Source organism: Chelonia mydas, chromosome 24 (assembly GCF_015237465.2).
Source record: "Chelonia mydas isolate rCheMyd1 chromosome 24, rCheMyd1.pri.v2, whole genome shotgun sequence".
Classification (NCBI taxonomy): domain Eukaryota; kingdom Metazoa; phylum Chordata; order Testudines; family Cheloniidae; genus Chelonia; species Chelonia mydas.
In genome coordinates, this window is record NC_051264.2 from 10,532,109 (window position 1) to 10,601,398 (window position 69,290).

Sequence of the window (69,290 nt, forward strand, 5' to 3'; positions counted from 1 at the left end):
TAGTAGAGCAGGGGCGGGCAAACTTTTTGGCCTGAGGGCCACATCGGGTTTCCAAAACTATATGGAGGGCCAGTTAGGGGAGGCTGTGCCTCCCCAAACAGCCAGGCGTGGCCTGGCCCCTGCCTCCTATCCGACCCCCCCACTTCTCGCCCCCTGACGGCTCCCCCGGGACTCCTGCCCCATCCACCACGCCCTGCTCCCTGTCCCCTGACCACCCCTGGAATCCCCACCCCTGACTGCCCCCTGCTGCCCCATCCAACCCCCACTCTTATTCCTGACTGCCCCGACCCCTATCCACACCCCTGACCACACCCCCAAACTCCCCTGCCCTCTATTCAATTTCCCCTGCCCCCTTACCGTGCTGCCCAGAGCACCAGGTCAGGCCATGGCTCTGCAACTGCGCTGCCCAGCCACCCAGAGTGTTGTGCCGGTGGCATGACGCCCTGAGGCTGCGGGGAAGGGGGAAAGTGGGAGAGGGGCCGGGGGTAGCCTCCCAGACCAGGAGCTCAGGGGCCGGGCAGGAGGCTCCTGCGGGCCGGATGTGACCCGCAGGCCATAGTTTGCCCACCTCTGTAGTAGAATGTGATTCAGATACTGCTTGGAAGCTGAGGCATTAAATTATGGGGAGACCCACAGATTTTGCAGACCCCAAATGCTGCCCTTAATCTGACTGTAGCTGAGACCATGCATAACTCATGATCTGCAAAAAATTTTCCCCCATAATCAGCTTCAGGAAAGTTTTCTTCCCACTGAGAAGGGCTGGAAATGGACTCTTTCTTGAAATATTATAGCTGATGTGGGCCTTGACACTGAAAGGGCACCAAAAAGTGAAGGTTTGCTGAATGCCAGCACTGGGCACCAGTGTTAACAGTTTCAGAGTGGTAGCCATGTTAGTCTGTATCAGCAAAAACAACGAGGAGTCCTTGTGGCACCTTAGAGACGAACAAATTTATTTGGGCATAAGCTTTTGTGGGCTAAAACCCACTTCATCAGATGCATGGAGTGGAAAATACACCGGCAGGTATAAGTATACAGAACATGAAAAGATGGGAGTTGCCTTACCGAGTGGGGGGTCAGTGCTAATGAGCCAATTAAATTAAGGTGGAAGTGGGCTATTCTCAACAGTTGACAAGAAGGGGTGAACACTAAGGAAGGAAAAATCACTTTTGTAGTGGTAATGAGGCCAATGTAATCAAGGTGGCCCATTTCAAACAGTTGCAAGAAGGTGTGAGTATCAGTAGGGGGAACACTGCCAACCACATCTGGCCAGGACACTTGCTGTATGTCTCAGCTAAAAGTCTGCACCTTACCCTTACCCACCTTAACATGCTGGGATATTGACGCAGAGATGAGATGGCTACCTCAAATCAACACACACACCCCCGCAACAGCACAGTTCTACACAACAGCATGCTGAACTGTGCCCCCTCAATCCCTATCACTCACATACAAACCCACCCAAAGCCTAGCAGGATGTCAGCACAAGGTCAGCTGGCTACTGAGACAGACAGACGGCAGAGAGCACAAGAAATTCATAGCAAGTAGGTTAAATAATGATGGGCATACTCCCCGTATCCTGTATACACATTTTAATGAGCGAAAAAATACATGAGCCAGTATAGTACAATACATTCAAGACATTAAGGAAAAAATCTTAATTTCTGTAGCACTATGTATATTCAGACATGCCTAGAGCTGGCTGGAACATTTTAAAATAAACTTTTTTTCATCCAAATATGCTGTTTAGTCAAAGCTGAAACATTTCACATGGTTGTACTGATTCTGAAGAAATCAGTTTGAGTGGAAGGTTTCTGAGGTCCAGGGTGGACTATCCAGTCAGAGAGCAAGACAGCAGAATTGAAAAGCTGACCTTTCCGAGCAGAAGAAAGACATTTGGACACAATTCTGTTGGAAAGGTTTTGTTTTCATTCCAACGCGGAACAAAACCAAGTTTCAAACCCTCAAAAGTTGTCTTGAGAGGGAATTGCCTTTCTCCAGCCAGCTCTGGCAATGACCTATTCTGCTTTATTAATTCCTATAGACGTGGCACTTTGTCCCCAGTGCATGGCGGTATTTGCCATAAACATTCCAAGGATGGCTTCTATCCCACCTTCTCCAAGTGCAAGTACCCGATTGGCTTTGCAATGTCATGGGGTATAATACTGCTGCTTAAAGCTTTATTTAAAAATAAAATTTTTAAGCATTCAGCTCAATAAAAAAAAAGGGGGTGTCTATTCTTCAAGGGTTACGTTGGCAGAAAGAGATCCAGGTGCTCCTAGAAGGATAAACAGTTCTGCACACTTTAACATTTTGTCCTAGCATTGGTAGAAACTGATGTACACCTTCTCCTGGTGTTTCTGGAGCCTGTTGCTGGACCAGCGGAGAAAGGTGCTCCAGAGGCAATACCCAAAACAAGCCATGTACGATAAGAAGCAATGGGAAGGGAGCAGCATTCAACTATAAACACGAAAGCCTTGATCTGATGGCTCAGGAACGCAGAGGGATGATTTGCTCCTGCCATCATGTGCTCTGATAAGCCCTAACAGCATAGTCAAAAATTCCCTGCGCTTACCCTAGTTGCGATACCCAGGTATGTTGCTCTTATGAAAAGATTCCAACTGATGCCCAGCTGCAATTGCACCTTTTGGCAGGATTGCTGTGTGCCCGTCTGCCAGGGCTAGGCAGATCCCAAAATGAGATTGCACTTGAAAACCTAATATTTGAAAAGGGGTCCTCTTCAACTTACCTGCGAAGCTCTGAGGTCAGGGGCCTGTCTTTCTTTTGCAGGAGTTTATGGGATGACTTATATCTAACACAGAGCTTTCCTGTGCCTACCACCAGCCCTATCCATCAGCGATGGCACCAGTTCTTTCAGGGAAAATACCAGGCCTTGAACTTGGGACTCAGCAGGGGAAGGTGAAGTTTTAAAATGTAAAGCCCTGAGGTTCAGAATTCCACGGACACAAATGGCCCATCACACAGGGAGCAGGGAATGGGTGTGTGGGCGCCGACAGGGACTGCAGGCACAGCTACGGTAAATGCAGGTGCAAATCAGGCACCCGAATATGCACAGGCAGTTCTGAAAATCTGGGCCTGTCAATAATTTATAAAAATTGTGCTGTAAATTCACTGCTGTGGGTTGCTGAAGGACCACCCTAGAGGTGGGGGCCCTCTGTCTAGTGATGGGCCAGAGGCAGCGCGGGTACCAGCAGGAGAAGTACATTACCTCCTGCTCCACTGGGACCTGGACGGAAACCTACCAACCCTTTTCCCAGGGTGTATTTATTCACCGTCAGAGGGCAATGATCTGTGCACCTCCAGCCTGGATGGGATTTGAACTGGGAACCTAGAGGGGAAAGCTAATCGTAGCATCTCAGCCTGGCCCAGTTCTATTTCTGATCTCAAACACTTGGCTTCAAGAGCTCCTCAGCTCTTTACATCTCCAGTGAAAGAGGGAGGTGCTATCCTCAGCCTCATCACTCCCTTTATCAACCTGTGTTACTACGCCTACCCATGTGCAAAGGAAGACCAGCCAAAGGGTGACAGCAGAACCTAGCAAATGCCTTTCCTCTGAGTCTGAACTGAGCCGCCCTTTAGCCCCATGCCATCAGGCCATCTAAGGGAAATGTTATACCCACATCTCCATCACTGGTAAACCAGCAGCCACCACTGAGGTCAGGCCAGGGAAATAGCGGCCATGTGGCAGACATGGAGCAGGGAGCCAGCATAGTATTAAGTCTCTGTCTGTGGAAGCACAGACGCTGTGGTGTGGGCCGCCTCTGTGCACCAAGGCAAAGCCATCAAGGCAGCCAAAACACATGACCAAAGCCAGTGACTTACAAGCACAGAGAAGGGAATATTCCCTGCTCCCCAGGACAGACACTATCATTACCAGGGAGCAAGCGAGAAGTAATTCTTCCACTCTACTCCGCACTGATTAGGCCTCGGCTGGAGTATTGTGTTCAGTTCTGGGCGCCATATTTCAGGAAGGATGTGGACAAATTGGAGAAAGTCCAGAGAAGAGTGACAAAGATGAAAACATGAGCTATGAGGGAAGATTGAAAAAACTGGGTTTGTTTAGTCTGGAGAAGAGAAGACTGAGGGGGGACGTAACAGTTTTCAAGCACAGAAAAGGTTGTTACAAGGAGGAGGGAGGTTAAATTGTTCTCCTTTAACCTTTGAGGAGAGGACAAGAAGCAATGGGCTTAAATTGCAGCAAGGGCGGTTTAGGTTGGACATTAGGAAAAATTTCCTGTCAAAGTAGTTAAATACTGGAATAAATTGCCTAGGGAGGTTGTGGAATCTCCATCATTGGAGATTTTTAAGAGCTGGTTAGACAAACACCTGTCAAGGGTGGTCTAGATAATACTTAGTCCTGCCATAAGTGCAGCGGACTGGACTAGATGACCTCTCAAGGTCACCTTCCAGTCCTACGATTCTATGATTCTCCATTGGTCCAGAGGTTTCCAAGAGATGCTCAGGAGGGTTTAGGTGTTTGCATTATAGTTCTTGACTGTACAGGGTAGACAAGGTGCTTTGCTGCTGAAGGGAACCATGCATGGAACCCCACCTTCGTCTCACTGGAGACTCGCTGTGTGGCATTGGTGACAGGCACAAGGGAAAGAACATCTACAGGTCTTCAGCACCGGAAACACAAGAGAGGTGGGGTAGGAAAGGCTGATCCTGCAGAGTCTCGGAGCAATGTACAGCTAGGGGAAGGATGTCTTACATGTAAACGAGCAGGGGCGCAACACCCCCACCCCCAGCTTTTCAGCATGTGGGGGCAACTGGGAACCACTGGTTTCAACAAAGTTGTTTCTTTGCTGAGACTGGGGAGGAACTCATATAAATCACTCTTGGGACACCTGCTCCCCCTTCAACCTCCTTCTGCAGAGGCTGCACCTGGGGCTACAGCTGGGCTCCTAATTGGGCTTGGTCTGGAGGGTTTCATAGGTCTCCTGGTTCTGAGTGCTGAGCCCCTGTAAGGAAGAAGAGGAGACAGAAGTGATGGTGGGGATTAGGATTTTGTTTCCAAATGGGACTCATGAAATAATTCAAATTAACTAAGCCTGGGGCTAGGGGAGTGAAATCTTTGGGAGAGATGGAGCCGGTGGCTGAGCTCCAAATCCGACTCCAGAAGCAGGGTGGGTTTTCTCTCCAGGTCAGACTAGAGCTGGAAAAGCCTGTCCAGGCCCCATGCTGTCCATCCCCCCCGCCCACCGCAGTGCAGGAGTGTTCCCTGCTTTATGTGCCCAGGGCTCAGCCTCCTCTGACAGCCCTTCACTCTAGGTAGAACATCAGCAGCTGTCTCGGCCATTCCCTGCAGGTCTCACGAGATGTTAATACACGTCTGAACCAGGTGCACAGAGCAGGGGCCGGTTTGTGACTCTGTCCAGAAAAACCTCCTGCTCCTTACTCAATACCCTAGAAGAACCTAGAAAAGGGCTCCCGGATATAAGCAAAGCAGCAGAGTCTGAGCAGCACAGCCGATGTTTGCATTGCGGGACCCGTCCAAAAATACCCAAAACACAGTGTTTTCATGCTGGTGAGAGGGACCAAATTGGCAACCCCGAGACTCGTGCCCTCTGGTCACCCACAAGGCAGCAGCAGCATCTCCCTCTGGCAATGGCCCTGCCCTACAGGGGCACTATCAGGAAGCTCAGCCTTTGTGCTGACTACCAGTGAGGGGTCCAATCAGTGCCGACGGTGGTTTGGTGATGTGGATACCTGCCTAATAGGCAATGGACTGAAAACAGCCCTTGCAGTGGCTGTTACCACAGTCATCAGATGGAGATGACTTTCAGGCAGACACCAGCATTATTATGGAATAACATCGATTAATTAATTCAAAATACAGCTGTGCCATATCACTTGCATCCTCTTGGCACCTTGGGGGCTGGTGAAAGGGACCAAGTCCTATGCAAGTGATTGCATGTGGCAGCAAACAGGGTGGGGAAGTTTGGGTACTTACAGTATAGATCCCTTCTTCTTTCTGCTGCACAAAGAGAAAGAGAAAGAGAAAGAGAGATAAGTCAGAAGGAACAAGAAGCAAAATAACAGAAACAGCCGCTTCCTCCCTCACACTGTGTTATGACACAGACTGGGGGGGAGACGGGGCCTGTCCGCACCAACCAACCCCCAGCTTTCACCCAGCTCCGACACTCAGCCCAAAGCTGGAACTCTTGGAAGCTTGAAAAATAAGTTAACTTTCTTTCTTTTTCTTTCTTTCTATGCAGCTGCCTCTGCACGTGTGGTTTTGGCTGGATGCAGAAGTGGATATTCTGAACTATCCTGGGCCTACAGTTTTTTTATTTCATCCCATTCGTCCCCCTTTCCACCCCCACCCCCCACAGAATTCCCCTCCTGTCTTGTGTTTTTCACCTGTTGTTTGTTCCCCTGCCCCCCACTAGCCACACCGGACAGAGGGAGCTCCGTCAGCCTTACTCAGCCATTAATGCTTTCAGGCCCCACTCCTCTTTGAATTAGCCGTCTGCCAGTATCTCCACGATACCGAGGTGCTTACAATGCTGCCATGTCGTATATTGTGGGGTTGGTCTCGCCACTGGCCGTAAAAGAGTGTAAAGGACCCCCAAGATACGATGTGTCTATGCACACAGCTCAAAATCACACCAGTGTCCCTACGGCACTGCACTCCTCTGGCTGGCGCCCCACAGCAGGGCAGCTCTCCTGCGTTCTCTCACTCACTCTATCTGAGCGTTGGGTGATTTTCCTCTGTCCTCCCATGGCCGCACAGCTGCTCCCCACTTAGTATCAATATGCATTAGGACTGGGCCCTATGCTGTCTTCCTCTGGACCATTAAGGAACGTATGAAATGAGGCAATGCCCAGCGCTGATCCCTGCCACCTCCCCCAGCCCATTGCTTTAATCATGTGCCTTTTTTAACCCCTTTAGCCAGTTTTCAGTCCATGTGACAGTGCCACCTCCATGCCAATTTACCTGGCCTTTTCAAGGAAGATTTTGACAGAGGATGTGTCAAACACTGCACTGAAATCCAGCCTCTGCTGCATTCTCTTGACCCAGGAAATTCATAACTGCATGCAAAAGGCAATCAGCTTTGTCTGGCATGAAGTGTTTTCTATAAACCCTCTGCGCTGCCCATTCCTGGAGGCCTCTCCATTTCCTTTGGTATGGGGTGCTCATGGTACTCAGTGGTTTATTCTCACATAGCTAACAGGGTGGCTACTGCTGTGCGTGCTCTGTACCAGAGCTGCCTGGCAGTGGCCTGTGCTGTCTTCCTAGCTCAAACAGCCAGCGCCAGCAGCTGAGTTCTTCTCAGCCAGTCCCTCTGGCTTCCCCAGTCAGGCTGGGGCTCATTTTGCAGCCAGGGGCACACAAGCCTCAGGATGTTTGGAATCACTTGGTGGATTCTCCAAAAGCTTAGATTCTTCTCCGGGGGGATCAGAGTCCCAAATCTCCGGCCGGATTTCTCAGGAAACTTCCCATGTTCCAAAGAGAGGGAGACACCCTGAGCACAACCTGCCTCCAGACACATCGGGGCGGCTGGTTCAAACCAGGGGCACGACCAAGTTAACTGAACATTTACAAACCACTTCCAGCCTGAGAATGGGGAATGCCTAGGCAGACGGGCACCAGACACCGTGAGCCTTGTTCTCCAGCCCAAGGGGATAAAAATGAGGGTTTGCAGGCTCTATTTCAACTTGCTCAGGTGAGAGGAGGAGGAGAGGCATATCCCACCTAGCCCATGCACCCAGGCATCACGGGACACACTACAGCAACTCCTCCAGGGCTTTGCCCGCTCCAGCTTTGCTCCTGTCTTTTTATATGTGTGTGCGTTTAACGCTGATGAAAGGTGCCACGGGGCAGGAGGGGCATAAGCCTGTCACAGAGTCCCTGGGCGATGCTCTGGAACTGATCCCTACGAAGCCAGGCAGGACTCTGGGGAAGTGTCCTTTCTGTGAGCAGACTGTCTCCAGGACACAAAGCTCACCCGGCTTCCACCTTCCTGGGTCTGATCTCGGAGCATTCAGCATCCTCTGCCCCTCCCTGCGCTTCCCCCAGCGAGTCCACCCAGGCAGGCTCCTGGGGAAGCCAGAGGGTCCTGCACCCCAACTCTGCAGTCAGACGTGACTCTCAGCCAGCCAGTAAAACAGAGGTTTATTAGACGACAGGAACATGGTCTAACACAGAGCTTGTAGGTGCAGAGAACAGGACCCCTCAGCCGGGTCCATTTTGGGGGGCAGTGAGCCAGACAACCACGTCTGTACTTCACTCCATGTCCCCAGCCAGCCTCAAACTGAAACTCCCTCCAGCCCCTCCTCCTCTGGGCTTTGTCCCTTTCCCGGGCCAGGAGGTCACCTGATTCCTTTGTTCTCCAACCCTTTAGATCTCACCTCGCAGGGGGGAAGGGCCAGGCCATCAGTTGCCAGGAAACAGGGTGTCGGCCATTGTCTGTGTCCAGACCCCTGCACACACCTGCCTTCTAGGGCTCTGCAATGATCATACACCCTTATCCCACCACCTAGATATTTAAGAACTGCCTAGGAGAAACTGAGGCACCCCCACACTATTCAGAGGAAACATTAAGAACAGTCCCACTTTGTCACAAAGCCCACTGAGGACAAATAGCCCCATCCCTTCAAATGAGAGAGTGGCTACAAAGTGCAGAAGCCAAGTGGAACAACAAATGAAAAAAAACAAGAATGGACGTGAAGGGCAAAGGTGAAAAAGAAGGGAACAGGCTAAACCTCAGCAGGACTAGAACAGAGCCGGGACTCTCCCCCGGGACACATTGTGACACAGCACCGGTACGTCAGGCACAGATCTCAGAGGACTTTGCAAAGGTGGGTCAGCGCCATCATTCACATTCAGAGACAGGGAAACTGACCTGCCTGCAGTCAAACTGCAAATTAGTGGCAGAGGTGGGATTAGGCTCAGGGTCCCTTGAGTGTTTCCCACTGCTCCACATGGCCTCCCTGCTCTGCAGTGTAAGGCCCCAAACATCAGCACAGAACAAACTCATCCTCAATGTACCCATGCAAAATTACCCCCCACCCCAGCAAAGCCCTTAGCCCCACTGCTCCCAGTGGACCCCAAGAGGAGAGCTGTGCTGTGCAGCGCAAGGAAAGGGGCCCCGCAGATCTGGGCTCTGTTGGACCAAGGGTCGGTGAGACACCGATGAAAGCAAGAGATGCAGTGGATGATTTGAACTGTCTACTACGCCCACAAGGCCCTGGCAAAGGAGTGACCGACAGGAAGCAGAGAGGACTTACACTATAGGCTGTGCTGGGGACGGCTTTTGAGGCATTTCGAATCTGGAGCTGAAAAAGGAAACGAAAAGCATGAATTAAAGAACAAATAGCCCCTGAAACAGTTTGGGGGCAGATTCTCAGCTGAAGGGAGGGATGCGGGGACTTCCAATATCCAGCATTATAGAGCAGCCCTGGGGCTGCACTAAACTGCACCAGCTAAGTCTGGACCACATGCTATTATATCCCTCAGCACTGGGACTGGTACGGTCCCCATCACTGCCATAGCTAAGCACCTCCCACGCCTGGCGGTGTTTCCCTCACACAGCCCTGGGAGGCAATTCAGCGTACAGATGGGGAGATGAGGCACAGGGGCTCTGGGGCTTGCCTCAGGGCACACTGGGTATGTCCACACTGCAGCAGGGAGCGTGCTTCCCAGCTCAGGCCACCAGACATGCACTAGCTCCACCCCAGCTAGTGCAGCCCCAGCAGCTGGGCCTCGCCACCCAAGGACGAACCCAGAGGCTCCGGGTGGGTTTGTACTCAGGCAGGCACAGGCCTGAGCTGCTGCTGTGGTCCCCCTGGCTACACGGCCTTTTCCACGCCTGTCGACCCTATCGGTGTAGATGCACCTATGGCAGAGCCTGGAATTGGCTCCAGGTCTCCCCCCGAGAGCCTGAACAATTGGGCCACCCTTCTTTCTGAAAGGGAGGGGTGATGCTCCCCTGTGCCAGCTGGGTATTGCTGGAGTGTCTCATACGCCACTCACCCCTCATGTCTGCCCCTCCCATCTCTTCTCCACCCCCTGTGCTGGTAGCTGACAAAAGGGAGGCGTAGGAGTCAGCTGTGCCAGCTGGGAGCTCCTCTAGAATAACCCCAGCAGAGAAGCCAAGGGCCAGCTCGTTGCAAGGGGAGCAGAGCAGTGCTGAGAACTGGCCTTTCTCATCTCTTTTTACTACCATTTCATTTTTTCCAAAAGGTAAATTTGCTGCTCCTAAACACGAGAGCCAGCAGCGCTGGCTGGTGTGAGACAGACTGGGCCAGCTTCCCCCACGGCTCTGCCAGTGCACCTCGGACTGGAGCTGCCGCTCCCCCTGCAGCACTGCTCTGCTGAGGCTCCCCAAGCTTTGCCTGGCAGAGTCCCTTGTCCCCTGAGCAACCACGAGCCACTGAGGAGATGGAGCCTCCCAACCCCATGGTGTTTCTGGAGCAGAAGGGCTGGCCCAGTAACCCTCCGCCCCCCGAGCAGCAGGCCCGTCGGGCGTCACCTAAAGAGAGGCGAGAATGGCCAGGCCCCGGGACTCACCTTCAGGCGGCAGTAGAGCACTGTGAGGATGATGCCATAGATGAACAGGATGGCGTCCAGGACGTAACACAGCCCGGGTTCGGCCAGCGCCTCTGCGGGGAGGAGAGGTGTCGTTAGCTTTCTGGTGAGGGGGAGAGGGAATGCTGCACGGGGGGCTGCACCGCCATCGTCCCGCCAAGCCCAGCAGGAACGGGCATTCCAGGGCACAGAACGAGTCACCGCAATCCTGGCATTTGCTGGAGAGTGCAGCAGCTGCCCAATGCCAGGATTTGCAGGCTGGAGCATCGGTGCAGGACCAGGCTCTCGCGCCGCCGACGTCAGAGTGAGCGGGCAGCTTGCCTTCAAGGCAGGAAACATGGGACCTCTGCTGAGGTTTCCTGCTGGGTCAGGGACTGAGCCGTCGCATCCAAGCCGGATTTTGGTGTATCCCAGCCCCACCAGAAATGCAGACCCTCGAGGTGGGAAAGGCCTCTCCCAGCAGCTAGCCGCTTCTGCCACCCACCCAGCCACTGGAGCCCGCTCCTCATTTGGCCAGCCCAGTTTTGAATGTCCCAAGTGATGGGGCTTCCACCGCTTCCCTGGGGAGGCTCCTCTCCCCTGGCTGATACACCCTTCGCTCAGGGCTGAATTTCCTCATGCTTCCCCCTCAGTCACCCTTCGGAGCTCCTCCCCTCTTCAAACACCTGCAGACGAGTATCCATCCCAGCCACCCAGCCCCACCCCGGGGCACCCCTGAGCAAAGCTAGACAGTGTCAGCTCCTTCACTCTCCCCCCAGCCCCTGAATAACTCACTTTTCTCTGAATTCCCTCCAGTTTGGCTGCATCTTCCTGGCCCTGAGGTGCCCACACCACACTTTACATGTGATCACACTGGAACTGGATAGATAGATAGATAGATAGATAGATAGATAGATAGATAGATAGATAGATAGATAGATAGATAGATATCGAGGGGGTGTATAGGGAGAGAGAAAGAGAGAGAGAGAGGTGGGGTATATGGGGATAGATAGACAGATAGAGGGGGTATATGGGGATAGATAGATAGATAGATTAGATGGGGGTGTATGGGGAGAGATTGATAGACAGACACAGTCAGACAGATAGCCCTGCTTTGTGATGCAGTGCCTTTGCTGATGCAGTTCAGTATACCCTTGTGCGCATCCTTGCAACCCCACACCCATCACTGCTGGTTCTCGTTACCAGGCTGCCCTGAGCCCCTCACTTAAACCAGGCTGGACAAAGTGGCCCATGGGGAACCATTCCACACTGGCCCCTTGGGGAAGGACTAGACAATCTAATGGGCCTCTGTGGACTTACAGCCATTAGACCAAACAGCTGGCGCAGACAAAACCATATCCCTGCATTAGTTTGGTGCTAACTAATGAAATTCCCCATTGGCCAGTGACAGACCTGGCACCCCGTCCGGACCACGTTAGGCCCTACCAATACCAGGACTGAAGTCCTGGCCCCATTGAAGTCAGTGAGAGTTTGGCCATTAACTTCAGCGGAGCCAGGATTACACCTCAGATGTTCATGGCTCAACCAACCAGAGAGTGACTCAAAGCTCTTTGTGGGTCTATCATGTTGCTGGGAGGAACCTGGCGCTCTGGCTTTGTTACTAGAAATGGCTAAAGAGCTTGGCTCCAGACTAACAAGTTTGGAGTTATTTTAAAGTGACACTGTGAAGGGAACAGTCTCCAAATCTGGCCCTCCATGTCCTCTAAAAATACATGTTTACTTGCACAGTATCCTCCTAGCAGAGTCAAAGAGTATCACTGGGTTTGAATAGAGATGGGATGATGTTTTAGCCAGCAGGGACATTCTAGTTATACTAGCTAAAATAAGGACAATCAGATCTCATGCTTCAGGGCATTGTGCCTCAGGGGTCAGGAAGGAAGTGGCCTTTCTCCTTCCTCAGAAAGATCAGGTTCTGTCCTCTGCTGGAGGCAGGATCATGGGTTGGATGGACAGGTGCTTGATGCACTGTTTCCAGCCCTCTGTTCCTAACTGCAATGATATTATTACCCTCTGCCTGCCTAGCGACAAACCCTCTAGTGCTGTGAGATCTCCAGTTGTCTCACCCTCTGCCCAGGATGCTGGATCTCCTGTGCTCTGGATGTGAAGTGCACCTGACACAAGGAGCTGGGAGATGTGGGAACCTCAAACCTTCCCATTAACAACACAAGGAGCTTGGAATTTTGTCCTGTTTCCTTTCATAGAACAGACATGAGTCCAGGGCACAGTGGGGAACACAGCATGCTGGAAGCTGGCAGAGCTCAGGGCAATAACAACCAATTTGAATGCATTGGTCCCTCAGGCCTTAAGGCATCTGGGAACCTTCAGAGAAGTTACTCTACAAATAAACCACAGAGGAAGGGCCCATGAGACCTAGTTAGGGCCCTCTGTTTTCGGTTTTTATTTTATTTAATTTTTCCCAGGAATTTATCAGTGTTTATTACTACAACAACAAAAACAGCTGAAAATGGGTGAAAAAAGCTATTAATAATATTTCTGGGTAAATATCAGGGTTTATTTTGGTGGACAGAAGGGCAGGGGGGAAAAGCATTCTGTAGATTAACTCTTTGATTAATAAAAAGAAAAGGAGGACTTGTGGCACCTTAGAGACTAACCAATTTATTTGAGCATACGCTTTCATGAGCTACAGCTCACTTCATCGGATGCATCACGAAAGCGTATGCTCAAATAAATTTGTTAAGTCTCTAAGGTGCCACAAGTCCTCCTTTTCTTTTTTTCTTTTTTCAAATACAGACTAACGCAGCTGCTACTCTGAAACTCTTTGATTAATGGAACTCAGTGTGGTTTGCTGCAGAATTAAAATGCTGACAGCTTGAAATGTGTCCGGGGGGGGGTGAGGTTCATCAGCATGTTCAGGTGCACATGCACTTCAGAGCACTACTTCATACGCTACAGGACGCAGCACAGCCTAGTGGTTAGAGAGTGACTGGGAATCAGGAAACTGAGTCACCCACCTATAGCAGTTGCTCAGAGATTTATGAGCTGAATGCACTATCAGCCTTTTGCATGTGCCTAGCAAACATATCCGCGAAACCTGCCGGCACCCACTAGGCAAGTCAGAATCATTATCCTTGTGCTGACGCTCAGAGGGGGAAGTGACGTCCCCAAGGTCCTTAGCCAGCCAGCTGAGAGCAGACCAGAACCCAGGCGTCCTGATTCCCAGTGCACTGATGTATAGTCCACAGAGAGATCCTGGGGGCAGTTGGCTGCTATTTTTCCATGTTGGGGTGGGCAGGGACTCAGGGCACAATGCTGGTCATGCAGGGCTCCTTGGTGAAATCAGCCTGGCCTTCCCGGAGAACAGACAGTCGGAGAAGAGAGGGAGTGGGGGAGGTCAGAGCTTACTGGGGTACGGCAGGCACCGTACGGCCAGGGCAGAGAGACTCCCTAGCCTCCATCACTGCATGCTGGGAGATGGGGGCTCCAGGAACACCTCGTATCTGGACACAACACCCCGAATCCCAATGGCTCTGGCTGCAGTGGTGGAGGAGGGCCACGCTGTACCAGCACTTAGCTCCCTGCGCTGCCTGCCACTCGGATCACAGGCTCGTTTCAAGTCTTGGAATGGGGCTGGAGCCTGGTCACTCCGGGCCCATGCACTCCCCAGCACGCTCGTCCTTCCAGCAGGGGCATTCAGGCTCATGGAGCCGGGACCCAGCTTTGGGGAGGGGGCGTTGTGGGGTAGGACCTAATATGGCTGCAGCGTAGCCCAACCCTCACCCCCTCCCCAGGACACAGCAGCACCTGGGGGTTCAGACAAGTGTTATGTGAGGTGCCCGACAGACACAGGCCCCCCGGCCCCGCCACTGTGAAACCAGCTGCACAGAAAGGAAGGGTCCTGCCGCCTTGGTCTCACGAGAGGCTCCGATACTGAGATGAGAAGCCCCTCCCCCGTGGGCCCCCTACTCCCCTCCAGCCCCCCCGAAGCCACCCAGGAGAGTCCTCTCGCAGCTCAAAGCCAGAAATGGAAACCACGTCCGTGGCAGAAACTTGTTTCGAGCGCTTTAGCCAACCGCTAGAGCGTCATGAAACCACAAGCAGCTGCGGCGGCCGGGGTGTTGTCTCTGCAGCCGGGGTGTTGTCTCTGTGATCGCACCTGAGGCACTGAGCGGTAACAGGCCTCGCTGACAAACAAGGTCTGAATCCTCTGCCCTTCCCCGGAGAGGCGAGCACGCAGTGCCACTGCCAGGGCTGTGCATCCCAGGGGCTGGTACGGGACTGCAGTGGCTTTCCCCAGCACTGGCCTCTGCTCACTCCCATCACCCGCCCGGCACTCACACCGCTCAGGTTTGGCCCGGCTGCCCCTCTGCCAGGACAAGGGGTGGCCGGGCCACATTTGAGCGAGTGGCATTGCAACCTGGCGCACGAGGTCACAGTACCGTTCAGTTGGTTTGGGGAGTTTTTTCGGTGGTTGCAGGCCCTGAGCTGGGGCCTTGCTCATGACAGCTCTGTTCACTAGACACATCTGGAGGGGTTTCTCTGCCTACCCCACGAGGAGAGCGCTGCATCCCCAGCAGCCCCAGGTCATCCCTTGACACGCCGGCAGAGGAGATGCTTGTTTTCAATGCATCAGATGGCATGGCTGTGCCCTGCACCCCCACCGGCTCATGGCCTCTATGCACCACAACTTTCCCCGGGATGAGTCTGGGGCCTGGAAGCACAGTTGCGCCTTATGACAGTCTGTAGTCTTGTGTTCGTCCTTGTCAAGGTTCCTTCCCCACTCTGAACACTAGGGTACAGATGTGGGGACCTGCATGAAAGACACCCTAAGCTTATTCTTACCAGCTTAGGTTAAAAACTTCCCCAAGGTACAAACTTTGCCTTGTCCTTGAACCGTATGCTGCCACCACCAAGCGTCTTACACAAAGACCAGGGGAAGAGCCCACTTGGAGACGTCTTCCCCCAAAATATCCCCCTTTCCTGGGGAAGGCTTGATAAGAATCCTCACCAATTTGTACAGGTGAACACAGACCCAAACCCTTGGATCTTAAGAACAATGAAAAAGCAATCAGGTTCTTAAAAGAAGAATTTTAATTAAAGAAAAGGTAAAAGAATCACCTCTGTAAAATCAGGAGGGTAAATACCTTACAGGGTAATCAGATTCAAAACATAGAGAATCCCTCTAGGCAAAACCTTAAGTTACAAAAAGACACAAAAGCAGGAATCTACATTCCATTTAGCACAGCTTATTTTACCAGCCATTAAACAAAAGGAAATCTAACGCATTTCTAGCTAGATTACTTACTAACTAACAGAGGTTGTGAGGCTGCATTCCTGATCTGTTCCCGGCAAAAGCATCACCCAGAAAGACAGACCCTTTGTTCCCCCCACTCCAGATTTAAAAGTATCTTGTCCTCTCATTGGCCATTTTGGGTCAGGTGCCAGCTAGGTTACCTCAGCTTCTTAACCCTTTACAGGTGAAAGGGTTTTGCATCTGGCCAGGAGGGATTTTATAACACTGTATACAGAAAGGTGGTTACCCTTCCCTTTATATTTATGACAATCCTTTTTACAAAACTATGATAAATTGTTTACAGAGTATGCCTTGTGACATGTCCCTAGAAAACTCATAATTCGCTGATCATTATTGTCCTGGTAAAATATGTATGGCAACATTGTATGTAAAGTTATAAGATTCTCCTGTATGATGTTGCTAAGGCATATTTCAAATCTGGGGAAGCAGCCCAAACCACTTCCTGAGGCTTTGTCTGCACTAGCACTTTTCTCAGCAAAACTTTTGTCAGCCAGGGGTTTGAAAAAAACATCCCCCTGGCCAACATAAGTTTCACTGACAAAAGTGTCAGTGTGGACAGAACTATGACGGCTCTCCTGCCGACATAGCTAACGCCGTTCATTGGGGGTGGTTTAATTATGCTGGTGGGAGAGTTCTCTCCCACCAGCATAGAGCGGCTACACGGGAGACCTGACAGTTGCACAGCTGTAGCATTACAGCTGTGTGAGTGTAAGGTCCGTAGTGTAGACATAGCCTCAGAGACAAAAGGCAATCAGATTCCTCAGCCAGTTGTCAACAAAATCAGATGGACTATCACCTGAGTAAGTGGCCATTCTTTGGCAGGAAGAAGGGTGTGAGTGAGAAATTTACATCTTGGCAATCAAACAGCTGGCGGGGAAGATACTGTGTAGATAGACTGGTTGTCACCTGAACCCCAGCTGAAGAGCAGATTAGCAGCTGAAAGGAGTACCGGAAAAGAAGAAGAAAAGATATAAAAATGAGGAACAGACACGCCAAATGATCTCTCCCTTCATCTCTACTCACAGCATCAACAACATTTGAAAGACAAAGAAAGCATCATTGAATGGGGGGAAGGGTCCTGGCTGGGGAGGAATCCAGCCACACTGCTGTGAGCATGTGGTGAAAGAAATCTTTGCTTTGAATTCACTTAGCTTGTTAGGTTAGGTATTAATTTGTGTTTTACCTTTTATTTCTTTATAACCAATTCTGACTTTTATGGCTCATTACTTGTAATCCCATAAAATCCATCTTTCTGTAGCTAATAAACTTGTTCTATCGTGTGATCTAAACCAGTGTGGGCTTGGATCGAAGTGTTTGGGAAACTTCATTTGAGATAACAGGGCCTGTGCATATAATTTTCTATTGATGAAACAATGGACTTTCTAGAAACTTGTATTGTCCAGAAGGAAAGAGCTGAGCAGTGCAAGATGCACATTTCCGGAGACAAGTCTGGGACTGGGAAGTTGCTGGGGGTAATGTACATGCTAGAGGCTGTGTGTGAGCAAGGCCAGGAGTGGGTGCTCTCACAGCAAACAGTGTAAAAGGCACTCACGGTTGGAGAATTGAGGGGACACCGCTATTCACCTATCCAGATTGTACTCTGAGGAAAGTCACACTTCTGGTTTCAGGTCCCAGCCCCAGCTGCATCGCTCACCCCACCTCTGCAGCCTTTCCTGGTGGGGCACTGGCTTGGCTTGGAGGATGCTCAGAGCTTTCTCTGCTGGCTCTGAAATGTAACCAGAACTGGATCCCCGGGGCCCAGGGCCTTTTCTGTTTGGTCTCTCTGCCAACATTCAAGCAGGTGAACTTTTGTTCCCACCCATGTGCCAGGGCAGGGACCCTGTGAAGCAGCTTGGGCAACCGCCTTGGGGTGCTGGGGGTGCTCGGGAGGGACCGAATGGGGGGAGGGAGGCATCATTGCAAAGAGGAGCAGCAGTGCCAGTGCCAGCAGGTTACATCACGGACTGCACTTCAGCTACATGGGGCTGCCTGGAAGTCTCCGCGAATTCCCGGGTAATGCAGCACAAACACTCAGTGCCAGCCCCCAGGGAGCACCTAGGGACAGTGCCACCACCACGAGCACCTGGGCACCTCTGGCCACTTGGCCACTCAGGGCTGGTGTCAACCGACACGGGGTGGCCTCAGGAGCCCACGAAGAAGCGGGGCCAGAGCCAGCAAGTGGGAAGGAGCAGCTCTGGGAGAGGTGAGGCAGGAGCAGCCACAGGAGCGAGTGGGGAGAGGCAGGCCCCGAGGCCACGCGGGAGACACAGGCGCTGGGCTGGCCTGCGGTTGCTGTTCCAGCCCAACGAGGGTTCTGTGGGGGTGAGGCACTCCTCTGCTCCCTCCCGTGCAGCCAGCTCTGGGGCACTGACTGCCTTGGGCTGGTTACTTCAAGTCACCAGGAGGGAACCCGTCTGCTTTGCAACAATAAGCCAGGAACAGCTGCTTTCCAGCAATGGTGGGAGGGGTTTGGGGCGCACAGAGCCTGCGTCATCTGCTGCTGCAGGGAGCTGTCGGGATGTTGCCGTCAGAGGCCACCTTACAGCGCATTGCTGGGAAACAGTAATGAAATCTGCCGGCTCTCCCCCAGACCCTGGGCCACGGACAGCTTTGGGGCCCTGCACAAGGGGACCTCTACAGAGGTGGGTGTAGGTAGCACCTTCGTTCAGTGTGGTCACCATTGCAGAAGGGCCCAAGTCTCATTGACAGTCCCAGGGAGAGTCAATGGACCAGCTAAGGGACACAGGCACCTTCAAAAATGTAATCCCGTGTCTTTGCATCTTCCCCAGGCAGGGTCCTGACACACTGCTTATGTGTGTGCGCATGTGAGTGTGTGTGTGTGCACATGTGCATGTGAGTGGGGTTGTGCGTGTCTGAGTGAGTGTGTGCACACAGGTACATGTCGTTAACTAATATACACTGGGCCGGCAGATATCTATCTATATATCTCACATTACCAATAGGTATTATCCGCACCATACGTATATCGGAGTGTAGTAAGCACATAATTGTGATATAATGGCAGTTATATTGCTTAAATTGGCCTCACCGTTTTATATACTCCTGCTCACTTGTGCTACGGATCCCTTAACCTCTTGCAATCACTGAAGTAAGTGCTGGTGTAAGTCCCCAGGGAAGCTGTCAAGCCCAGGACGGACGAGTTACCATAGGAACAGGCATGCACCGGAAGGTCCCAAAGGAAGAGGCCAAGACATGACTGTTCTCCCCCGGTACAGAGCTAGGAGTTCCTGCACACCGGGGGGTGGGGGGCGGGGAGGAGAAGCAGAGCGGGGCGGCGCATTCAGGGGAGGAGGCGGAGGCGGAGCGGAGGTGAGCTGGGGCCGGGGGTGAGGCAGGGAGCTGCTGGTGGGTGCTCTGCACCCACCAAATTTTCCCCGTGGGTGCTCCAGGGCTGGAGCACCGTGGAGTCGATGCCTAAGGCACCACTTTTGGCCGGTTAAATTTAGAAGCCCTTTTAGAACCGGTTGTCCCTCACAGAACTACCGGTTCTAAAAGGGCTTCTAAATTTAACAACTGGTTCTAGCGAACTGGTGCAAACCGGCTCCAGCTCACCACTGAGTACGGCTACACTCTTTGTTCCTAGCCGTATTAAAACATATTGTTTGCTTGCGCCCAAGTACCAAGGGATCCAGATCACTCTCTGTCAGTGACCCGTCCTCTTCATTTACCACTGCCCCAGTTTTTGTGTCATCTGCAAACTTTACCAGGAATGATTTTATGTTTTCTTCCAGGTCATTTATTCAAATGTTAAATAACATAGGGCCAAGAACTGATCCCTGTGGGACCTCACTAGAAACACACCCTGTCATAAATATAAAGGGAAGGGTAAACACCTTTAAAATCCCTCCTGGCCAGAGGAAAAACCCTTTCACCTGTAAAGGGTTACAAAGCTAAGACAACCTCTCTGGCACCTGACCAACATGACTAATGAGGAGACAAGATACTTTCAAAAGCTGGGGGGAGGGAGAAACAAAGTCTCTCTCTCTGTCTGTGTGTTGCTTTTGCCGGGGACAGAACAGGAATGGAGTCTTAGAACTTAGTAAGTAATCTAGCTAGATATGCGTTAGATTATGATTTCTTTAAATGGCTGAGAAAATAAGCTGTGCTGAATAGACTGTAGTTTCCTGTTTTTGTGTCTTTTTCTAACTTAAGGTTTTGCTTAGAGGGATTCTCTATGTTTTGAATCTGATTAACCTGTAAGGTATTTACCATCCTGATTTTACAGAGGTGATTCTTTTTATGTTTTCTTCTATTAAAATTCTTCTTATAAGAACCTGATTGCTTTTTCATTGTTCTTAAGATCCAAGGGTTTGGGTCTGTGGTCACCTATGCAAATTGGTGAGGATTTTTATCAAACCTTCCCCAGGAAAGGGGGTGTAAAGTTTGGGAGGATTTTGGGGGGGAAAGATGTTTCCAAACGGGTCTTTCCCAGTTATATACCTGTTAGACGTTTGGTGGTGGCAGCGATAAAGTCCAAGAGCAAAAGGTAAAATAGTTTGTACCATGGGGAAGTTTTAACCTAAGCTGGTAAAAGTAAGCTTAGGAGGTTTTCATGCAGGTCCCCACATCTGTACCCTAGAGTTCAGGGTGGGGAAGGAACCTTGACACACCGGATGATGATGATGATTCCCCATTTACAATGACAATTGGAGACCTATCAGATTTTTAATCAAACTGTCATGCAGTATCACGCCAAATGCCTCACAGAAGATTACGTCCATTACATCAACACTGTTACTTTTATCAACCAAACGTGTAATCTCATCAAAAACAGATATCCCATTCCTTTGACAGGATCTACTTTCCATACAGCCGATCTCCCAAGTCTGAGTCTGGAATCTCATCCCCAGGTTTGTTTGTTTGGATCCCAAGATAGGCTAACGGGGGCATATGAGGATCCCTTATCAACCCTTCCAGCCTCAAAAACCAGAGGCAGAACTCACACATCCAAGGCAAGGGGTTACACCCATCCCCTGGCCAGGCTGGCTTCCCATTCTTATTTAACCAGTCCCTCCCCCCATGCACCCTGCTCCCATTCCCCAGCCAGGGCCCATCTACCCATTCCCCAGATCTCAAGGGGAGACAGTGGAGCGATTCAGTCAATCGGCTGGTAGCGAAGGGGGGTGTTCCAGGACCCATGGTGTTGCCTTCGGATGGCACCCTTGGAATGCTTCCATATTCCAGACACACTGGGCACCCGGGGGGGGGGGAGCTCAGGAGGGAGAAGATCTGGCGTTTATGACCTGCCTTCAACTTCAGAGATCCCAAAGTACTTCCCACACTGGGTCCCAGCAGCAATGGGCAGCCAGGCGACAATCCCATTGCAGGCAGCGATAGGGAGGAGGGAAAATGCGGGACGGAGGATTTCTGTGCAAACCCTGACTTTTCAGATAGTGCCCCAGGGTCTGTAGGGTCCAGGCTGAAGGGACAGGGCTGGGGAGAGAGTCTCAGCCCAAAGGGAAAACGCTAGAGAAAAGGGGAGGCTTCTCCACTGAGAGTGTATAACACACACGATGGGGTTGGCAGAGGGGCCATGTGGGGCAGAGGGGGGTCAAGATGAGTGGCATGGGGCTGACCAAGGATGGCAGGGAGCTGGGATGTGATTCCCTCAGTCCTAGAGCTGGAGCCACACTGGCTCTGGGTGCGTCTGTGCACGAGTGACAGGAGCCCTCAGGGAGCAGCCGGTCTGCGGGATGGTTAGTGGGACTGTATGTGGAGAGCCTGTGGCCTGCAAATGCAGATGGCATGCAAACGAGGGCCAAGGGAACTGGCCCCACCCCAGCCCGGCTTCCCCTGGAACGTAACTCAGGACAGCAGCTGCCGGCAGGGCCTGGGCAGGGGTCCATGCCAAGCCAGGGGGGGAACAACACTGGGCCTTTGCCCCACTCCAGGGCCACAGCTGCGCGTGGAGCTCCCATTAACAAGCCAAGTGAAACCATCTGGGTGTCATTAGGGGCTGTTGGGCAGGGGATCACTTGTTTGGGTGTGACTGGCTTCCGCTTGCCCCTAGCCCCAGGCAGCCTGCCTAGCCCCAGCCCTAGCTGCCCTTGGTGGTGCTCGGTGGGGTTTCACTTTCGGCACAGGGTGTCCAGCCTTGCAGCGGGAGGCGGGTGCAGAACAAAGCAAGAAGTTGCCCCCAGAACTGCCCCTAGTTAAAGCTCAAGCCAAAGCAGGTTGCTGCCCTGTGCCCCTGGCGTGACGGCCCTGGAGGGGCCAGTTTGGCACAGGCCCCTTCACCTCAGGACCACCCCCAGCGCTGCGCGACCCCTGAGATGCCAGCCCTGCCAGTCAAACCCGCACTCTGCCCCCTTTCCAGGCCCCTAAAAGCCTCCAAGGTGCTTAGTCACCAACTCCTCCAGATCTGATGAACCATCACTACCCTGTTAGAGGTGCCCGGCCCAGCGCTGGCTCCTCCAGAGCCAGAGGGGAAAGCAGCCCCCATCCCCACCGCAGAGTCCGCACCCCCGAGGCCGTGAGCCCCTGGGGACGGAGTGGCTTCCAGGGACCGTTCAGAACCAGCCCCCATCCCCACCGCAGAGTCCGCACCCCCGAGGTCGTGAGCCCCTGGGGACGGAGTGACTTCCAGGGACCGTTCAGAACCAGCCCCCATCCCCACCGCAGAGTCCGCACCCCCAAGGCCGTGAGCCCCTGGGGACGGAGTGGCTTCCAGGGACCTTTCAGAACCAGCCCTCGAAAGGCTCGCCAGGCGCAGGGTCGGGCAGGACCCAGCAAGGCCCAATCACGGGCTCAGACCTGCTCCCAGCCAGGCGCCGCCTCCTCCGGCTCTCGGGCTTTCAAAAGACTCGGGACCCCCAGCAGCTGGCTCCCCGGCCTCCCCGAGGGTGCGCTCAGCTTGCCCTGCACACGAGGCCTGCCCCCGCGAGAAGGGCCAGAGCCCTGGGGCCGCCCGCAATGGCCCCCCACCCCTACCTGCGCCTTCGGCCCTGAGGAGCAGCAGCAGGCCGGCCACGAGCCACATCTTCATCCTGGCCGGCGGGGTCAAGCCAAGGAGCCGCCGCACGAGTCCGATCGCTCCCTCGCCGGGGCTGGGATGGCAAAGGCAGCAGCGACTGCTCCACTCCGGCTGCTCGGCGGAGACACACTGTCCGGTGTGAGCTGGGGCTGGGCGCTGCAATTGACTCAGCAAGACGCCCCACAACCACAGAGCAACTCCTTCCTGCACTCCCCACTCGCTCCTTAACTCTTCACACAGCCCAAGCCTGGGCAGTTCCCTTTTCTCCAGGCTGCGGTTGCATTAGGGAACTGGCCTGGGTTCACGTGGGCCCAGGTCCCTTCCCGGAAGGGGCAGGGTGGGAGCCCACTGGTAATTGCTCAAGCGCTGGCGGAGCTGTGTATCCAAGGGCTGGGTGATGTCGTTGACGCAGGCCACTGAGGGGCCCTTGGGGGCTGGCTAGGGCTCGGATGGGGGCTGGTGACTCAGGCTGGTTTGAATCCATCCCGGCACCGCTCTTGCCCAGCTCCATCCCATCGCCCCTGTGTGGTCCCCCTAGAGAACGCTCTCCAAGCACTGCGCTCTGCCCCAGCCGGGAGCTGCTGCTTTTTCGCTCTGCTGGGTTTCACACCAGGTTCCTGGCGAGGCGGCGCCCAGAGCCGAGTGCCACAGCTGGGTTTGAGCTAGCCCGGGGGGAGTCGTTCACACCTCACGCCATGGAGTCGCAACGGATCCAGGTCGGCACCTTGCTGAGGTGCTCTGCCCTTCCCACGGGGCCCCCAGCTCCGCACCAGCTGCCCCCTGGCTCCAGACCCAGCGCACAGGCCAAGTCCTTCCTAACCTCTAGGCTCCAGGGCCCGAGTGATGTGCCCCTGCCCTGGTGCCCTGCCTAGCAGGTACCAACCTGGCAGGGGGTAGTTCTCTGCTAATCGGGACCAGGCTGGGGCAGGAACAGTCTGCCTCCCTCCCTGCAGCTGCCTCGAGCACCCTTTGCCAAGCCCCATGGCCAGCCTGTGCCCTCTCCTCTGCAGCTGGGCCTGGCCACTCTGGGCTGGGCATGGGGGCCCTAGCTCCAGCCAAGCTGGACTCTCCTTAACTCTGTCGGGTTCTGACTCAACGCAGACCCTCCCCCTGGGATCCTAGGAGGAGGCTAACGGCATTCCCGCCCAGCAGGCTGCAGGACAAGCAGGGGCTGTGGGGCTGAGCAGCAAATCCAACTTTCAAGGAAAAAGCAAGTCTTTTTTTTTTTTTCTTCAAGTTTGTTAAAATCGTGCCACACCCTGAAGGGCTGGCGCCCCCTGGGGAGACTGGTGGGGGCAGAAATGCAGGGGCCGGTGAGAAGAGGGGGATTGGAGAAAGAAGGGTACAGGCACTCCTTGCTGCCCCCCAGCACAGGGCAGGCTGGGGAAGCAGCTGGTTACAACAGGTCTGACACAGCTGCAGCAAACACAATATTATCTCTGCATGTGACGCCCTGGAGCGGCTTTATCTCAGCATCAGTTTCCAGAGCTCGGAGGAAATGCCCATCTGCAGCCAGAGGCATTTGCACGAGTTTGCAGCCCTCCGAGTCCTCTAGGTGTGCAGGGCGCTCGCCCGCATGGCCCTGGAATGGTCAATCCATCCGCAGCCGCAGGCACCAGCATCTCGGCTTCTAAAAAGGGGAACCAGCCCTCAGGACTGCAAACGTGCCATGAACATAACCGGCGCAGCCACATCTGAGGGGAGCGCTACCCCAGGGTCCCCCTCTCCCACCCCGCCCCAGTTTATGAACAGAGTCAGGGCAGTAACTGAACCTCATGGCTCCCACCCCCTGCCCCCAAGAGCCAGGTACCCACACTGGGACTGAGACCAGCCCCAGGAGTTTCACAGGAGCCAGTTAGAACCAGAGCAGCGAGTCAGCCAAGGCCTGCAGCTGGCGTTTGCTGGTTGGGAGCCCCAGGCACCCCACACTGGTGTCCCAGGGGATTTAATCCAGCCTGAATCTAGCCCAGTGCTGGAGTGGCCCCGGGAGCTCCCGCCCAGGGCCCAGCTGTAAGCCCCCTCCCCACTCCTCTACTGCCCCCAGCTGTGCCACGGATGCATCTCCACAGCGCGTGGCCCAGCCGAGGGGGCCAGGAGCTGATCAAAGGGAGTAAAGCAGGATTCCACCCTTCAGCCCTAGAGGATTGCAGCCCGCAGGGGACAGTTGAATTGTTAGCCCCCCACCCCCTCACACGCCTTCTCTGACACATGGCATAATAATGAAATGCCAGCCTGGGAAGGGGAAGGAAGGGCCCCGACCATGAGTCACCATCAGCACAGCCAGTTCCCAGTGCTACCAGGACAGGGAGCTGCAGGCTCAGGTCCTTCTACTGCCCCCAGCACCGGGCAGTGGCATGCCAGCCAGGGGCCCTCAGATGACCCTGGGATGAGGATTTTACCTTCCAGATACCAGGCAGAGGAATGGCTTGAGAGCTCCTGGGGGGAGTGGTGTGGGGTGGCTTGGGGGCTCTCCCACGAAGCCCTGGCTAAGGTGTTGAACCTATAACAAAGGGCTCATCTTTCTCACCTGTGTCTCACTGCAGTGCACCAAGTGCAGGGGTCTTCGTTATCATCCCACCACAATCCTGCCCCTTGCATTCACCAGCTGCCTGGCACCAGCTCTCCAACCAGGACAACACCTGACAGCTGGCAATGAGCCACAATGCAGCCCGTCCCTCTGCCCACGCACAGCTCGCTACCTGAGCAGGTCACCTCGTAAGTGCTGATCTTACCCCAGGAAGGTCGAGTGTCCTTCCCCTCTTCCTCAGGCAGGTTTCCCAGCCCCTAAATCATTCCTGCAGCTCTCTCCTGAGCCCTTTCTAAGCTGGCACCAGCCTGTTGGCAGCATGGGCCTCAGCCCTGCACACAGGATGAAGCAAGTAGCGACTTCTGCCGTATCCAGAAGTGATACCACCTCCCTACTCCCGTCTCTACCCACGAGGAGTGCAGCAGCTCTCGCAGCACCCTGGGAGCTCATCTTCAGCTGGTTCTCCACCTCCTTTCCACTATCGCCCATTCCAACCCAGCTTCCCTTTGCCTCTGCGTGGCCCACACTGTGTTCCTATCTGCACAGCCTTGGACGCGGATCGCTCCAACCCAAGCAAGGGATCCAGCTAGTGCTGTGTACGGCACCTGGCACAGGTTACTGCTCCACCACTGCAGGGCAGATGCCGGTCGTACCAGCACTGACTGTGTGTTTTATTTTCCTACAGCCCATCACCTGAGATACCAAACCGCATGGGGCCGAGAACAGAGCCCTGCAGGACCATGCTAGAGCTAACCCCTGGTGTGATGCACCCTCACCTGCACATAACAACTCTCAGTGACCAGCCCCCAGCCCATGGCTACAGTGACCGTGCAGCGTTCACATTTGAACCAGGATGCCAAGAGGGACTACGTCAAAGTCCATTACAACCTCCTCCTCTTAGACAAGGGCTTTGATGTCAGAACGCAGCAGCGCTGCGGGCAGGACTGTTCGCGAGGAGCCGGGCTGTGCACCGGCCAGAGGCAAGAGCTGCTTGGGCTGCCACTAACGTGCCAGACGTTACAGGCTGGGATAGGCTGGAGGAAGAGCATTGGAGGGGCGGGGGGGAAACGAGCGTTCTCTCAAGACCCGCCAACACCCCTTGCTCCAGCTGGGGCTGCAGGGCAGCTTGCCTCCATCAGGAGGGGAGGGCCCTGGGCAAGGGGACGCAGGGGCCAGAGGCTGCGCCGGGGGATTCAGAACAAGGTGGGGGTGGGGAGAACGTGCCTAGAAGAGCCAGGACCGAGGCTGCAGTCTCAGCCCACAGGGGGAACAGCTGCTCCCCGTCCACAGCAACAGGAAGCTGGTGGGGGAAGAGCCCGTTTCACCCGGCCCAGAGCAAATTGCGTTATGAGAGGGATCCCCCCGACATACATACACACTCACCACATCCCCCGGCTCCCCAGCGTTCAGATAGTGGGGGTAGGAAGCACAGGAGGTGAGAGGTTTAAGAGGAAACTTGAGGGCTAGAGCAGGGGGCCAGGTGCAGGGGGTGAGGAGGGACACCAGAGGGACAGCCGCACTGGAGCTGTGACCGGGGTGAAAGGAGGCTGCCCACCCCGCGTCAAAGCAGCCACCCCCCCTCCCCACGCCGCGCCAGCAAGCTGCCTGCAGCTCCAGCCATGGGGGAAGAAGGCGATTCCTCATTCAGTTTCAGTTTAAGAACCAAACCACAGCAGGCTGCAGAGAGAGCTTTATTCGTGCAGCCCCATGCACGGAGAGCAGCCAGTGCACACAGATGTGCGTGCACACACACACGGCACGACGTCCGGCTCAGACAGGCACCATGCACATGGGCAGGGAGCAGAGGTCGATGCACCAGGGCTCGCAGACAGCCACCCGCAGGCCCAGCAGCTCATCTGTCCACCTCCCCGAAGACGATGTCCTGCGTGCCTGCCGAGGAGAGGGGCTGTTAGATGGGGCAGGGCAGAGACTCCTCTTGGCACCCAGCAAGGCAAAACCAGCCCTCCTGGCCCCAGGCACAAGGCCCCTAGCCCCACGCCAAGCCCCTTCTTCGGGGGTCACGCAGGATGGGCATGGGAGCACCGCCAGGGCATTGCTGGGGGTTTAGGGCCCGTCACGCAGTTCTGCCAGCCTTGCTTTGGCCAGAGGAGCTCTCGCGGGCCCCCCCACCAGCAGCCAGGGAGTCAACAGCACCCCGGCAGCAGCCAAACTCCCTCAAGCCCCCTGCAGGGGAGCTGGGGCACCCAGCACACCAGCAGGCACTGCCCTACTGGCTCAAGAGGAGCCAGGATGCCAGGGGGCACGGTGCTTGGAGTCAGCAGGGCTGTGCCGGGCCCAGAGCACCCTAGATCTGGCTCCCTGCTTAGCCCTGGCATCTCAGGAAGGCTTTTCTTAACCAGCTGGCACCCACACGCCTGCCCAGCAATGCCAGCCACTCTGGATCACCGGCCCCCTCTTCTCTCTGCTGCTCGCTGCCCGCACCACCTCCCCCTCCCTCCCCCACACTGTGCCCATTGCCCTGGAGCCCCAGCACCCAACATACCGATGATGGCCACCACGTCTGCCAGCATGTGGCCCCTCGACATCTTATCCAGGCCAGCCTAGGAGGGGAGAGAGCCAGCAAGTGAGGAGCAGCCAGACCCAGGCCAGCTGGCTCCATTACCCAGAGCCCCCAGCCAGTGCAGAGCTACACAAGTGCTGCCAGCTGGACCCCTGCCCACGCAGCAGCCTCCCAGAGCAGTCTGCCTGCAGAGCGGGGCAGGAGCCCGGAGCCCGCTGGCCCTGCGAGCTGCTGCCTCCCAGCTGAAATGGCTGCTTTCCGTTCTGGTTTCCCTCGGGGCCCCGCAAAGCAGCCGGGGCAAGGGCTCCGGAGACAGGCCAGCCCAGCTCCGGAACAGCCCTTCCCCCAGGGAAGACACACCCTTGTGCCAGCACTTGGGATGCAACAGCCTGGCCAGGCCCTGGAATTACCCTGCAGGGAACAATCCTGTGCTGGGGGTGGGGGGCGCCTCCCCCTGGCAGACAGGCAACCAGGCAACTGTCTGGAAGTGCAGAGCTACACAGCCCAAGCTGCTGTAGTCAGGACAATCACTGGCCAGGCTGCCATGAGGCCAGGAAATCCAGGCCAACCTGTCTCATCTCACGAGTTGGGCTGGGGTGGGGGGGCTCCTTTTCCTTTCTCACTTAGCCCCCCACCTATTCCCCCAGTGCCATGGTGGGCAACTGGGGTCAGCGCTGACTGCCATGGAACAGCGCCCCCTAATGAGCTCCCCAGCACAGTGCTGGGGCCTGTGCTGGCTTAGAGAGAAGAGACCTCCACTGAGCCACCCGGGTTGCTCCTGGGAAGTCTCCCATCCCCAGCCCACTCAGCTTGTGGAGCTACGAGCTGTGGGCACGTAGAACTGATCAATTCAATTGTTTTTAATTGTTCACTTTATTAACATAACTTCATAAGTAAAGTTTTATGAATGAAACTACATTCATTCATAAAGCCAGGTACCCCAATAACTGGCTAATTGAGTTTCAATTTCAATCTAACTGCTGCGTAAATCACTGAAACTTGCACTGCTTCAACATTGTAACTTCTGGTTTCAGAGTAACAGCCGTGTTAGTCTGTATTCGCAAAAAGAAAAGGAGGACTTGTGGCACCTTAGAGACTAACCAATTTATCTGAGCATGAGCTTTCATGAGTTAGTCTCTAAGGTGCCACAAGTACTCCTTTTCTTATTGTAACTTCTGTTCCCTGTCTGCCATTCCTTCCACTTGTCCATGGTGTAACCCAAACGCCATTTTAACTTGTCCCAAACTCCATTTTAAAATGCTCACTTCATTTTTGCAAAACCCTGCTGTAATCTGATTCGTGTAGTTTAGATGTGTGAATGATGGAATCAAGCTCCAGCCCCAGACCGTCCTGATGAAATAAAGTGTAAACACCCAGCAGCTGAAGATGCAGACAACAGCCCTGACAAAGTAAGAGGAGTCCACCCTCAAAAGAAGAGAGCAAAAGTACAATTGGAGGAACATCAAAGCCAGGTCCCAGGCTGAAAGTCATGTCTGCAATTGACGGGTGATCAATCACACCGGACCCAGAGGCAGCGTGACACAGCAAGACCTATAGACTCTGGATTCAAACTCAACCCTACAAAAAGGATGGATGAGATGGAAGACTTTGGAGATAACATTCTGCTGCCAACATGGAAGGGCATCGGTGCATGCCCCAAAGAGACCCAGCCCTTCCTTGTGCCTGGCTTTCCTGGCCAGTTAGCCGCCACAAGCTCCGAACCCAAGCCACGAACTCAAGCTACATTCAGGACTGGTAACTATCTAGCAGCTGCAGAACGTGTACGTGCATGTACGTGTGCATGAATAAACGTGACATCTTGTCTTGTCCCCGAAATGATCCTGTGTAGTTTTGTCTGTGTAACATTAATGGTGGAGAATGCAGTGGGGGGAGCAAGCACAGAATCCACGATTATTATAAAAAGTGGTGTGCACCCCACCAGCTTTAGTAAGCCTGGCACTATAGGAAAAAGATTGGAAACTTTCAATTAATTAACCAGAAACTCTGAAGGAAATAGGAATTTTGGTTTGAATCTTAATTGAATAGTAAAATTGCTGTGCATTGAGAATTATGATTAAAAGGTATCCATACCCTCGGTCATAGCAGGGCTGAGAAAAAGGGGAGAGGTTTAGCATCCTTCTCTCCACCCCGGACTGCTGGGGGGAAATAACTGGAGGTGGGTACACCCCCGGTTGTAGTATGGTCAGGCAATAGGAGGAGGACTGATCCTCGCTCCAAACCGAAAAATCCTAGGTACATACACTCTCAGCTGTAGCAAAACTGAGCTTAAGAGGAGAACTTAGTGTTTCTCCCTCTGATCCTGGGAAGGATTTTTATATTTAGTGTATGAACCCTGGGTGGTAGCAGGCCGAGTGATACAGAGGGAGGCTTAGCGTCTCTCCCTCTGGGCCAGAGTGGGTTAAGTTGTAAGTTGCTCTACCACGAGTTAAAAAGGGGAAATTGCTCTCTCAGGAGTGAGGAGGTTATAGCGTATCAATTTGGTTTTGCATTGTGGTTTGTTGTTGTTCACAATTGTTGGGGAAAATGTTTAAGAAAATACAATCTAAAGATATCCTTAAAGAAAAAACAGAAAATATTGCCTTTTGTACAAGAACCCACAACTTTTGAACTAATATTGCAAAAATTCGGACACAGCCGTTGGTCTGGTCAAGTGTTAGCTGATGTCCATACAATTTCAGACCTAGAAGACAAATTGGCTGGGTACTTATGGATATATAAACCCTCAACTCCAATGAAAAAGGAAGCAGCCGCAGTTCGGCTTCTATGGAAAACCTGTAATGAGGTATTCCTTCAACTAGCTGAATGTAAAAATGAAAACAAGAAACTGCACCAAGATTTACAAGTCTCTGCTGCAGAAGCAGAGAAATGGAAATGTATGTCCATTAGTACCCAAACCCAGTTAGATGCCCTTAAGGATGGGTACAGAGAGTTAAAACAGCACTCTCAGATCTTACAGGAGCACACAAAAGAAAAGGAGGGAAAAAAAATAAATCAGGAATTACAGGGAATGGTCAAAAAGTTAACTTTAGAACAGGGGAGAGCCCCTGCTGACCATACCCACTGTAAATCACTCATTAAACAACTGGAACAAAAATTGGGATTTGCAAATAGACAAATTGCAGCAGTAACTTCAGGAGAAGGGACGTTCGAGACCCCAGAAGGGGCAGACTTTTGGGACCCCTCTGGAGATTGGGAAGGGGCTATTTGGGTAGATTCCTCCTCCCAGGGCCAAAATGTCATTGCAACAGTAACAAAGAAAACCACCACAACCAAGAGAGAGGGTGGTGAAAGTGAAACAGTAACAACAGTGTCTGTTTCTGCCTCAGATCTCCAGGCCATGGCAAAGTGGCTGGGGATTTTAAAACAAGAACATTTTTCTAGATGGAGTGTTAATGCCCTTTTACTGGGAGAAAGGGAGGATTTAAACTCACAAGAAATGCACTGCTTAATGAGCATTGGTGCAGCCCCAAGTACCGGACACACTGTGGCAGAGACCAAGCAGGGTCTGCCATGGTGGGAGCACTGTGCTAATTTGTTTCTAAGCTTCTATCTTTCAGCCTCTGAACCAGAACATCAGGAGAGCTGGTACCAGCTGAAGAGTTATAAAACACCATGGTTATAGTGTCATGACAAAGTCTGTGTTCAGTGTTGCATGTTCTGTGTCTGTCTTTGGTGGGTGTCCTGTGCTAGCATTGAGTCCAGAGAGAGAGGGGATACTATACTAGGTAAAGGGTAAATGCCTTTTCCTCTCTCTACTTCCCCCATCCCCAACCAAATTATCAATCACTTACACCTCTGTCCAAGAGACTTTGATCCCCAATGCATCAGGTTTATTTTTTGTTAGGTTCTCTAATAATCATTTTGTTGTTTATTTTTATTATTGATACATGTGTATTGTCAGTTACATTTGCTTGTATTGTTAATTCTAGACTTTCCTCTATGCACTCTGGTTCTACTTCCCCAAGCCCTGAAGGGTAGTTCATGGGCCCCATAACCTGTAAGACCTTGGCCTGTGATTGTAGGGCCCCATTTTTCAGGTCCCTAGAGACCTCTTGAGAACAACTGTTAGGAATAGGGAATTCTGCAACATTTTAGCAACTAAACGTTAGTTTAAGTCCAAATCAGTTTTACCTTGCATAACAACTGTGGTACTCCTACAAAATCTTATTTGTTGTGTGTACTTAAGGGTTAGGGTTCACTTTTATTGTTTGATGGCTATTGCAGCATCAAACTTGGGCCTCATTTTGTTTGTCACTGTACCCAATTATTGTAATGATGATGGTTTTATTGTATTCCCAATTATTATAGTTATAATTGTGTGCATATATGTTTATGTTATATCTGGTGTTTAGTCAGTTGTAAAGGTTTTAGTTTGGTTTGTTTGCAACAGATCACCTGTGCCCTACAATGACAACTACTGTAATGATCCTAGATCAAGGGGCAGAGTGTTGTAGGAGCAGCCCACCTGGTCAGCAGTTCTAGATAGAATTCTTCAGCCCATCACCGTTCTATTAGTAATCCTGACTGTCAGGATGGTTCTAATGCTCTGCATGTGCTCCTGGATAAAACAGATGTATTTTAAGCTAAAACCACAGGCTCACATTTATAGCCTTAAAACAATTACATAAAAACAAGGATTCACGATGTGACGGAGAGACTGCCGAGACTCATCAAGCCCTCGGATCGCTACCCCTTCCTGATTTGCCACATGGGCACCAATGATACTGCCAAGAATGACCTTGAGTGGATCACTGCGGACTACGTGGCTCTGGGAAGAAGGATAAAGGAGTTTGAGGTGCAAGTGGTGTTCTCGTCCATCCTCCCTGTGGAAGGAAAAGGCCTGGGTAGAGACCATCGAATCGTGGAAGTCAACGACTGGCTACGCAGGTGGTGTCAGAGAGAAGACTTTGGATTCTTTGACCATGGGATGGTGTTCCAAGGAGGAGTGCTTGGCAGAGAGGGGCTCCATCTAACGAAGAGAGGGAAGAGCATCTTCGCAAGCATGGCTAACTGAGTGAAGATGGCTTTAAAAGAGGTTCACTGGGGGAAGGAGACCAAAGCCCTGAGGTAAGTGGGATACCAGGAGGAAGCATGAGCAGGAGAGAGCAAGAGGGGAGGACTCCTGCCTCATACTGAGAAAACAGGACGATCAGCGAGTTATCTCAAGTGCCTATACACAAATGCAAGAAGCCTGGGAAACAAGCAGGGAGAACTGGAAGTCCTGGCACAGTCAAGGAATTATAATGCGATTGGAAAAACAGAGACTTGGTGGGATAACTCACATGACTGGAGTCTGTCATGGATGGATATAAACTGTTCAGGAAGGACAGGCAGGGCAGAAAAGGTGGGGGAGTTGCACTGTATGTAAGGGAGCAGTATGACTGCTCAGAGCTCAAGTATGAAACTGCAGAAAAACCTGAGAGTCTCTGGATTAAGTTTAGAAGTGTGAGCACCAAGGGTGATGTCGTGGTGGGAGTCTGCTATAGACCACTGGATCAGGGGGATGAGTGGACGAGGCTTTCTTCCGGCAACTCACGGAAGTTACTAGATCGCAGGCCCTGGTTCTCATGGGAGACGTCAATCACCCTGATATCTGCTGGGAGAGCAATACGGCGGTGCACAGACAATCGAGGAAGTTTTTGGAAAGCGTAGGGGACAATTTCCTGGTGCAGGTGCTCAAGGAACCAACTCGGGGCAGAGCTCTTCTTGACCAGCTGCTCACAAACCGGGAAGAATTAGTAGGGGAAGCAAAAGTGGATGGGAACCTGGGAGGCAGTGATCATGAGATGGTCGAGTTCAGGATCCTGACACAGGGAAGAAAAGCGAGCAGCAGAATACGGACCCTGGACTTCAGAAAAGCAGACTTTGACTCCCTCAGGGAACTGATGGGCAGGATCCCCTGGGAGAATAACATGAGCGGGAAAGGAGTCCAGGAGAGCTGGCTGTATTTTAAAAGACTCCTTATTGAGGTTACAGGGACAAACCATCCCAATGTGTAGAAAGAATAGTAAATATGGCAGGTGACCAGCTTGGCTTAACAGTGAAATCCCTGCTGATCTTAAACACAAAAAAGAAGCTTACAAGAAGTGGAAGATCGGACAAATGATCAAGGAAGAGTATAAAAATATTGCTTGGGCATGCAGGAGTGAAATCAGGAAGGCCAAATCACACCTGGAGTTGCAGCTAGCAAGAGATGTTAAGAGTAGCAAGAGGCGTTTCTTCAGGTATGTTAGCAACAAGAAGAAAGTAAAAGAAAGTGTGGGCCCATTACTGAACGAGGGAGGCAACCTAGTGACAGAGGATGTGGAAAAAGCTAATGTACTCAATGCTTTTTTTGCCTCTGTCTTCACGAACAAGGTCAGCTCCCAGACTGCTGCACTGGGCAGCACAGCATGGGGAGGTGACGACCAGCCCTCTGTGAAGAAAGAAGTGGTTCGGGACTATTTAGAAAAGCTGGACTAGCACAAATCCATGGGGCCGGATGCGTTGCATACGAGAGTGTAAAGGAATTGGCGGATGTGATTGCAGAGCCATTGGCCATTATCTTTGAAACCTCATGGCGATCAGGGGAAGTCCCGGACTTGGAAAAAGGCTAATGTAGTGCCCATCTTTAAAAAAAGGGAAGGAGGCGAATCCTGGGAACTACAGGCCAGTCAGCCTCACCTCAGTCCCTGGGAAAATCATGGAGCAGGTCCTCAAGGAATCAATTCTGAAGCACTTAGAGGAGAGGAAAGTGATCAGGAACAGTCAGCATGGATTCAGCAAGGGCAAGTCATGCCTGACTAATCTAATTGCCTTCTAGGACGAGATAACTGGCTCTGTGGATGAGGAGAAGCAGTGGACATGTTGTTCCTTGACTTTAGCAAAGCTTTTGACACTGTCTCCCACAGTATTCTTGCCAGCAAGTTAAAGAAGTATGGGCTGGATGAATGGACGATAAGGTGGATAGAAAGCTGACTAGATTGTCGGGCTCAACGGGTAGTGATCAATGGCTCCATGTCTAGTTGGCAGCCGGTATCAAGTGGAGTGCCCCAAGGGTCGGTCCTGGGGCCGGTTTTGTTCAATATCTTCATTAATGATCTGGAGGATGGTGTGGATTGCACCCTCAGCAAGTTTGCAGATGACACTAAACTGGGAGGAGAAGTAGATACGCTGGAGGGTAGGGATAGGATACAGAGGGCCCTAGACAAATTAAAGGATTGGGCCAAAAAAAATCGATGAGGTTCAACAAGGACAACTGCAGAGTCCTGCACTTAGGACGGAAGAATCCCATGCATCGCTACGGACTAGAGACCGAATGGCTAGGCAGCAGTTCTGCAGAAAAGGACCTAGGGGTTACAGTGGACGAGAAGCTGGATATGAATCAACAGTGTGCCATTGTTGCCAAGAAGGTCAATGGCATTTTGGGATGTATAAGTAGGGGCATTGCCAGCAGATCGAGGGATGTGATTGTTCCCCTCTATTCGACATTGGTGAGGCCTCATCTGGAGTACTGTGTCAAGTTTTGGGCCCCATACTACAAGAAGGATGTGGAAAAATTGGAAAATGTCCAGTGGAGGGCAACAAAAATGATTAGGGGACTGGAACACATGACTTATGAGGAGAGGCTGAGGGAACTGGGATTGTTTAGTCTGCGGAAGAGAAGAATGAGGGGGGATTTGATGGCTACTTTCAACTACCTCAAAGGGGGTTCCAAAGAGGATGGATCTAGACTGTTCTCAGTGGTAGCAGATGACAGAACAAGGAGTAAAGGTCTCAAGTTGCCGTTGGGGAGGTTTAGGTTGCATATTAGGAAAAACTTTCACTAGGAGGGTGGAGAAACACTGGAATGCGTTACCTAAGGAAGGAGATTCCACCACCTCCCAGAAGTTTTTAAGGTCAGGCTTGACAAAGCCCTGGCTGGGATGATTTAGTTGGGGATTGGTCCTGCTTTGAGTGGGGGTTGGACTAGATGACCTCCTGAGGTCCCTTCCAACCCTGATATTCTATGATTCTATAAAGCGTGACCCATTCAATACCCCTGGATTGAAGGGTCAAAAGGGGGACAATGTAGAACTGATCAATTAAATTTTTTTTAATTCATAGAATATCAGAGTTGGAAGGGACCTCAGGAGGTCATCTAGTCCAACCCCCTGCTCAAAGCACGACCAATCCCCAATTTTGCCCCAGAACCCCCTAAATGGCCCCGTCAAGGATTGAACTCACAACCCTGGGTTTAGCAGGCCAATGCTCAAACCACTGAGCTATCCCTCCCCCCTTGTTCACTTTATTAATATAACTTCATAAGTAAAGTTTTACGAATGAAACTACATTCATTCATAAAACCAGGTACGCCAATAACTGGCTAATTGAGTTTCAGTTTCAATCCAACTGCTGCGTAAATCACTGAAACTTGCACTGCTTCAACATTGTAACTTCTGCTCACTGTCTGCCATTCCTTCCACTTGTCCATGGTGTAACCCAAACGCCATTTTAATTTGTCCCAAACTCCATTTTAAAATGCTCAATCCATTTTTGCAAAACCCTGCCGTAATCTGATTCGTGTAGTTTAGATGTGTGAATGAGGGATGTATGGATGATGGAATCAAGCTCCAGCCCCAGACCGTCCTGATGAAATAAAGTGTAAACACCCAGCAGCTGAAGATGCAGACAACAGCCCTGACAAAGTAAGAGGAGTCCACCCTCAAAAGAAGAGAACAGAAGTACAATTGAAGGAACATCAAAGCCAGGTCCCAGGCTGAAAGTCATGTCTGCAATTGACGGGTGATCAATCACACCGGACCCAGAGGCAGCGTGACACAGCAAGACCTATAGACTCTGGATTCAAACTCAACCCTACAAAAAAGATGGGTGAGAGGGAAGACTTTGGAGGTAACATTCCGCTGCCAACATGGAAGGGCATCGGTGCATGCCCCACAGAGACCCAGCCCTTCCTTGTGCCTGGCTTTCCTGGCCAGTTAGCCGCCACAAGCTCCGAACCCAAGCCACGAACTCAAGCTACATTCAGGATTGGTAACTATCTAACAGCTGCAGAACATTTGGTGTGTACGTGTGTGTACATAGGTATTAGTTATTGGTCTTAAATCCAATTGTGTTATTATAATAAACGTGACATCTCAAGCGCACTGTTTTTGCGTAGGTCCTACAAAAACAGCAGTTACAATTGGCCCCTTTCTCAAGCATCCTGCTTTAGAAGCTGCAGGGCAGCACCACACTGTGACCTGGCCCAGCAGGAACGCCAGGCTGCCGGGCTGAGTCCCTGAATGGAAGCACCTTCCCCGGAGCAGAGTTTCTGGGCCAAGCCCGCAGTATATGAAAATTCACCAGGCGAGTGTGTCCTGAGCTTGAGCCATGTGTGTCAACAGCACCCTCGCCTCCAGCTGGCGCCCGGGATGGGTGCTCCGGCCTCCCCTACAGCCACTGCCTGGGGCGTGTCCCTACGGACTCCCCAGCCCCACCGACAGCCACCACCTCTCGTGGCAGGTGGGACTGGACCTGCACAGGTAGGTCCTGAATCTCAACCCTAGGCTGGGACCCGGCGTTTCTTGCTCCTCAGCCAAGAGCAGATCAGGCTGCGCAGGACTCCAGTGATCAGCGCCCCTCAGCCCAGGAGCCCTAGGTCGCAGCCCGTACTGGCCTCACCCCCATGTGGGCCCAGCTACCCTGCACAGCAACGGGGCCCAGTGAGCACTGCCCCCCAGAGCCAGGCTGGAGCTGCTCAGCAACAGACCCAGATCTGTGGGTTGAACCTGGCCAGCAGCACCACTAGCCCAGGGCTGGCCCCACACCCAATGCAGCCCCTTGGCGGGCTGAGCTTGGCGGCCCGCACTTCCCTTTTCTGTGCCACGTGCCTTAGCAGCAGCTCGGGGCCCAGAATAACCCCACAGCTCAGCGCAGGGGAAGCCATCCACAAGGATGGGCAGAGCTCGGATGGTGCTGGGCACCTAGCGCGAGTCACTGCTCACAGGGGCTCCCCGTGCAACACGGGGAGCTGTAGAGTCCCACAGATCCATAAAGCGACATGCCCAGGACTGCCCCCGCGGCACCCCTAAAGCGAGACACCCCACCCCCTCCCCCAGACTGCCCCCGCGGCACCCCTAAAGCGAGACACCCCACCCCCTCCCCCAGACTGCCCCCGCGGCACCCCTAAAGCGAGACACCCCACCCCCTCCCCCAGACTGCCCCCGCGGCACACCTAGGGGGCGGGATAGCCCAGTGGTTTGAGCATTGGCCTGCTAAACCCAGGGTTGTGAGTTCAATCCCTGAGGGGGCCCTTTAGGGATCTGGGGCAAAAACTGGGGATTGGTCCTGCTTTGAGCAGGGGATTGAACTAGATGACCTCCTGAGGTCCCCTCCAACCCTGATATTCTATGATTCTAAAGCGAGACACGCCCAGGACTGTCCTTGCGGTGCCCTTAAGTGAGGCACCCGATCCCCTCCCCCCCCCCAAGATTGTCCCCGCAGCACCCCTAGAGCGAGAACCCCATCCCATCCACCAGACTGTCCCCACAGCACCCCTAAAGCGAGAAGCCCCCCCTTTCCAGACTGCCCCAGCAGCCCCCATCCCCAGGGAATCTCTTACCAGGTGAGCGAAGCCGGGCGCCTTGATCTTGCAGCGGTAGGGGCGGCTGCTGCCGTCGGAGACCAGGTAGACGCCGAACTCGCCCTGCAGGATGGAGTAGGGAGTTGGCCACGCAGGCAGAGGCTCTGCAGCCCTCACAGCCAGATGGCCGCGCCGGGCAGAGGTGCCCAAGGTGGGGTGGCATTTGGTGCCCTCCTCCCACAGGGCCTCCCCCTGCACCTGCTGGGTCGGGCGAGGCAAGCCTGTCCCAGCTGCAGCATGAGAGGGGGGCAGGGGAGTCCACATGGGCACAAGGCAGCTGGCCCAAAGGATTCTGGGACACATCTAAACCCAGCAGCTCATCACATAACTAAGCAGAACCAGCGAGTCATGCGGGGCAAAGGGGCAGGAGCCCCACGCCAGAGGGGAGTGTCTTGGGTTGGGCCTGTCAGTGAGCTACCGGCACAGCCCCAGGACCCCATCTGCAGCCTACACCCACAGCTGCCCCAGAGACGTTCCTGGGAATCCGACCCTCCCCTCCCCTCCCCGGGGCAGAGGGCGCCGATGAAACGTCACCAGTGCAATTGCCAGCCAGTAACGACACACTCCTGCTGTCCTCTAGTGCCAGCCCGTTCCCACGGGCAGTGCCAGCAGTGGCCAGCCAGGCTCCCGCTGACTGGCGGGGGGCAGCAGCTCTAATGCACCCCCAGCCGTCCGGACGTGGCCGCAGGAGCTCAGACATCTCCCATGGTTTGTGATGGCACCGGAACATGCCCCTGCCCCCATAGCCAGGGCTACACTAGGGCAGAGCCAAGGGGGCCATGACTCCGCTGCCCTGTGAGGGAGGAGAGAGCCCAGGGCAAAGGGCTGTACACCCCGCCGACAGAGTACCTTGGGGGCTTCGATGGCTGTGTACGTGGCTCCGGGTGGCACCTGGTAGCCCTCTGTGTACAGCTTGAAGTGGTGGATCAGCGACTCCATGGAGGTCTGTGCAGAAGGGAATTCAGAGCGTCAGACAGGTGGCCTGGACCGCCCCAGCCCTCGGCTACGGACGCAGCAATATACGGAGAAAACATTTCCATGGGTCCTTGCCCCAGCATGGACACACACCCCCAGCAGGAAGGACAGCCGCCCTGGGGTGCCGCAGCAGGCAGGCAGGCAGCACCGGACAGGCCTGGGACTGGAGCCAGGGCTCTGCCACTGACTCATGGCACAACGCTAGCCCAGTCACTTTGCTTCTCTGCGACTCACTTCCTCTCCTCCAGAAACACGGCTGCCGAGATTCCCCAGCCCTGCGAGGGGCACGGACACTGCCGTGCGTATCACTACTCACTACCCAGCAGCTCTGGGCAGGAAGTGACCAGGAATGCAGTTCCCAGGCCTGGGTGCGGGACCAGCACCGCTCCTTCTCCATCCCCAGGAGCCCAGTCTTTAATGACAAGGGGTCAGGGCCCCCATCTTGGGTCCTATCCGGGCAAAGACATTTCTTCCCCTGTGGGCGACAGCTCCCCTGACCTGCCCCCATCCCAGAGATGGCAACTGTGTTACCAGGGGCCCCCAATTGAAGGCAGTTTCCGTCTGGATTGTGAGTATTGCGGTAGGACGAGAGCAGCCCCGTCGCTGCACAGAGCGAGAGGCCCCATGCTGAACACACACAGCAGACTCAGGGTGAAAAAAGGAAGGGCCATTCTCCCCCTTTCACAGATAGGGAAACTGAGGCAGTCTGAGGGCTAGCGACAGCCCAGATCACACAGGGCAGACCTGGGAGCTGAACCCAGGTCTCCCAGGTTGAGTGCTGGTCACAAGCCCATCTTCCTTCTCATCCTCATCAGTGACTCATATTGTGGCAGCACCTGAGAGCCAAGCCCAGCCCCTGATGTGCCAGGTGCTGGACAACTTCGAATCTGCTAGCCAAACAGCCCTCTCATTTGCCTGCTCTCCCAGCACCCACAGGGCTCAGTGCTCCATAGCGAAGCGGAGTCACACTACAGGAACAAAGGGAAACCAGAATCGCCCATGGCCAGCTGCTTCCGGTGGCTTGCAGCCGTCTTCACTCACCCAGCCAGAGACCCAAGAGAGCTGTCACGCTGTGGGGCTGCTGGCCCACTCCCCTTCCAAAGGAACCCCCCTCAGAGAAAGGCACGAGAGAGCAGCACCGGTGTTCTCCAGCTGGGCTGCAGCCCTGTGCCCCCTCCCATGAGGCCAGCGCTGTGACCACAGGAGGGAAGTGTCACAGCTGAGCCTAGAAGCCAGGCGTCCTGACTCCTCAGGGCATCCACCCACCCCAAAGGCAGGAGCCCTGCCCCGCAGTCCCCTGCTCAGACACGAGCCCCTCCTCCCCGAGGCTGTCACAAAGACGTGTGTTCCCTCCCCGAGAGTCGAGGCCCCAGGAGCGGGAGGCCCCGCGTTCCTTTACCTTCATCTCGGATCTCTTGGGAGGAGAGACTTTGGCATCATCCACTTTGATCTCCCCCTCGGGCATCTTGTTGAGAGACTGCAGGATGATGCGGAGTGACTGGCGCATCTCCTCCACCCGGCACAGGTACCTGCCGGGGGGGGGGGGGGGGAGGGGGGGAAAGTCAGGCTTAGCCCGGGCAATTCCAGCCTGCCGGGGGCCAGGCAGCAGGACTGACTGGAACCCTGGGCACTGCACGGAGGAGGGTGCTTGGCTTGAGCCACACACAGCCTGGCAGGCGACGCCCAGCCCTGCTGGACTCTCGATGGAACGGATGCTCTGGGCCCCTTCGGCCCACAAAGGGAGCTGCTGTCACATGGCTCAGGCCACAGAGACAGCAGAACAGATAGATGCCTCAGGGGGAAAGGAGTGAGCCTGAGAATGGTCCCTGTGCTGCAAGGGCAGCCTCTGGGCGTGTCCCTGAGCAATGAGCACCTCCCACGAGACAGGGCCCTCCCAGGTTTAGCCCCCACCCGTAGAACTCAGCATGGGACACGGCTCTACCCATGGTCAGCCCCTCATCCCCAGACAGCTCACCACAGCACACGGCCCTCCCTGGGGTCAGTCTCCCCTCCCTGGAGGGCTCACCATGGGACACGGCCCTCCCCAGAGCAAACCACCACCCCACACGTGGAAGGCACCTGTCATAGCAGTCACCCCGTGATCCAATTGGAACGTCAAACTCCACCTGGTTGTACACGTCGTAGGGCTGGGTTTTGCGAAGATCCCACTGGATTCCAGAGCCACGGAGCATCACCCCACTGGGAAGGGCAGAGAGGGAAGGGTTAGCCGAGCAGCGGGACCCAGGCTGTGTCTCCACCCCATCCGGGATCCTTGCCTGGCAGTGGCCAGCCCCAGACACAGCAGACGAAAGCGTAACCCTACCAGGGGGCCATTCCCAAATCCGCCACCCAGAGGAAGTTTCTACCTTAGCCTGGGCACTTGGCATCAGCCTGGCAAGAGCTTCCGATGCTGATTAAGCCCCACCCTGCCAGGCCGCTATTAGCCCATCATTGCTAGGGAAACCGAGGAACAGCGAGGGGTCAGGGGCAGAGTCAGGTACAGATCTCAGGACTCTGCTCGCCTGGGTCTAGTCACTAGATGGCGCTGCCGAAGGAAAAACCACCAGCAAGGTATACCGCGGCAGTAGTGAGGCATCCACCTCCTTTGTCCCCAGCCAGCTGCCCGGCTCTCTGCACATTGGGGGAGAGGGGTGAGGGGGGGGCTCCAACACACTGAGGCCAGGCCTCCTCTCCAGGGGACTCTCCACAACAGGAGCTAGCACCCAAGTGGCCGAGCGGAGCCCCGCCTCGCAGCCTCAGCACAGAGCCAGCTGAATGGGCCCCAGACGCAGCCCCCTATCACCTCTAGGGGCGCCTCTGACACTCCTCATGCTGTACCTACTCCAGGGCACCCGGGGGGAAGCCCGAAGCAGCCCCAACGACCGCTTCCCTCCCAGACCACAGGCATCTCCTCAAGCGCATGCACTGGGGTCTCTCGCTGCTTTCGACACCATCAACCGTCCACTGACAAACCAGCAAGGCCGGACCGTAGGGGAGGCGACAGAGCGTACAGACCTCATCATCCCGGGATGCTCCAACCCCCATTCCAGCCTGCATTACAACACGTTGCCCTGGGCAAGGTCCGTACCTAAAACCGTAATTGAGAGCCTCCTCTGCGGTTACGACTCCAATGTCAACCGTGCGATTCTTCCAGATCCGATTGTTAGTGAGCATCTGCCGGGGGACAGGGAGTGAGCACAGGGAAACGCCACCCGGCACTCATTCCGAACACTCAGCCCGGCTGCTCGCAGGCACAATTACGATACAGCACCCAAGCACCTGGAGGCATTTCACCCCACATATATACCCTCCCCTTCGCTGGAATGCGGCTAGCTCTGGAGTGGAACACAGCAAGTGTTAACAGACCATGTTCACTTCACACTCTGCACCTCCCTCAATTTCCCCTGCAGTTGGAGATGGGATTCTGCTTTTCCCACTCTTGATGGTGATGTAATCACAGGAGGTTTGACCTTGCCTAGGACACCAGAATCAACACCTTGACTAAGGAAGAGTCCCATAAGGTCGTCAATGACCACAAATTACCTAAGAGATGATCAAGCGGAGCAGCCCAGCCGCCAGGTTATAGCACCTGCACACACAGCGGGGCCTGCTAAGTATTTAGCTCTGCCATCAGCCTCCCTGCCCCCAGACACACACAGATTTCCTCTCCCCTGTAAAAGCACACCCCACCCCGTGCTCCCTTTGTGGCAGTATTAGCTGCTCACTACAAGGAAACCTTGCCTGGACTGACTGAGCAGCGCACTGGGGGCTGGATCAGTCAACACAGACCTGGCAGAGGTTGCAGGGGCCAATCCTACATTGGCCTGACCCAGGGTGGGAGAGGGGATGGAATGCACAAAACCCTTCTCAAACCTTAAGACATGCGGACTCCTGGGGCTGGAGGGGAATTGGGGGGGGGGGGGGGAGAGAGACAGAGGATTCCAACGTTCCCAGGTCCCAAGCAGGGGTCCCCTCCCTGGGGAACAGCAGGGGCTGACTGCAGAGAACAATTCCATCCCCAATTCCCCAATTCACAGGGCAACTCATCCTGGGAGCCACACCTCTTCCAACTCGTCGATCCGGATGGAGAAGTTCTTGGTGAACTCGTAAATATCATCCATCAGCCCCAAGGGCAGGTCCTGTAGGGGGTTAGCACAGGCAGAATCCGAGTGACACACACAAGTTTGGAGAACTCAGGGGATCTCTCAGCACCTAAGGAGCGGGGGCCCTGGGGCTGCTGCACAGCCGAGAGGTGCTGACGAGGTCCCAGTCACTCCCTACCTTCCTACCACCCCAGCCCAGAGCCCACTTCTATTCAAAACCAAAACTGGCCTTCACAAGAGGCCACGTGCCCAGCCAGGCGCAGCCGCTTCCTGGCTCCGGGTATCAAGCCAACCTGGAGGAGGGACAGAGGAACCCGGGGTGGGATCCTGCCTTGGCCTGACCAGCCACAGATCCTATGACACTAGTTTATGGGGAGAGTTGAAGGACCCGACTCCCCCAGCCCGGGGCCATGGGCGTGAAACACTCAGCTGCAAGAGTCTCATTTGCAAGACATGACACTCAGCTGCAAGAGTCTCACCTCCAGCTGGCTGCCTTACAGTCCCTCCATGGAGGGGTGAGGTGATCCTCCCTCGGGGGCCTCTCTCTCAGGGGGCAGAAGGGGGACGCAGCCCCTCCCTGAATGGAGCTCCTGGCAGTGGAAAGGGCTGGCAAGAAGCCCTCCCGAGAGGCCAGCGTTGCAGGGCTCTCAGCAGCAGGGTCTGGACCGGGACTCAGCAGAGACGGGGCTTCCCTCGAGCCCCAGGCTTTGGGGTGCCACTACTGAAGAAAGGGGGAGGCGCTTGGGTGCCCATGCCCAATCCAGTACAAGCTCCTTCTGCGGCTCCGCTCACCCCAGCTCCCCCGAGCAGCTGCAGGCAGGAGGCTGGGAGAGGGCACGACAGTCCACAGACAAGGGCCTGGGGCCATACCCAGACCTCATGCTGTAGCGGCCAACCAGGCTTCCCCACGCTGAGCGCATGGGGTCAGAGGCAGGCGGACGCAGCTCTGTATGGACCGGGCCAGCGAAGCGCTAGAGGAGAGCTGCATGCCACTGGCTGTACCTGGTGCACCCCGCCTGGCCGGACGTAGGCCGCATGCATCCGGGCCCCGGAGACCCGCTCGTAGAACTCAAACATCTGCAGGGGACAGAAAGAGCACTGCTCACCCACATGCCCAGCACCCCGAGCCCACAAGGCACAGAGCATGAGCAAACCAGGTTGGCCGGCCAGACTTAAAGTGCCCCCCGCCCCCCCCCCAGCCCTGGGGTGATCCCAGCCCTGCAGGATGCATCCCACGAAGCACCCCAGAGATACTGTTCCCAGGGGCATGGGGAACAGCCAACGGCTCTCCCTGCCAAAGCCCTGGCATGGACTGGTCACACCCTGGAAGGACCCCATTCCAGGGCCTCTTCAGTGAGCTAGGAAGCACCAGCGTGTTCCACAGAAGGGGGAAAGGAGTCCGTCTCTCCAAGGCTGCCAGCTGAGCCCCAGTCAGCGCCAAGCAGGGCCAGGCAGCAGAGCCGCCCGGGGAAGCACCGTAGCGGAGAAAGACAAAGCAGGATACATGGGGCCTGTGCAATTTACCCCTGGCCTTTGGCACAGAGCTGCTTAGCACTGGGCTGGGCTGCAGAATCCTCAGCAATGGCTGAGCTAGCAGCTGATTCATGGGCAGCGCCGTCTGACTCAGGCTACTGTCAGCACGTGCCTTGGGCCAAGGGGGAATTCCTCCCTGGGCCAGTCACCCCACTCCAGATGTGGGGCCTTTGGCTCTGCCTGGGACTGAGCTCCCCGGTGACACTGGGCACTACCTTCCCTGGCTGGGCCAGGGAAATCTCCTTAGACAGCACTGGCCCATTAGCTGCATTTTGGGGCTAGGCACTGGCTGAGGAGGCATGTGCCGTGGCCCGTTTGCAGAGACAGGATGCTGGAGCAGAGGGGCCACCGACTTGTTGGCTTCTGGCTGCCCTGTCCTTCTCCTGTGACGGAGCTGCTGGCTCCAGTTAGAGACAGCTGGGGGGTTTACCTTCTCTCTTTCCTCGAACATCCAGAAGAAGGGGGTCATGGCCCCGATGTCCAGAGCGTGGGTAGTGAGAGCCATGATGTGATTCAGAAGCCGCGTAATCTCCCCAAAGAGAACTGGGGGGGGGGGGGGGGCGGGAGAGAGGGGGAGAAGAGAGCCCCAATCAGAGAGAGACGGGCAAGCAGAGCAGCATACACCTGACAGACACAGGGGGAAGGGGCAGGCGGAGCAGCATGTGCCCAATAACACGCAGACGGGCAGAGCAATGTGCACCTCTCTCTCTCTCACTCACACACACACACACACAGGGGAGGGGGAGGACTGGGCAGCGTGCACCCGACACACCCGTGCACACGAGGAAGGGGCAGGCGGGCAGTGTGCATCCGACACACCCGTGCACACGGGGAAGGGGCAGTGCCAGCCGTGGGCTAAACCCTTCGCGGGCCCAGGGCAGATCTGTCTTTAGGAAAGACGCAGCAGCAGGAGGTTAGGTACCCAGCCCATTGCAGCAGGAAGCCTGCCTTTTTTTTCCTCCCTCTCCCTCGTGTCCTCTTCTGGCCTAATTCAGAGCAGCACCAACGGGCTCTGAGGGGCTGGGCACCGGGTGATGTGGGAGCAGGGGTGCAGTATGAAGGGAAGAATTTCGCCCCAGCTCAGAGGGGAGCCCAGAGGCTTCTCCCCCCCGAACCTGCACTCCTGACGCCCACCAGAGGGAGAGAAAATGCCAGGGAACCCCAGGGCAGTGTTGGGCATGGGACCCCCAGTTGTTAAAATAGCCTCGAGCGTCTTGCTCCCTCAGTGCATTATGGGTGATTGGCTCTGGCCAGAAGCGCCAGGGCATAAGCCAGCTACTGACTGAAAGGGGCCTGGCAACTCCTATGCTCCTAGAAAGTGCCCAGCCGGCTACCTGGACAAACAAATGGGCATTGGCCTTGGAGATGCCCTGCCAGCGTGCCAGCTAGAAAGCACAGGACAGGTATGGTAGGGAGGGGCATACTGAGGAGGATTGGGGAGAAGCTGACTGTCTTTGGGACCCGCCTCCACAGAGCCAAGGCAACCAACATGAGCTCAGGAAGGGGACGCAGGTCAAGAGGAGGGGATCACTCACCTCGGATCCACTGAGCCCTCAGGGGCGGAGTGATGTTTAGCAGCTTCTCCACCGCCAGGGAGTAGGCCTGTTCATTGCACATCATGGACACGTAGTCGAGACGATCGAAATACGGCAAAGCCTGCGGCAGAGAACAGCCTGCAAACGCCTGTCCGGCACTCGCTAACCCTGCACTCGGCAGGACCACTGCCTGCAGACACAGCCTGGCACTGGGAGCACGCCAACCCTCGTGGGGCCAGTTACAAAGCGGGGATCCCTTCACCCACCCCTGAGCAAAGGAACCGCACGCAGTGCCACTGCCCAGAGGAGAAGAGGAGCCTAGCAGCCAGCTAGAATTGCAGGGACACTGGGGCCATTCTGGCCTCCCTGAGATGAGATCGGACAACAGCACTTGCGTCAGCACCCCGGCCTCGCAAAATACGCAGAGCACCACCAGCAGACAGGACTCAATTTCACAGCTCGACGAAAGGCAGCCCGGTGCCTTGGGCACTGCTTCAGCGCTGAGAGGGGAGAGCACCCCCTGTGGACTCACCATCGCCAGGACTAGCAGGGAGTCGTCCACCCAAGGACTGACAAGACCCAACTCTGCTTAGCCATAAGACCTGGCACAATCAAAGTAACATACATGCAGGCCTGCCACCCTGGGAGCCTGAGAGCAGCCCCACTGTGCACAGGGAGGAGCCCAGCCTAAAGCCTACATCACTGGTTCCCAAACTTTTCCTCTCACACACCCCCTTATGAGTAATAGAATGTATTCGCACCCCGCATTGCCCCGAACCAGGAGCAGACCTGGCGGCCAACAGCGGGGCCCAGGAGCTGGGCCGCAGAGCCAGGGCCACAGCTGCAGCCAGGGCTGGAGCAGAGCTAGGGGAAGAGTGGGGCTGGGTGGCACTTCCTTCCTGCCCCCTTGTGGGGGCTGGCGTGGGCCCCACCGTGCACACACCCCTGGACATTGTTCCATGTCCCTCTACGGGGGGGGCGACCCACAGTTTGAAAACCGCTGGCCTAGACAGTCGGAAATTCTCATGGCACGTGTACCCCTCTACATGAACATGTAATTCCTTTGTTGAGACGAGAACCAAAGTACGTGGTTTTGTACCGAGATCAGCATGAGGGGTTGGAAAGCCCCGGTGCAGGTCTCCCTCAGCCTTAATCTCCAAGGCCAAAGCAGCACTGCAGTGAGGAACGCCTGCTCCGCGCAGCTGCCAAACATTTCACAGTCCAAAGGAAGTTACAGTCCAACAAATGACTACAACTCCCAGAAGGCTTTGCTCTCCACATTCTACCACTTCCTCCTCTTCACCTACAAGTCAATAGCCACAGCGACCTGCCGAGCTTGGAGCAGAGGAAAGTTCCTGCCCGCCACCGAACCCTGAACTGCCTGCAAGGCCCATATGAACAGCCTTCCAAGGCTGGTGCCTGGAGCTAGGGGGTCGGATCACAGAGCTGAGTCTCCGCAGGCCGTGCACGGACACTGCTCGCACACCTAGGCAGCGGCACTCGGATTGCTGTCACTCGGGCAGGCAGTCGGCATCCCTGGCACGGTACAGCTGGCGGCTGACCCTCTCCTCTGGACCAGGCGACCGCTGCAGGTAAAGCGGGGGAATTGGTGCTATGGAAGCCACGCAGATTCAGTGCTGCCGACGACTGACCAGGGCTCTGTGGTGTAAAGCAGGAGGAGCTCTGCTAACGTCGATGCACCAGTGAGATCTGAATCCATCCCTCCAGCCCCCAGCTGCTGGCCTAGCCCCTGGACAGAGCTGTACCGCACACACTCCCTGTGCTTCTAGAACAGTAGCATGCAGAGGAAGAGAACTATCACATCATCTCCACCCCCAGCGTTCTGCCCAGCTCAGCCTCTGGGCAGTCCCCGGGATGCCAGCTGTGCTCGGTCCCCTCCACCTGCTCTTCCACAGCAGAAGCAGCTCGTCCTTGGCACACGTCACCCTCCAGGTCTCCGCAAAGAACAGAGCAGAGCCTGCCTCAGGGGATCTCCTTTGCCACAGGGCTGAATGGCGATTATCCCTCGTGTACAAGCAGGGAAACTGAGACGCAGAGGTATGCAGTGACCTGCCCAAGGAGTCAGTGACAGAACCAGGATCCTGACCCTCATATCTTCCTCTAGCCCTCAAACACCCCCTCTGAACCGCACTGAGTCAGCATATGAGGACCTGAAAGCGAAACAGAACAGGCTGGCATGAGGGAAGCACCAGCCCCCAGCAAACTGAACAGGGAAGCGAAACTTGGCATGTCTCTCCATGGACGTAGGCGCCCCTCTCCCGCCCAGAGCCTGGCACAAACACTGGCTAATGCTGATGAGCTGAACAGCGCCCCCAGAGCAAGTCGCCAGCCCAACAGGCCTTCACCATTCACACCTTTTGCTGTCCACCCCCAGCAGGCTGCCTCCCTGCTCCGACGGAGGGGAGCGCTGCTTCCCCGTTGCTCAACGCTCGCCCTGGTCCTGCCCCCGCTCTGTGGGAAAACTGGCAGCATGTGCCCGCCTGCCTCCCCCGCAATTTACGGGGCACGAATAGGGACTCGCTCACTGGGAATTGCCTGCCTCCGAAGGCCAGCCAGGCATTACACTCTGCGCTGCTACAGCCAGCTTGGGCCGCCAAGGGAGCACGTCACTAAGCTGCCTCTGCCTTGGCTGCGAGCCCCGAGTACGTCCAGAGTGCTCTGGCACCCATAACTCTGCCTGGCTCCCGCCCCATGTTTACTGGGCTGGATTACTTCAAGTGCTGATTCCCCGGCAGCTAAAAAGGTTACATCTGATCTGGACAGTAAATCAAAGGAGCTCCATTTACGAGGCCCTAATGCAAAGTCTGGCAGGCCGCTCCATCTTCCCAGCTTCCTCAGAGGCTGCTGACGTCTCTTGTTAAAAAGACACGCACACGTGCGCGCTTTTTGTCCTGCTTGTGTCACCCCTTGTTCTTTACTCCAAGGGGCAGGACCTTGTCGTTCCCTACCACCGCCCCGCCCACAGCGCCTGAGGGTCCCAAAGTGTTTTACAAATGGGAATCACAGTCCATGACCCCAGGTCAGATAAGGCAGTACTTCCCCTTACAGAGAGGGAAACGGACTTGCCCCACAGTGAGCAAACTGGGACTGGAACCCAGGAGTCCTGGCTGCCGCTCACCTACCCAAACCACTGGACAACACGGTCTCTCTTTAAAGAGAGACGCTCTGCTCCCTGCTGCTTCCCCCTGCCCCCCAAGACACCCCCCAAATACAGATTAGACAGCCATGGGAGTCCACCCCTGCTGCTGAAAGGGTCAGGTCACTCTGAAGTATGGCAAGGCGGACTGCCTCCAGGGGCCCCCACCGGCCTGCCAGGTGGGGCTAGGTTGGAATGCACTAGGGCAGCTGGGACAGCATTGCTAACTGCAGGGTAGGGCTGTGGGGCAGAAGAGCAGGGAACCCCAAAGCCCTGATTTGGCCCCCGCCTCTTCCTGGGGCAGAGAGAACTTGACACTCACATGCAAGAGGTTAAAGGCCTGAGACAACCCTCCCTTTGGGACATCAGTTGTTTCCAGAATCACAATCCGGGCTGGCACAGAGGATGGGACAGGCAGGGAGCAAGCACAGGAAGTAGCTGAACCCCTGGGGTCCCGTCATGTAGCCACTTCGGGGAATTCCCAGGGACTAAACTGGGAGCTGGACTTGCAGGATTGGTCCCTCAAGGAGCAGCAGGCCTGGGTGCAAAAGCCCTTGGAGCACTGCGGGAGTGCACTAGGCTGAGAGCAACAGGCCGATGGAGCCGACCACACTGCTGCCCTGGGATTGGGGTGTCCAGGCAGGGACCCAGGGATCACAGCCCCCCACCCCCGTGGTTACCTGGAGATAGGTCTTGTACTCGATGAGTTTCTCTGTGCCACGGTGCAGCAAGCCGACGTGGGGGTCACATTTCTTCACGGTCTCTCCGCTCAGCTCCATGACCAGCCGCAGGACCCCATGGGCGGCTGGGTGCTGGGGCCCGAAGTTCAGCGTCAGGTTGGAGACTTTCTTCTCCGCCGGAGGGTCCTTGTCTGCTCAGGCATGGGGAGAGCAAGAGAGGCCGTGAGATGGCAGAGCACTCCAGGGAGACGCACGGCCCTCCTGCCCCACGGCACTGGAAAGGCTGAGCAGGATGAGACCTCGGGGATGGAAGGGAATTCAGGCCCCAAGGCGCATGCCCCACGGCTGGGCAGCCCTATTCCACCCCTCCCGGCCAGTGTGATTCCCACCACTTCCCTTGCAAAACTGAAGAGTGGAGCCACAGGCCGAGGAGCAGATGTGTCCAGCAGTTCAGCCTTGCAGAGCACTGGGCTTGTCTGTGGGAGTTGCCGCCCCACGCCTGTTGCTCTCCGGCCTCCCTGCTTCTCTCACATTATGCAGGGGGTTCATTTGCTCTCTAGGCGACCCAAGTGAGTGCACCCCACCATTCGCTGTGCCCAGCGCAAGCTAAAGAGCAGCGAGCACCCCACGAGTCCAGAGGCCGGGAGTGCCCGGCTGTGGTGAGGAGGGAGAGCAGGAGCGAAGGGCGCAAGCTGGCTCTCGGCACAGAAGCTCAGCACTTGCCTTGGAGGGGTCACCCAGGAGGAAGCCTCATCTGGGCCAAACTGTCCCAAACTTGGTCTCTGGACAGCAGGGGAGCGGGAGGAAAATCTTGCAGACGTCTCATGAAAAAAACTGACTACATTTCCCCTCTCTGCACGCCTCCTGGGGCTGCTGAAGTGGGAGAATTCCCAACGTGGCCCTTGGGGGCTTTCCCCTTCCAGCTTGAGTCATTTCCTCTTTGCAGACAGCTCGAGAAGAGTCTCTTTAGCTCAGGTTTCTCTTGGACACTCGCAACCCGAATGCACCGCCCCTTAGAGACGGAGGATAAACTCCGGGGACAATCACAACAGTCAAAGTAACGGAGCTAAGTGAGGCCAGTTGGAGTCGCTGTAGCATTCACACATCGTGGAATTTCACCAGCTCGCTGGCAGAGCCCTGACAATGGGTTAAAGGCCCTGGGCAGCCCCACAGTGACTCAGCACAGGGAACCTCATGTACGGGGTTCCCACAACGGCAGGCCTAGAGCTGCTCACCTGGACACACAGCACTAAACCACTGTAACTCCCCCCCACCCCCCAAACACACCTGAAGAGCAGCAAACTGCTAAGGACAACTCCACAGCCACGCAGCCCACCCAGCTCCTCCCCAAATACCCTCCCCCAACAATGTCTCACACAGAACGAGCATTTGCCTCTTTCTTCCTTCGGCTGCCAAGACCAGAACATTCACAGGAGGGGAGCATGTCCCTTAATGCATTCTGCATGGGGAGAGAAATCCCTTCCTGACCCCTGTAGCAGTCAGCTTACACCATGACACACTAGTCAGCTGTCCTTAGACAAATATTATAGGTCATACATTAGGCTGCCTATGATTGATTTTCAATCCATTGGCAGCATGTCTCAGTGACCGGAAAGACAGCGAATGCATTCACAGGTCCGTCTGCCTGCTATTGGGACACTTAGCTTAAAGGGACAGGCCAGCTAAAAATCCCAGTCAGTACTTCACACAAAACGCCTTTTCCTTGTAACTAGCAGCAGCATAAATTACAGCAGTGGTTCCCAAACTGGGGCTTGTAAACCCCTGGGGGTTCGCAAAAATATTACAGAGGATTCTCGGGAAAAAATTTCCTAATGGCGGACAGAGTTGTCGCTAGGGTCCCTGGGCAGCACGGGTCCAGCAGCCCGGAGACCCTGGACTTCCAATAGCTAAGCAGATCAAAGCAAACATATCTATCACACTGAGGAGATTTAAACTTCGAGACTCCTTATAAGAAATGGAAAGGAAGACAGATATTTTTTGCTGTTTTTAAAATTAAATAGGCAGCTAGTATTGTTTTGAAAACTATTATGAAGAACAAGTTTAAGCTTTGTTGTAATGTGCGCTGTTTGCCTGGACTGCTCAAGACCTGAATGCTTGTGTAGGGGGAACTCTTTGAGCTGGCTTCTTAAATATCTTCATGCTGTTTCACCTCTGATACTCCTTGATGAAACATAGGAGCCTTGTCTTATAACAGGCTTATTCAAAGTGATACAAGCTACGAAAGTGAGATCTTGGAAGAGTGTTGCTGTTTTCATAATGTAATAAAAATACTGTAATGATCATAATAAATAGTGTGTAATAAGCATGTCAAAAACAAATTTTATATTTCCAAGATCACTGCTTTTATCATTTATACTCAGATAAAGGAGAAAAACCGTGGAAATATTCATTTTTAGGAGGGGGTTCGCGAGACTTGACATTTTAGTGAAAGGAGTTCACAGGATGTTAAAGTTTGGAAACCACTGAATTACAGCAATGGGAAAGCTTCTATCCTGATTTCTTCCCACTGAGGCTCTCCCCCCACTTCCTGCATTTGGGGTCTTATCTCACACGCAATGCACTAGGGTCGAGAGTTCCAGTGCAGCTGAGGTTTCAGAGTAGCAGCCGTGTTAGTCTCTATTCGCAAAAAGAAAAGGAGGACTTGTGGCACTTTAGAGACTTACCAATTTATTTGAGCATAAGCTTTCGTGAGCTACAGCTCACTTCATCGGATGTTTTATGGACTTTAAGACCAGAAACGACTATTCTGAACTTCTAGCCTGACCCTCATGGCACAAGCCAGAGAATTTCATTCCATGATTCCTGTGTCCAGCCCATATCTTGGGATGGAGCTACAAATCTCCTGACAGAGAATCCACCACACCCCTCGGTACATTGTTCCAGTGGCTACCTGCCCTCACCAATAAAGATTCGTGCCTTATTTGTAGTCTGAATTAGGCTACCTCTACACTAGAAACTTCAAAGCGCTCCCACGGCAGCGCTTTGAAGTGTGAGCATGGTCACGTGCGAGCGCTGGGAGACAACTCTCCCAGCGCTCCTGGTAATCCACCTCCATGAGGGAAATAGCTCCGAGCGCGGCTCCCAGCACTTGGAGCCTGTCCACACTAGTGCTTTAAAGCGTTCAGACTTGCTGCGCTCAGGGGGGTGATTTTTCACCCCCCTGAGCCAGCAAGTTAGAGTGCTATAAAATGTAAGTGTAGACGAGCCCTTTAGTCTAGCTTCAGTTTCCAGCCACTGGATCAAATTATGCCTTTTTCTGGCAGACTAAAGAGCCATCTTTCATCAGAAACCTCTTCCCCAGGTAGCTGCCTGTAACTGAGCAAGTGACCCCTTAACCTTCTGTGGATAAAATAAACTTAATCAGACTGACCTTTTTTAAGTCTCTCAGGCAGGTTTGCCAGACAGTGAATCATTCCTGTGGCTCTTTCCTGAAACTCTTCCAATTTGTCAACAGTCTGAAGCACGGGCACCAGTATTACACACAGTATCCAGTAATGGTTGTTCCCCTGCTTATACAGCTAGAGGATCACATAAGCCCTCTTAGCTACTGCATCACAGAACTCCTATCCAATTGGTTATCTACCAGGATACGCATACACGCAATGCCCAACCGAACTAGAGCTGAGCACAATTTTTTTAACTAAGTTTTTTTTGTTTTGTTTTTGTTTGTTTGTTTGTTTTGGGGGGGGGGGGCGGGGGGGATGAGAATGCAGCTTCAGGTCAACTGAAACAATTTGTGACTCAAATCAATTTTTTTCCCCCAGCATGGCCAGCAAACCCACACATCAGTTATCCAAGCAGCTCTATTCCTACATCCTATTCAGAGTCACTGCACTCCAGAATACTGCCCCCCATCCTGTCAGCGTGACCTGCAGTCTTTGCTTGTGCTTGGCTGTGTTAAAACATAGGTTCAAATCAGTCCATCTTACATGGTGATCTCTAGCACTCTGTATAAGTGACCCATCCCCATCATCACTTCATGCACAGAGCACTTGTGTTTGGGTTTCAGATGCAACAAAATGACGTCTCAAATCCAAAATCTTGTTTCTACTTACATTAAAATAAAAGCCATGGGATCATTTCTATAAAAAAGAAGACGCTAATTAAAAAAAAAAAAAATCTTTAAAAAAAAACAGACCCAGATCTATTTCTTTAACCAGATAACCTTAAACTAAGGAAGCTCCCTCCATGCTGACCACATTTGTTTTCCCACTATCTCAGCTTGGACAATGTAAGGCAATACGCTCCATGAAGATGCAGGGGTCCCTCTACACAGAGCTCACTACAGGATTGGGTCCAAGAAGGCCACTCAGCTGCAAGTCCAGCGATGTCCACGGAGGTGGGACTGCACACCCTAGCGGCAGGTTTGGTTCCAAACTTAAAAAATGACAACCACCAATACAAGAGCATCCGCATGATGACAGTGCATTTAAGGGGGCAGGCGCCTTCGACAGAACTCACCGTTCCAGGGAGGAGGCACCCACTTCTCAGTCTCCTTGGTGGGGTACATGACCGCACCTGCAAACTGCTGGGCCCACTCGACATCCGGCTGCCACTGCTTTGAGCCTCTGGACACAGAGATAAGGAAAGGGTGTCAAACACGGCAAGTTCATTCAACCTGCCTGACTCTAGTCTCAGATTCTGTGGGTTTTAAAGGGGTTGTTGCCAGGCAGATGGGGGAGGAAGGGAGAAGATGGGGATTGAAAGTGAGACTCTGTCTTGGCTGAGTGAGCTTCATCCTTGGGAATGCAGCGGTTTGGCAGCCCAGGAGCCTATTTCTCCATAGTTTGGGGAGCAGCAGTACAAGCTGCCCACACATTGCTCCCCACCAACCGCTCTCAAGTCCGATCAAGGGGGCCTGTCTAAGGATGAGGGGAGTTCAGTCTCCATGGCCCATTCAATCCTTGGTTTTGCTTCTCTGCCAAGGGGTCAGTTAGCATCCACGGGGTGGTGACTTTTGTACCATGGATAGTCCTGCAGTGGAAGGAAGACAGCCTCTCCACTCATTTCATAAACCATCAAAGTCCAGACTTACGCTGGCAAGATTCGAAGAGGTAACCATGCAGAGAAAAGCTTCATGGCTCATTCCCAAGTGCCTGAGCTAGCTAGTCTCCCAGATCAAGTGTCATCAGCAAGGAAGTCTGAGGAAAACCTCAAACGTGCCTCAATGCACAGTATGCCCACTCTGTCACAAGGGCACCGCGTACAACTGCCCCACAAGCTAGGGGGTTTGTATGACAGCCACCCAGTAGCCACACAGTGACAGGAACCAGTCAGGAGCATGGTAGTTTGTTTCCTGCAGGAGGCAAGTTTGCAGCAGCAGGAGTACCAAAGTGGACAGCCCCACGGCATGCGCAGAGATCTATGGTAAGAACCAAGATCTAAGTACAGTGTCCTTACTAGGGGGCTGGAGAACAGGTCCCCATGTGAGGAGCTAGCAAAGCCCAGGGGGAGGGGATGGGTCCCCAGGGAGAGCAGGGTCTCCAGGGAGGGGATGGCAATGCCCAGGAGGGTCCTGGGGGGGCAAGGGAAGGGTCCCTGAGGAAGAGGAAGATCCCAAGAGAACAGGAGGCAGGAGAGAGGTGCCAAAGAGGCAGAGGAGGATTCCCTGGGGAGGGCAGCGGGAGATCCAGGGAAGGTGGGGTCCCCACCAGGGGAGATGACAATGTCCAGAGGATCCTGGGGGTGCAGAACATGGGGGAGGGGTCCCAAGGGAGAGGCAGGAGGCAGAGGAGGGATCCCCGAGGAATGGGTCATGGGGGTAGGCAAGGGGAAATCCCAGGGGAGAGATCTGGAGGGTGGGGTGCAGGAGGCAGGAAAGGGGTCCCGAGGGAAGGGGGGCTGCCGTGGGGGGGGGGTGTGTTTGGAAATGCCCAGAAAGGTCCGGCGTGGGGGAGAAGGCAGGGGAGGGGTTCCCGGTGGGGAAGGGGGCAGAGTCCCTGGGGAGAGGGAAAGGATCACGAGGGGGGCAGAAGGGGAGATCCCAGGAGAGGGAGGAGAAGTCCCCGGGGGTGCGGGGGGAAGGCAGGCGAAGTCCTCGGGGGGAGGGTCGCGGGGGGGCAGGCGAAGTCCCCGGGGGGGCGCGGGGGGAGGCAGGCGAAGTCCCCGGGGACGGGGGATCCGGAGAGGGAGGATCGAGGGTGCGGGCAGGCTCCGGGCTGGGTCTCACCTGCTCGGCGCTGCCCCCAGCCGGAGCCCCGGGAGCCATGACCCTGAAGGTGCCCGCAGCCTCCGCAGAGCCCTGAGCGCCGCCATCTTCCCAGCGGCGCTGCGGCGAGCCGGGACAGAAGTACACGGCCGCCCTCTGCAGCTTCAACCCGGTAGGAAAGGCTGGCGGTGAGCCGCCATATTTAGTAAGGGCAAAGGAGGCGTCTTCGAAATAGCCAGAAAACCGGGCCGACGCCGCCACCCCCTACAGCGCAGCTGGGCGCCATGTTTATTACGGGCAACATCCGGGACACCAGCTCGAGTCCTTCTCCGTTGAGGGCGCCTCCATCTTTCCTATGGGTAATATCCGGGAGACTGGCCTGGCTTCACTGCCCATACAACCCACCATCCGGAGTGAGGGTGGGACACCATCTTTACTTTGGGCACTGGCAGCCTCCCAGCTGAGTCTCCCTCCCAGTGGAGCGGCCTGAAGAGCCACAGGAGCCATGCTGGATATGGGCATCCTGGGAGTGATGGGGGGACCTGGCCTGGCTCTATGATCAGTGCACCGGGGTGGCCTTTCCTGGGGCTGGCCCCCAGGGCAGGGCCTGGGCAGCCACAGGCTGGGCCCGGCCCCCGAGTGCGGCTCCCCCAGAGCTGGGTGCTCAGTGGGAGGTGGATTTTGGGTCCCCTCCCATTGCCCCCCATAGCTCCCTGCCCCTCCTTCTGCAGAGCCCCCAGCCCCCCCCTCCTCCTCTCAGCCCTGCTCCCTCCCTCCCCCCCCCAGTCCGAGCTGCCTGCAGCCCTGAGTCACGGGGCAGCTGGTGCCAGGGATTCTGGGACACGTCTGTTCAAAGGCCCAATGGCACATGGCTATGCAGAACCAGAGCGCCATGGGGCTGGGCTTGGAGCTCAGTGCAGCGCTGAGCCTGCGGAGCGGGAGGAGCAGGACCAGGGGCTCCTGCCTAGTGGGATTCCCAGGGATCCTTGTCAGCTGGTTCCTGCTGACTCCAGCTGGCAGCATCGACAGAGACCAGCAAAGGATCCCAGACTTTACTGAGCCTTCTGCTAAGCTGGGAAGTGCCAGTTCAGCTCATAGCTCAACCCCCTTTGTCTGTCCTCGTGTAGATTATCTACAGCGATTACAGCAACTGCGCTGCTGCTGCCCTTGGGCACTGGGATGGGGCTGCGGAGAGCTGGCAGTGCAGGGGAACACAGGGTCAAGATGCTGCCCTTGGGGTGAAACCCACCACACTAAGCATCTGGGAGGAGGAGATTTAGTCAGCTGCCTGGAGAGCCCTGATTGGGATGTCAAAGGGCTGGAACCGGCTGTGACACCAACTGCAGATGTCCGGGAGACTGGCAACAAGACAAGGCCCTCGCACCACTCAGACCTTACTGGAGAAGGGCTCTGCTCTGACCCTGCTTTCAACAGTGGGAGCAGCGCAGGCAGCCTCTGAGACACCACACGGGGCAACAGCCAGGACCCCGAGCTTGTGCTCTTCTGAGGATCAGCGAGGATGCCCGGGAGCCAGAGCTGCTGGGGGATTGTCCTACAGGAAAAGCACTGAATCAGCCCTGGAGAGGGCACACGGAGCAGCCATCCCAGCCGTTCTCCTGGCAGGTAGGGAGGCAGTCGCAGGGTGAGGAGATGGGCTGAGTATGGAGAGATGGGCTGAGCGTGGAGTGAGCTCAAGGCCTTCGGAAAGGAAAAAGTCCCTTCAGTTGGGTTCTTCAATCAGCCACTGGGAACTCACTGCTGCAGGAACCGACGGCCACAAGGGGGCTCCTGGAGCAGGTCTTCTGGCTGTGTCTGACATGACTCCAGCACCTAACCTTTGTCTTTACCCAGCTACGTGCGCCTGGCGCCTGCCCTGCAGCCTTCTATCCCGGGCGCCTGGCTCCTGTCCTGCAGCTTTTAACCCTGGGCACCCAACGCCTGCCTGGCAGCCTTTTATCCTGGGCGCATGGCTTGGAGGAGGTGCTTGGGGAACTGCTTTGTGAAGAGCTGTGTGTGATGGCGGGTGGTGCACGGGGCTGTGTGTAGATTGTGTCAGTGTGCACGATGGGGGTTGTGCGCGGCGTGCACATCTGCAGGCACAGGGCTGTGTATAGATTGTGTCAGTGTGTATCCATTTGTGGTGGGGGCTGTATGTGCTGGGAGGTTGTGGCACGTATGTCGGACTCTGCAGTAGCGTGTAGCGGGGTCATTGGGCTGTATTGCGGTGGGGTGCCGGGGGTGCTGCTTGTGTTGCTGGGGAGGCTGCGGTGAGTCAGTGGAAATCTTTACTCCCATCCTTAGCCACCGGTGCCAGACAGGCCCTCTGCCCTCCCCCTCTGGGCTGCAGTTTCATCCCTTGCAGACATTCCTAACGAGGCTGGGGGGAGGGGATGGGGCCTGGGCTGTGGTTTGTGGGACTCTGTTCGCTCTTCAAGTGCTGACATCCCATGTGCAGCTGGGACAGACACCGCACCGGCCAGCATCCTCAGCCCGCTGCCCTCCTGGCCACAGCGCTGGCTCTCCAGCCGGGGTCTCGCTGACAGGAGCTGGCTCCCGGTTCGTTCGGGAGGAGCAGAGATAGCCAGGGGACAGGCTGGTCTTTGCTGCCTGGCTTTCCTGTAGGATGCGGGAAGGGCTGGCGCACGGGGGCCCTGGTCAGCCAATCCCACAGGCAGCCTCAAGTGACCCAGCCAGGAGAGGAAGCTGCTGCCTCTGCCTTTTCCTTCCTTGCACATCCTCTGTGGCTGCCGCTCAATTTAGCACCAGTGACAGGGCCCTGTAGGGAGCCTCTGTTTACCCACAAATACGGTAGGGTGGCCGGCTGCCACTGGGCCCAATGCCCATGATCTGGGGCGGCCTTTACACCTGGGCAAAGTAAGAGGCAAATGCCGCCAGCTGGGGATTCCCCACTCACGCTGGGAGCCTTGCACCCAAGTCAAGCCCACTGTGCTCTGGTCCTGATGGCAAGCGACCCGCAACCAGGGCAGAAGGGGACGTGAGTTGCCATGGACCCTTGCTGAGACCGCAAGCAAGGGGGCCGCTGCTTGGCCAGGACTGAGGCTGGCCCCTGTGTTTTGCAGCATCTGAGAATAGTGCAGCCCTGTCACTGCTGGACTGGGCAGCACTGGGGCTACAGCCCCACCACGGAAAGGTGCCATCAGGTCCCTGTCTGATTGCTGTGCCTTAAAGGGAGTGTTCTGCAGAACACCTGAGGGGCCTGCTCACCCTTTAACCATGCCACTGGGCTGCATCTGAGCTCACACCATGATTGGTGGCCCCAGAGGATTGATGCCCTCAAAAGAGGCTGATGCAGGAGGAGGCACGGACTCCTGGTAACGGTGTTTTGGAAATAATCTGGAAAGCTCCAAGAGGAAGCAACCATTGGGTCCGGCCCTATTCTCTAGCTGGAAGCTGTGTTAGCTACTGGCTACAGAATTCCTGGGGCTGGGAACAAGTGTTCTCCAGTGTATTGAGAGGAGGACTGACAGTCAGGCCTCCTGGGCATTATACTGGCTCTGTCATTGACTTGCTGTATGGTCTTGGCCCAGCCACTTCCATGTTCTTTGCCTCAGTTTGCCCACCTGTGAAATCAGGGCAGAAGCCCAAACTACCCCGCTTCCAGCCCGTGGTCATGTGGGTTTGGTCAGTTTGACCCAGCTTGGGCTTGGCTGTAGGTTTGGGTTCAGTGAAGGGCAGTGTAGTGAGGGTTCAGTCACAGTGAGACTGGGGGTTTGGTTAAGCAGTGTGCTTCTCCCAGCTCCTTCCTAGCACACAGCTCCTCCCGGGGGTGGTTGGCACGGGCATCTCCATCCAGCTGAGACCTGCAAAATCCCACCCGGACAATCCCCATTGCTCTGGAGTTGGAGACTCCCCCAGAGGAGCTGAGGGGCCCCATCACTGAACCTAGAATTCATGGCATTCCGCGTGGCCTGGGATTTCAGTTTAGTGACCCCCCTCCTGCCCCAGGGGCTGGGAGCTCACCGAGTGTTTGCAAAGGGCTTGCAGGCCCCCTATGCAGTGGTGAAACGAGAGGGGGGGGCTCTTATCACGCCGGCTAAGCAGGAGGGGGAGCAGGACTCAGCCTGGCCATAACCCCTAGCTATAACCAGGCGGCATCCGAGCCACACCCCTCTCTTTGTTTCGTCCCAGGGCAGGAGAGATCAGCTCTTACTGACAGTCGCTGCTGCCTGGTCGACACTAAGAACTTAGATCGACCCAGCTACGACACTCTGTTGTGAAAAATCCACCCCCCTGACAAATGTATTTAAGCTGACCAAACCCCCTGTGTAGACAGCGCTAGTATCCGCCCAGGGTTTGCTCTGTCCCGAGTCCATCCCAGATCAAGGCTTTAGTCAGCATGGTGCCAATCTCCCTGCTCAACAAAGCTCCTGTTTTCCGTCCCACCCAGCTGAAGCTGCAGCTCCCAGGCCCAGCTCAGATTTCCATCTCATCCCTGCTTTTTCACATGCCTGGACCGTGTACACTGGATAAATAACGGAGTCTTAACGTCCTGTCTCCAGTACAGCTGAAGGCCGATTTGCACCTGGGCTTGCACTGAAGGTGTTCCAGGGCTTATCTCTTGCTGTCACGTTTCTTCACGTTGCAGAGCTGGAGGGTGGCTAACTCCTTGGTTGAGCTGAAGACAGAATCTCTCAGGTTTCACGAGGGGGAGGCGGCTGGAAAGCTCAGGCCAAAGAAGCTGAGCTCTTCAATGTGGGTTTGGTTTTTTTCCCAGCAAAGATGTTCCTCATGTTTGGCTCAGAATCCTCTCGGCAGCGGTCCCAGCTCCAGGCTAATGTTACTAGCGCAGACAGCGCTGGGGCTTGGAACCACTGCTGCACTGGCCTTCCTTGTCTGAACCCACTATGCTGGGCAGGGTGAGCCACAGGGCTGGTGTGTGTGTCAGGACGGAGTTTGGGTCTGGGCCCAGCCTGCGAGAAGGACAGAGCCGTCCCTAAGACATGGCAAATCGGGGCGACCATCCTGGGCCTCGCGCTTTGGGGGGCCCTGTGCTTCGTGAGGAGGCGGGAAGGGAGGTGAGGCAGGAGACGGGCGGGGGGAGTCAAGCCAACCTCCTCCTCCCCCCAGCACCTCCTGCCCACCTGAGGACCCTGCCAATCAGCACCTCCCCCGCCTCCCAGCGCCTACCGCCAATCAGCTGTTTTGCAGCACCTGGAGGCACTGGGGGGAGGAGCGAGGGTGCAGCGCACTTGGGGGAGGGGGCAGAACTGGGTGGAGAAGAGGCGGGGCACGGATGGGACCTTGGGGAAGGGGTGGAGTGGTGGGGGGCCTGGGCGCAGCCGAGGGGGGAGCACCCCATGGCAGATAGAAACTCCGCACCTGTGTCCCGGGCCCCACACCCCTCTAGGGACAGCCCTGGAGAAGGGTGCTCTGTTTCGGCCACTGGCAGGGCCAGGGCATGGGGGCCCTGGACTAGCAGTTCGCATCGGGCACGAGTCAAAGGTCCAGAGGTCAGGAGCCAATTACCAGGGATCAGACCGGGTTGGAATGCCAGTAGATCAGAATCAGAATCGAGAGGGAAACCAGAGGGCAGGGGTCAAGAGTCAGTTACCAAGAGTCAGGATACCAGGTGGTCAGGAACCAGGCACCAGAAACAAGTAACCAGACCAGGGGTTCCGTGGCAGGGTGAAGCCCAGTGGTATAGAAAACTTCCTGTTTCCTCCTCTGGCTTAAATAGGGGCTGCAGGCCAATCAGGATCCTTGGTTCTCTCCGCATCAGAGCACAGGGCTGGGGCTTGTGACCTAGTTGGCCTTCATGGACCCTGGTCTCAGCTACTGTCTGTGAGCTGCGGGGTGGAGGATTGGAGTGTGGTGATTCCCAGGACCCCCATAGATGCAGGTTTGACACCCACAGGCCTGACATCAGCCCCTCCCCAAAGGTGTCCTCTGGGCACTGTGGGTCCAGGCTTCTCGGGGTGGTTCTCATGGATGGCTTGCATTAGGGTGGGTGAATGAATGTTTTCCGCTGGCTCCCATGTACGCTCCTTAGGGCCATAGCCTTCTCAGTCAGTCAGGTATAAACCTTTACCCTGTTGGTGTTTAGAATCCAAGACCTCACACACGACATATTCCTTGTGGTCTTGTATGTGCGTTGGTGGGAGAGGCGAATACTTGGTATGGGGTTTCAGGAGGGATATGTGAATTCCAGATAGATCTTGAGAGATCGGAGTAGGCGAAATTCAGCAGCGACCAGGTTAACTTGGCAAAGGATTTGATAAGGGCCAAGGAACTGGAAGTACAATTTATACAAGGTTACGTTAATACGGACATGCTCTGCCGAGAACTACAATTTTTGTCCCACTGAGTAGATGGGCCTGGTTGACGAAGGTCTGTATGTCGCTTGTTGTTGTGGCCCTTACTTCTTCTGGATTTGATGAATCCTCTGCACCAAGTCCAAGACAGTCAGGTTAGGAGAGGACATAGGTAATTGTGGGTGGAAAGGGAGATGGTAAAGTTGGCAAAGAACCGTGATCTGAGTTATTGTATGCATACTCCACACAGGGTAACAGCAAGGACGAATCATGCAGATGTGGTTAATGCAACATCGTAGGTATTACTCTAAAATCTGATTATCTCTTTCCGTCTGGCTGTTGGACTGTGGGCGGTAAGTGGTGGAGAGGAGCAGCTGGACCCCCAGGAGACATAGGGCCTTATGCCAGAATTGGGATGTAGAGTGTAACCATCAGTCAGAGGTAATGCGATCCAGTAGACCATGGAGAAGAGCCACATGGCTAATCCACAGCTTGGCTATCTCTTTAACAGAAGGTAGCCCAGTGCAGGGCACATAGTGGGCCATTTTGGTGAGATGGTCTACCACTGTCAAGATTGTCAGGAACCCACTGGATTCTGGGAGCTCCATGATAAAATCCAATAGGGCCCCGGGTTGGGGTGGAGTGTCTAGATCGGGGTGGGCAAACTACGGCCTGGGGGCTGCATCCGGCTCTTCAGATGTTTTAATCTGGCCCTCAAGCTCCCGCCAGAGAGCCAGGTCCAGGGCTCGCCCTGCTCCATGTGGCTCCTGGAAGCAGTGGCATATCCCCCCTCCAGCTCCTATGCATGGGGCAGTCAGGGGGCTCCGCACGCTGTCCCCGCCCCAAGCACCAGCCCCCGCAGCTCCCATTGACAGGGAACCACATGTTCCAAACCCCACAGCCCTGCCCAGGCAGAAGTCAGGTTTGTCCTAAACAAAAGAAGGAATGCGTGCTTGTCTTAATTTGCATTTAAGCAGTAAACAGTCATCAAGCAGGGAGAGAAAACAAAGGAAGTTCAAACAGGTGGGAAAAAACAGCAGGGAACATCCTTCCACATCGACTCTTTGTCTCCTGGGTCTCAGCAAGAAATGTTTTTCCAGAGGAGAGACAAACATCCCAAGGCACCCCTCTCTCTTTCTCCCTGTCCATTGCATTCACTGCACCCGAAGAGACAAAGGAAGCAGACTTTGGACTCTGAGGGAGGGATCCTGACCTAAAGACTGCTGAAAGCATGTGGTGAGAAAAACTTTGTTTTGAATCTAACCTAGTTTAAAAGTTAAGCACCCGTGCGCGTTTTATCTTTATTTTTCTTGTAACCATTTCTGACTTTTATGCCTCATTACTTGTATTCACTTAAAATCTCTCTCTCTGTAGTTAATAAACTTGTTTTACTGTTTTATCTAATCCAGTGTGTTCAAGATGAAGTGTCTGGGTAACTCCATTTGGGGCAACGAATTGTTTCCATACTATTCCCTTAAAGGAATAATGGACTTAATATATTTGCACTGTCCAGGAGAGGGCTGGGCAGCACAGGACATTTTGGGGGGAAATCTAGGATTAGGTGTCACCCTGCAGTATAACCAAGGTTGGTAAGAGCCAAGGTGTGACTGGCTGGTTGCAGCACACACATAGACATAGCTGGGAGTGACTTGCACGCTGGAGGCTGTGAGTTGCCCAAGCTAGAGGCTACAGCAGCAAAGCAGCGTAAAGGGCACCTGAGGTTACCCGGCAGATGTGACACAGCTATTCATTGGTCTGGACTGTACCCTGGTATGTCACAGACCCCCTCCCAAGTGTCTTGTGGTTCCCTGTCGATGGCAGCTAGTTCGTCAGGCAGGTTCAACAAGGCCAAGTGCAGAGTCCTGCACTAAGGAAGGCAGAATCCCATGCATCGCTACAAGCTGGGGACCAAGTGGCTAAGCAGCGGTTCTGTAGAAAAGGACCTGGGGATTACAGTGGATGAGAAGCTGGATATGAATCAGAAGTGTGCCCTTGTTGCCAAGAAGGCCAATGGCATATTGGGCTGCATTAGTAGGAGCATTGCCAGCAGATCAAGGGAAGTGATTATTCTCCTCTATTCAGCACTGGTGAGGCCACACCTGGAGTACTGCATCCAGTTTTGGTTCCCACACTACAGAAGGGATGTGGACAAATTGGAGAGAGTCCAGCAGAGGGCAACGAAAATGATTAGGGGGCTGGGGCACATGACTTACGAGGAGAAGCTGAGGGAACTGGGCTTATTTAGTTTACAGAAGAGAAGAGTGAGGGGGGATTTGATAGCAGCCTTCAACTACCTGAAGGAGGGTTCCAAAGAGGATGGAGCTTGGCTGTTCCCAGTGGTGGCAGATGACAGAACGGGGAGTAATGGTCTCAAGTTGCAGTGGGGGAGGTCTAGGTTGGATATTAGGAAACACAATTTCACTAGGAGGGTGGTGAAGCACTGGAATGGATTACCTAGGGAGGTGGTGGAATCTCCATCTTTAGAGGTTTTTAAGGCCCTGCTTGACAAAGCCCTGGCTGGGATGATTTAGTTGGTGTTGGTCCTGCTTTGAGCAGGGGGTTGGACTAGATGACCTCCTGAGGGCTCTTCGAACGCTAATATTCTATTATTCTAATTGCCAAGGCCAAGGCAGAACGAATCAGTGTGACTAGGTTCTGGGGAAGAGCAACATTCAGGAATTTGTGGGGCTTGAGGATGTGGGCTGGTTCCTGGCTAGGTCCATGTGCTTCAGTATCAAAGCTCCAGGACAGGGCTTCAGCCTTGCCATTGCAGGTGGTACATAATGATGAAGTCGAACTGCAAAAAGAATAGAGCCACCAGAACTGCCATTGGTTTAACGCCTTTGCCCTGCACAAATACTCCAGTTTCAGTGGTCAGTGTATATTTGGACTGGATGGCGAGCCCCTTCCAAATAACATTGCCACTCCTCCAATCCCACCTTATTGGCTAGGCGCTCCTTATCCAGGATCCCATAGTTACGTTCACTGGGGTAAGCTTCTGCAAATAGGCACACGGGTGTAGTTTTTGTTCGGGTCCGTGTCGCTGGGTCCCAATTCCCTTATTAGAGGCATTGGCTTTTACCAGAAAGGCTCACGTGGCACCTGGGTGGGCCAGTAGGAGTGCAGTGGTAAAGGCGACTTTCAGCTGATCACATGCACACTGGGTTTTGGGGGACCACGAGAACTGGGCATTCTTCTGGAGCAGAGCAGTGAGGGGCCCCATCTTGTTTTGAGAAGTGTGGGATAAACTGCTGATAAAAACTGATGAACCCTAAGAAGCGTGTTAGTCAAAGGTCATGTGGGGGGTAGTACAGTCACGAATGGCCTGGACCTTACATACCTCCTGGTATTTTGGGGGAAGATCTGATGTAGCTTTGAGGCCTCCCCTGCATGGGCCATCACCCCTGCCTGCACCTCACAAGATCCAAGTGCTGGAACAGCATTTACCAGCCTCTGTACACAGAATGCAGCCGGAAAGCAGATTTCTTGTTTTTGCAAGTGGATGAGGGGATGATGGGTCAGCCAGGGAATTCCAAGAATTGGGGGAAGTTCAGGGACTGAAATGTGCTGAACTTTATTGTCTTGCGGAGCCCTTAGATCGCTGCTTCCAGAAGGGTGAAGACAGAGGAGACCCAGCAGTAGTCTCTCTGGAACGACCTTGCGTTGCCAAAGGATTTGCAGCGCCGGGGCTGTTGCCACGTCCATGAAGTTGTCTCTTCAGGAACTGCTGACAAGAGCGCATTGGAGCAGAATCCATTTGTCTGTCTGGGGCATGTGCAGCTGATCAGGTACCTGCAAGGGAAGGATGTCCTGATGGAGAGCAGGACGAGTCCCACTCAGGACTGAAGTGGGGGGGACTTTCTTTTCTTCAGAGCCTAGGCCCTTTCCCCTTAGCAGGCCTAGGCCACCTTGTTTCCTGGACCCTTTGGGGCTCACGTGGGACCGACAGAAATAGAGCAGCCCGACTCCCCACAATAGAAGCACAGACAGTGCTGACAGCAGCATTCCCTTTCCTCAGGGCTATGTCCACTGCATCGGTTAGGCAGGAACTATGGGCATCAAGGGAACAACACGTGGATGGGGCGTTTACAGGGATCCCCTTTTTTTTCCCCCCTTCTTTCACACAGCTGGTTAGCTATACAAAGAACAGGCATTTCAACTTCCGGGCATCTCCACACAGGCCACCTTTTACTTCTGCCAGCCAACCCCACAGAAAGTGAGGCAGTTGCACTGCCCCATTCCATTCGATATCTGCTGTGAGACTGCAGAAGTGCACCGCATAGGTACCCTGCCCTACCGGAGTTTCTGCGGAGCAGCCTTGGCTTTTGGAGCCCGGTGCGGATCGTTGGATGTTACAGCCACGGACTGGAGGAAAGGACTCCAGTTCAACAGCACCAGGCTGTCCATCATGGGGGAGGACCCGTCTAGTGCTTCTCCCATCAGTAGGCTGAAGCCCAAACTCACCTTGGACAAATCAGAGGCACAGGTCTGGGGGCACGTCAGAAAAAGGAACATAAAGCCCAGAACCGCTGGCAGGACCCATCAAAACGTTCTGGCAGGGGAACATAGGACCCTGTTCAGGGCAGGCCACTTCAAAGCATTCCTGGAGTGCAATGCTGTCTGCATGCAGCTGGTCGACTTGTTCCTGGAGTAGCTGGTTCACTATGGTCAGCTATGCACCCCAGTCCTGCTGCCTGACGGTGGGCTGCCCATTCAGGTGAGTCCGATGATTCCAGAGGCAGTGGCTGGGCTGCTGGGTCCATTCCTCTCACGGCAGACCCATTCCTGCAGTTACAGTGGTCCATACAAGCTGTCAGGGCCAGGGCGTGGGCAGCTTGGCCTAGCAGTTAGTGTCAGGCGCCGGCTGAGGGGTCAGGAGCCATTTACCAGGAATCAGTCGGGGTTGGCATGCCAGGAGATCAGAATCGAGAGACAAACAGAGGGCAGGGATCAAGAGTCAGGGAACTGGGAGGTCAGGATCAGAAGGCAGGAAACGGTATATACCAGGCTAGCAGTCCACAGCAGGGTGAAGCCCACTTGTACAGACAACTTCCTGTTGCCTCTTCTGGCTTAAATAGGGGCTATGGACCAATCAGGACCCTTGGATCTCTCCCAATCAGACTGTAGGGGTGGGGCTTGTGCCACGGTTGGGCTTCATGGACACCAGTCCCAGCTGCTGTCTGTGAGGGCTGCATGGACGACTGGAGACGTGATGACTCCTAGGACCCCCAGGCAGTGCTGGGTTGACAGTGGGGCCAGTGGCGCCGGGCCCATGCTCAGAAGGGGCCCCGGCCTGCTCTGCTTGCACTGCGCCCTGAGACCCCACCAGCCCGCAGGCTCCCCCTGGACCCCTTGGCAGAGGGCTCCTCTTCACCCCCTGGCCCCACCCGCCAGCTCCTCTCTGCCCCCTGGGCAGACCCCAGTGTACCTCCGGCTCCGGGCAGTCTCTGCTTCCCTCCATCTGTGGGGCCCGCCTGTCTCCCTGGAGCCGAGCCGCCTGGGACTGGGGCAGAAGCCTGACCAGTCTCGGCCAGTTGTGGGGGGGGACAGTGTGGGGGCCTAGGCTGGGCCCCTCCAGGCAAGTGAGTCCTGAGGGAGCCGGTCTGGGACAGGCCCTGGCCTGGCTGATCGCACCACTCCCGAGGGGCCGGAGCGATTCCCCAGCCTGGGACCAGCCCTGGCTGCAGCTGGCAGCTCAGCCCGGCAGGCGCAGTTGCCTCCCAGAGGGCTGGTGAGTGCGGCCGGGAGGCAGGGCGTGGGGGAGTGGATCTCTGGAGGGTTGGGGGGTGGGGAAGATCTGCGTGTGTTGGGGCACTAGAAAGTGGGGGTTCTGTGTGGGTTGCTGGGCAGTTGTGGTGGGGCTGTGGGCAGGGGGTCGCTGGGCAGGGGTGGTGTTGGCCAGGACACTGTGCATTTGTGGCAGGATCTGGGGGGAGTGATGGGCATAGCAGGTCTGGGGGGCTCTGGTCTTAGGGAATCACTGGGTTGGGGGGGTTCTGCTGTTAGGCAGGGGGGATGAGTGGCGCGGCATGGCCTGCCCCTGAGAGGAAGGGGCATGCTGGCAGCACAGGGCTGGGGGCAACTGCCGGTTTGTAAATAGCGCCCTCGCACTGGTCTGGGTGGAGCAGAGCCACCCCTGCCATAGCACGTCCCCGGCCAACCCCTCGCTCCGGGGACCGACCCCCCGGTGCCATGCTCCATTGCCCTCATGGGGCCCAGAAATATGTTTGGCGCCAGGCCCACGAAAGGTTAATCCAGCCATGGACCCAGGTTCGAGACCTGCAGAGCCTGACAGCCATTGGCACAGCAGGGTGGCTTGTGCCTCTGCAGAGGAAGATGTTGCACACAGGAAAGGGCAGCTGGGTCTGAGAAACCG

At 54.9% G+C, this 69,290-nt stretch overlaps 2 protein-coding genes and 2 long non-coding RNA genes across 5 annotated transcripts in view; 2 read left to right on the plus strand and 2 right to left on the minus strand.

Annotated features, from left to right (window-relative positions):
• Positions 1 to 1,574: 1,574 nt before the first annotated feature.
• Positions 1,575 to 23,745, minus strand: FCER1G (Fc fragment of IgE receptor Ig). 2 transcript variants are annotated; one of them, XM_027828346.3, is made up of 5 exons: positions 22,776 to 23,745; positions 10,535 to 10,626; positions 9,253 to 9,300; positions 5,972 to 5,995; positions 1,575 to 4,979 (listed from the first exon to the last, which is right to left on the minus strand). In XM_027828346.3, exons 1-5 carry the CDS (start codon positions 22,828 to 22,830, stop codon positions 4,923 to 4,925), a joined length of 276 nt encoding a protein of 91 aa, XP_027684147.2. In that variant the 5' UTR covers positions 22,831 to 23,745; the 3' UTR covers positions 1,575 to 4,922. The 2 variants fall into 2 exon arrangements, with proteins under 2 accessions (XP_027684147.2, XP_027684148.2); XM_027828347.3 differs by having other exon boundaries at positions 5,972 to 5,992; positions 22,776 to 23,396.
• On the plus strand, positions 19,810 to 26,888 carry LOC122463715. Its single transcript, XR_006287298.1, has 4 exons — positions 19,810 to 19,884; positions 20,640 to 20,695; positions 25,362 to 25,533; positions 26,031 to 26,888. It is a non-coding gene; the product is annotated as an uncharacterized LOC122463715 (long non-coding RNA).
• A 135-nt stretch (positions 26,889 to 27,023) lies between these two features.
• NDUFS2 (NADH:ubiquinone oxidoreductase core subunit S2) lies at positions 27,024 to 56,797 on the minus strand. Its single transcript, XM_037882913.2, has 14 exons — positions 56,664 to 56,797; positions 54,956 to 55,062; positions 50,474 to 50,664; positions 46,637 to 46,757; positions 45,532 to 45,644; positions 44,571 to 44,645; positions 43,527 to 43,604; positions 42,554 to 42,639; positions 41,545 to 41,664; positions 40,865 to 40,994; positions 39,340 to 39,435; positions 38,470 to 38,553; positions 27,849 to 27,906; positions 27,024 to 27,235 (listed from the first exon to the last, which is right to left on the minus strand). The coding sequence occupies exons 1-14, from the start codon at positions 56,747 to 56,749 to the stop codon at positions 27,198 to 27,200; spliced, it is 1,383 nt and encodes a 460-aa protein (XP_037738841.1). The 5' UTR covers positions 56,750 to 56,797; the 3' UTR covers positions 27,024 to 27,197.
• A 9,599-nt stretch (positions 56,798 to 66,396) lies between these two features.
• The window catches only part of LOC122463714, a 5,636-nt gene continuing 2,742 nt past the window's right edge, over positions 66,397 to 69,290 (plus strand). The window contains exons 1-2 of the long non-coding RNA XR_006287297.1: positions 66,397 to 66,702; positions 67,042 to 68,645. This is a non-coding gene — a long non-coding RNA (uncharacterized LOC122463714). The remainder of the gene's footprint in view (positions 66,703 to 67,041; positions 68,646 to 69,290) is intronic.

Coding starts and splice junctions, on each gene's coding strand:
- FCER1G (XM_027828346.3), bottom strand. CDS start 22,830: ATGAAGATGTGGCTCGTGGCCGGCCTGCTGCTGCTCCTCAGGGCCGAA. Junction 9,301..10,534: donor TGCTCTACTGCCGCCTGAAG/GTGAGTCCCGGG, acceptor TTCCTTTTTCAG/CTCCAGATTCGAAATGCCTC. Junction 5,996..9,252: donor TCCCCAGCACAGCCTATAGT/GTAAGTCCTCTC, acceptor CTCTTTGTGCAG/CAGAAAGAAGAAGGGATCTA.
- NDUFS2 (XM_037882913.2), bottom strand. CDS start 56,749: ATGGCGGCGCTCAGGGCTCTGCGGAGGCTGCGGGCACCTTCAGGGTCA. Junction 44,646..45,531: donor TGTTCGAGGAAAGAGAGAAG/GTAAACCCCCCA, acceptor TGTCCCCTGCAG/ATGTTTGAGTTCTACGAGCG. Junction 43,605..44,570: donor GGCCAGGCGGGGTGCACCAG/GTACAGCCAGTG, acceptor AACCCCCTACAG/GACCTGCCCTTGGGGCTGAT.